This window comes from Pongo abelii, chromosome 6, assembly GCF_028885655.2.
Source record: "Pongo abelii isolate AG06213 chromosome 6, NHGRI_mPonAbe1-v2.0_pri, whole genome shotgun sequence".
Taxonomy (NCBI): domain Eukaryota; kingdom Metazoa; phylum Chordata; class Mammalia; order Primates; family Hominidae; genus Pongo; species Pongo abelii.
In genome coordinates this window covers 131,916,172-131,988,260 of record NC_071991.2, presented here as the reverse complement: position 1 = coordinate 131,988,260, position 72,089 = coordinate 131,916,172, and the positions used below count along the sequence as shown (strand labels likewise).

The 72,089-nt window shown below is 41.9% G+C and overlaps 1 protein-coding gene across 3 annotated transcripts; it reads right to left on the bottom strand.

Moving 5' to 3' along the window:
• Positions 1-48,613: 48,613 nt before the first annotated feature.
• On the bottom strand, positions 48,614-63,913 carry LOC100445574 (aldo-keto reductase family 1 member B15). 3 transcript variants are annotated; one of them, XM_009243246.4, is made up of 10 exons: positions 62,940-63,051; positions 60,164-60,331; positions 58,969-59,085; positions 56,794-56,871; positions 52,949-53,071; positions 52,568-52,674; positions 52,052-52,133; positions 51,436-51,519; positions 50,696-50,778; positions 48,614-48,980 (listed from the first exon to the last, which is right to left on the bottom strand). In XM_009243246.4, exons 1-10 carry the CDS (start codon positions 63,003-63,005, stop codon positions 48,938-48,940), a joined length of 951 nt encoding a protein of 316 aa, XP_009241521.3. In that variant the 5' UTR covers positions 63,006-63,051; the 3' UTR covers positions 48,614-48,937. The 3 variants fall into 3 exon arrangements, 2 of the variants coding, with proteins under 2 accessions (XP_009241521.3, XP_054415809.1); XM_054559834.1 differs by lacking the exons at positions 48,614-48,980; positions 50,696-50,778; positions 51,436-51,519; ... (3 more) ...; positions 56,794-56,871; positions 62,940-63,051 and adding an exon at positions 63,765-63,913 and having other exon boundaries at positions 58,963-59,085; positions 60,164-60,332; XR_010140933.1 differs by lacking the exons at positions 48,614-48,980; positions 51,436-51,519; positions 52,052-52,133; ... (4 more) ...; positions 60,164-60,331; positions 62,940-63,051 and adding an exon at positions 51,007-51,407.
• Between the last annotated feature and the right edge of the window lie 8,176 nt (positions 63,914-72,089).

Here is a 72,089-nt window from a genome sequence, read left to right as displayed (position 1 = left end):
AAATTATTACCATGAAATCTTTTCTAAACAAACTTTTAAGAAATGTATTTCAGAAAGAGGAAACAGGATTCTAAAAAGTTCAGAGTATTCGCATGCAGAAGAATACAGTTGGACTCTAACCTCACACCATATACAAAAATTAACTCAAAATGGATCAAAGACCTAAATTTAAGAGCTAAAATGTAATATCCTTAGGAAAAAACATAAGGGTAGACTTCACAATCTTGAATTTGGCAATGATTTCTTAAATATGACACCAAATGCACACGCAACAAAAGAAGAAGTAAATTGGATTCAAAAGCTTTTATTCATCAAAAGACATTACCAAGGAAGTAAAAAGGCAACATAGAATTCTTTGCAAATTATATAAATGATAAGGATCTAGTACCCAGAATATATAAAGAACTTTTACAGCTCAACAACAAAAAGACAAACACCACATTTAAAAATGGGCAAAGGACTTGTATGGACATTTATCCAAAGAAGACATACAAATGGCCAACAGGCACATGAAAAAATGTTTAGCATTGTTAGTGACTAGGAAAATGCAAATTGAAACCATAATGAGCTACCACCTCATACCCATTAGAATGGCTATCATCTTTCGAAAATGAAAAATAACGTGTTGGCAAGGATGTGGAGAAATTGGAGTCTTTGTACATTACTGGTGGGTACTTAAAATGGTACAGCCACTGTGGAAAAGAGTTTGATTTCATAACCCACTAATAGATTGTAACAGTTTGGTGATTCTTCAAAAAATTAAACATAGTATTGCCTTATGAACCAGTAATTCTGCTCCTAGGTATATACCCCTAAAGAACTGAAAGCAGATATTCAAATAAGTATTTGTACACAAATGTTCATAACAGCACTACTCACTGTAGCCAAAAGGTGGAAGCAGCCTAAATGTCTATCAATGGATAGATGGTATATTCATACAATATATATTCATACAATGAAATATTCAGACACAGAAAAGGAATGAATAACTGATACATGCTACAACTTGAATGAATCTCAAAAACATTATGCTAATTTAAAGAAGCCAGACACAAAATGCCACATATTGTATGATTTCATTTATATGGAATATCCAGAATCCATAGAGATAGATAGCAGGTTACTGATTTCCAGATGCTGCAGGGGAGGGAGGAATGGAAAGTGATTGCTTAATGAATAGGGAGTTTCCTTTGTGGGAGATAAAAATGTTCTATAAATAGATAGTGGTGATGGTTGCACATCACTGTACTGAATGCCACTGAGTTGGGGTTAAATGATTAAATGGTGAATATTGTGTTTTATGAAAGTTACCACATTAAAAAATTTCACAGATGCAAAGAAATTAGCAAGCATGTAGGTAAATACAGACGTTGTACATTGTATATTATGAGAATAAATGATTATAATAACATCTTATTTGTGTCGACTTAAAAATGAGAATAAAACCGTGAGCACCATGAACACACAAGTTGAGGAAGGGGTAATCAGAGTTAAAGCATGTCCAAGTCCCTCTGAGGACCTATGAAAGCCATCTGCTCTCAAGTACTCTTGACTGATCCATAGTAAAAAATGTTTTACATTTCCACACGGTGTACACACGTTTATGACTGAAACAGGAATTTCATGAAATAACTTGCCCTAACCTTATGAGTGTTGTCCACTGATATTTTCTAATCTAATTAATTTAATTTAAAAAATGCTGATTTTTTAATTGGCCATTAAGTTGGCCATCAAGTGGCCATTAAGTTGATTGTATAACTCATAAGTGGACTGTAACCCATAGCTTGAAACACAGTGGTATAAAGAGCATGTGGTGGCACCCAAGTAAAGAGCTAGGCAAGAAGAGAAAATAGAGGAAAGGGTCTTGGTAATTCAATATCCTCTCTAATGCTCTATAAGCAAGCATAAACAAATGGTAAATTGGCTGTTTTCCACAACCTTTTGAAGATATCTGTCTGCTTCAGTATTATAATCTCCATGGGGCAGAAGAATATTTCCACTAGTGTACTAGAAGCCTTTTAAACAATTCTGTATTTGAATAGTGTTCTGTGAATTGCCGAGACAAACTTTTCTTGAGTTATTCAATATGGATGCAGCTCATGGAAAGCATTTTAGATTCATACACATTGTAAACAGTCTACTTCAATTTGAAGAAATCAGATCTGATCTGTGGTCTTACACCTTTTTACCTTGGACAAGTCACTTCGTTTCTCTTGGTTTTAGTTCCCTCATTTGTAAAATTAAAGGGAAATTTTAAGTTCTCTTCCTAAAATAGAAATCTGTAATTCATTCTAAGTCTACACAGAGCGCCAACTTCACACACATACACATACACACACAAATGCATTGCGTTCAGATGAAGAAAACTTAATGTAGATTTCTTATTGAAATACCCACAGCTTTGCAATAATCTGTATTAAAATAAGAAGTGATGAATCAGATGATTTATTGAGCATATTCTCACATATTTTCAGATACATAATTTTTTTTATTTATAAGACATTTATAGTTTTTTAATTAGTTGCTGACTGGGTGTGGTTTAGTTTACCTATTGCAATGTCAGGAGTGTTACCAAGTTATGGAAGGGGATTATACTGGTCTGAGCCTGTACCATTAAACATGTCCATATTCCGTGGTAGTTACATGGCTCATGTTTAAATTCTTTTTCCAATTGTTGCCAAGTACTTCAAGTAATAATATTTGGTAAGTTATGTTTACACTTGAGATACAAACATCTGTTTTTTCCACCACAATTATTCGTTTGTGTTAGCTAGTCATTGTAACTGTCCTTGCTGTAGAATCAGATGTGACTAAGAGATTTGGTGTTTTCAGTTCACCACTGTCTGGGAAGATTCCTGTGAAATGAAAGAGTGGAAAACATACTCTCTGCTCCAGCCATACTGAACCATTTCCAGTTCCCTGAAAGCCTTTTGATCATTTTTCCTTATTGTCTTTTTTAAAACTTTTTTTTTGTGGAAAATTTCAAGCATAGATAAACAGAAGAGTATAAGGGACATCACTCATCATTCAACTTGTAGTATCAATGTTCTGCCTCGCTTCTTTTATCTAAACCTCCACTCCCAACTCCTCCATCTGATTGTTATTGTTTTTACAGTTTTTAAGGTAAAATGTACATACATTGAGATGCACAAGTATTAATTGAACAATTTGAGCTGTGTGTCTATACCCTCACCATATTTCCATCTCGTAAGAAAAGAAGTCCTCCCTTGGGAGCAATGCCCCAAACCCTCAAAGGCACCACTGATTTTTTTCACCTTAGATTAGGTTTACCTGTTCTAGAACTTCATATAAGTGGAAACATACAATATATACTCTCTTGTATGCAGCTTCTTTTCTCAGCATTATGTTTTATTCATGTTATTGGATGTATCAGTACAGTAATTCATTCCTTTTTATTGCTAAGTGCTAATATACTACAACTTGTTTACCCATCGTGTTGTTGTTGGACATTTGAGTTGTTTTCAATTTTTGACTTTAGTGAATAGAGCTGCTATGAACATTCTTCTACAAGTTTTTTTGTGAACATGTATTTTCACTTATCTTGGATAATTACCTACAACTGCAATTGCTGGATCAGAAGATGTGTTTAACTTTATAAGAAACTGCCAAACTTTTTGTCAAAGTGGTTATATCATTTTATACTTCCATCAGCAATATATGTGAGTTTTAATTGTTCTGCATCCTTACCAATACTTGATACTGTCAGTCTTAGATTTTAGCTATTCTAGTGGGCATGAAGTAGAATAACATTGGGGAAATCACCACTTCAGACTCGATTTTTCCATCTACACAATGGTGCAGTAAGACTCAGAAGTCAAAGGAAATAAGTATTTGAAAGGGCTTTGTAAAGTGTAAAGCGTTGATCAATACAAAATATTCATCTTGACAGAAGCCAAGATACATGATGCTGAACATACCACACAGTGCTCTGGGTATAAATATAAATTGAAAAAGATTAGACTGGGAAATAAAATGTTTGTTACTTTGTAACCATTTCCTCTTTGTCATATTATTTTCTTCCTTGAAAATTATATATAGGAAGACAAATTCAGGTAATAAATTAACTGGAACCCCCTTGGTCAAGACTCCTAATCATTCATTCTAATCACCGATAGGCATCCAATAAATGTTTAGTTAAGCAATGAAGTATTTAGTTACACATTTCTCATAAGTACATGAATGTTGCTTATATTTCCCTTTTAAAGAACTTATTATTTCTTTGAGGAGATATAAATAATCAATACATCTTCAGATATAACCTACCTTTGGTCTGTTTCCATTCAAGCAATGCTGCAGAGGCTTTTAGCTAGCCTGCTACTTCCAATAGCTGTGATCTTTCTTGAATTTTCATAATTTAGCTAAATATTTACATATATTGACTATCAACAAAAACATAGCAACCACATAAATATATTTTATTTGAAGCAAAATACTGTACTTGTAGATTTTTTTCTTTTTGTAATCGGTATTCAATGATGCCTTTTTGTCCTCACTTATCAAAAGGAATCCTTCTTTTAGTGAAGTTAATACATAAGGAAATCTGCTTGAAAACTTCATGAGAACCAGTTTTCTAGAATCAACATCGACCATTATCTCTTTGTAGCCCCCTGGAACCTTCGGATGGAGAGGGGAAGATTCTTCTCCTTTACCCTCCCCCATTTCCCATTTGGGCAATACAAATAGCCCAAGTCTTACTTATTCATTGAGTTTGATGTTAAGAGGTACAAAAAGCTTATAAGGCTCGCATTCAAGGGGAAACTGGGCCAACTATAAAATCTAAAGAGAAAGTATGATGTGAAAATTGTATCTGAAGGACAAAAATTGTGTCTCACATATATCTGAATCAGATGAATAGTCAGCTACTTGGTTTCTCTAAGAAAATTAGTATAATATTGTTTTCTAGCATAGTAGGATACTTCTGTGTATAATAAAAGACATCCTCAATGTATTGGTGTTTTGGTTTTACTCACTCACCTTTGCCCATTTTGGGCAACAGAAATGGAAAGCAAGAGTAATTTTGCTGGAGAAAGAGAGATGGCTGATGCTGTTATGTGGATATGCATGTATGGACATGTAGACCAAGGAGTCTCCTGTGTTCCCCGCCCTCCACACTCTCCTTCAAAAACATTCACACGACAACTAAAGTATTCTGGCAAGTTTGGATTTGTGGATGTGTCATGGGTTGATAAATTTGGTAAATAGTTTCATATAATATTTTCATAGGTGAAGAATCAGAAGATTATAAAAAAATTGAAATAGTGTCAGAGTTCTATAGCTCAGGAATCTGCTGGCATCAATATACCTTTCACTTCTCTATCCATTTAAATATTTCTTCTAAAATCCCAATGTCAAACCCAGAGATTAAGACCAGAAGCTTGATCTCATAGCCCTCCTCAAAATAATTATCTTCCAGGTACTTTAAGGTTAATTTCACTGATGCCGTCTAGTGCTACAGTTTTGTCTCATGATACTTTTAGAGAAATGCTTGAGGTCGATATATTCAATTCAAACACATCTACTAGCCCAGTCACAGGTCATCTGATTCTCCATCTTTTTGCTACTCAATTCAAAATTAAAGACTTTGTAAACTCTCTGTAACCAATTTCCTTGTAAACACAACTCATTTCTTGCCCTCCCTTTCCCCACGCCTTCTTTCCTGAGAAAACTGGGGCAAGTATCCATAAACATCTGTTGTGGTTATTCTTTGATTCGTTGCAGATTTATTCTGTGTTCTGTTATGTTCTTTGTCCTGGGAGCCTGACCTCTAGGTACTGTGTTACCCAGGTTCCCTTGCCCTCTGGCCAGTGGGAGGAGAAGATGTTGGAATATTTATTTTCAATATATCTCTCCTCACCATTTATTCCCACTCACCATCTGCTTCACCGTGGTTCTATCAATGGCCTCATCACTCAAACTGCAGCTACCATTGGGCAGCCCATCTTGACTCTAACTCTTAGCCAGTCTCCAAAAATTGCGTTTTCTCCCCCTACTGTTGAGGCCTGGGGATCATCAGAACTCCCTGCTGTTCCTAGTGTCTGGGCACCTCAACTTCCCTTGCTAATTCCTCTAACCCCAACCACACCTCTAAATATTTCCTTTATGAAAAAGCCTCTACACAACAAAGCTGAGTGTGCTGTCTCTCTTGCTGAGAGGCTGATAGAGCCTCCTGCCTTCAAGTTCTTCGCAGTCCATGAGACAGTGTCAGACTTAGGGATCGTAGACTCCCCTAAGCCTGAAATTAAATAAGTACCCGAGCACACAGACTCACATTTCCCTCTGTGCACTCACAGTACTTAGAGGGAAGCATGATGTCAGGGACAAAAAAAAAAAAAAAAACTGAACTAATTAAATAGGAACATTTTTCTGAAACACCCTATGCTGTTTGAGTTAGAAGCCCATAGGAAAATATTATATTTGCATTTTTTCGATCAAGAATGATATTTTCTGGGGACAGAAACAGAACTTGGGAAGATATGACCATTTGTGGAGCTATTGGGATGTGTATCAGCTATTGCCACAAAAATTCTGTGTCACAAACCACCCCAAAACTCAGTATCTTAAAACAGCAATCATTTAATCTCACAGAGCTGCAGGTCAGCTGGGTGGCTCTTCTTCATCTTCTTCATGTGCCTTGGACCAGTGACTAGTCAAGACACACTCTTCTCGTGGCAATGATAGGGGTGCAAGAGGCCAGGCCCAACCACTCAAGCACATTTCAACCCCCTATTTGTGTCACATCTGCCAAGGCAAGCCATGCAGCCAAACCCAAAGTCAAGGATTCGGGGAAGGATATTTCCCTTGTGGAGGTAAAAGGGGGAACGGGTGAATATTTTTTAAAGTACTCTACCACAGTGGGCCAGCTACAGAAAAGTCATTCAAGAGTGGGCTATAGTTTGTTCAATTAAAGGCAGGAGAATTTTTGTTTCAGAGTTTTTCTTCTCATTCTTCATAAGTGAACAAGAGTGACTTTACAGTGTACACTACTCGGGTGATGGGTGTACCAGAATCTCAGAAATCATCACTAAATAACTTATCCATGTAATCAAACACCACATGTTTTCCAAAAACCTGTTGAAATAAAAAATAAATAAATAAAATCAAGCTAAATATCTTGGCATCCAGAAACTTTTTTAAATGTAGAGATAGTATTGCCCTAGAAATAGAGGCATTTTGGGGTTTTAGATATCAATCAAATGTTATTATGAAGATTTCATTATCTGTTCATGGTTAAACTGGCATTGCCAGACAAGATTCAGATCCCAAAAGAATTACTCTCATTCTGAATCCTGGCTGAGACTCAGTACACACCAATGAGTGTGCCTGTTGGTAATTCTACAATCTGGATGTCCAAAAAAGTGGCCAAATGGTCCAAAATTGATACTCCCTTATCTGTACAGGAGTTCCCTAATTGGTAACTAATTTGTGCTTTATAAGGTTTATTCGAGCCCCTCAATTTGGAAGGGGTTAAAGTTGAAGATTCCAACAGATTTCACCAAGCTTAGTATCCACCAATTCTTTCCTATCCTAAGAAGGGGAGGAAAATGTTTTCCTTACATAGGATTGAAGAGGAACAAAAATCCCTTAGTTATATTGATCATCGGGAGGAAGGGGAAAAAAACTATTTTAAATGGTTTAAAACAAAGGAACAGCAAAGAAAATAGGGAGCAGAACAACAGGAAATGTCCATTATGCTGCTAGCACAGTGTGTGAACCAAAAAGTGTCCATAAATGATGGTTGATGTTAATAGAAACATTAGCTTGCACCTCCATCTCTTGAGGGACAGTACAGAAATCCAGAGCAGGGAGAAGCCAGTATGATTTGCAATCATGACAAACCTCACAGATCAGATAATCCCAGGACTGGAATTTAAGAATAGATTGGTTTGAATAGATGAAGAAGAAGGAAACAGCGCTAGAAGACAGAGAAAGTATATGAGAAAGGTTTTGGAGTTAAGAATGAACAAGAATGTTTAGGGAATAGTGAGACCACCTTAGCCCATATGGGAAAGTGGTCAGAAATTAGATGGGATAGAGATCATGGTGCCAGATTATGAGGGTCTTAATAGGCCAATTAATCTAAATTGTTATGTGGTAGATGTTAGAAGCTGTTGGAATTCCTTGGTGGAGATATTTAGTGCAAACAACTTGAATTGTCACAACAGGCTAGTCTTCATTGTGACTCTTGGTTAGCTTTTGACTTGGAGATAGTCATGATCATAGTGGACAAGAGGGGATGATTCATGTGTGTTTCGACTCCTTTACAAATTTAGTTTTAGCCTGAATCATAGAAAGACTCTATAGCCTTTTCTCATGCATTTGTTGGCAGCAGCTGCTTGTTCCCATGGGAACATACACCACTTACCTACTCAAACCTTCCTTTTGCCCTCAGCTTTTATTCATTGAAATGCTTCATCTTTTCTACAAAGGATATTTACACATAAGCTTAGAGCACCATCAATTTTTTTCTTGCACAACTGAGAATTCATTCTGAATATTTGCAGATACATAAAACTCCAGGTGTATCTCCAAGCAAAACATGATGAAAGAGGGAATTTGGATAAACCATGGAATGATGACATCACATTGAGCACCATCTGGTATAAACATTTTTGCTTTCTGCAGTGACCAGATGAAGGAAATATGGTGCCGTGTGCTTCTTCAGTGATTAAGCCAGGAAAGCCTTTGCTGAGCTCAAATCCAAAATAGGAAGAACCCACCTTCCACATGTTCAAGAAGCTTGTGATCCCAGGGATGACACTGCCCTTTTCCTCTGCAGGAAAGAAGTTTCCCCTGACCATAATGCCAAAGCTACAAACACTTACATACCTCCATAATTTTGCACTGAACTCTGCTCACATAGTACACAATAATTTCTGCACTACTTTGTTCCTGTTCCAAATTCTAGTGGCTTGAAATCCAGAACAGAGGAAGTTAAATCATAGCAGTTGTACACTTTAGAGAAACTTTGAATTTGGCTACTAGAGATTTTCTAAGGTATTGCTTTTCTTAATTTATATGAAAACTATTGAGCTAGGTTCTAGATTAAGTGCTGGTGATTCAGACATGAGTAAGTCATGATGCCACCTCTGGAGTGTTTCAGGGAAGACAGTTACATAAAAACTAAGCTGTAATAGAATTTAATAAGTCCTTTAATAGAGGTGCAGAGGAATGTAGAAGGAAGAATAATTGCTTCTTCAGTTTCAAGGAGGACTTCACAAGGCAGAAGGCATTTGGGCAAGTCTTGAAGAATAAGCCAGGACTTCCCAAGTGGGGTGAGGGCACTTGAGGTGGAGAACAGATGAATAAAAGCAACAGATGAATAAAAGCATCAAAGTGCAGTGTTGGTTGTTACTTCTTTTTATTCCAGATGAGACAAGTCAGGAATCAGGGCATACAGGGATCTGGGAGGCTGCCCTCTTTAAGCACAGCCTTCTCAGCACAGACCTGCTGCAAGCCGAGATTTCAGTACTGCAGAATCAGGCTGACTGAATCATAAGGGTATTATGACTTCCTGGGAAACAAAATATTTGCAAACTCCTTCTTTTTTTCTTCTTTTTTTTTTTTTTCCTGGGACATGGTCTCACTCTGTCGCCCAGGCTGGAGTACAGTGGTGTGATCAGAGCTCACTGCAACCACGAACTCCTGGGCACAAGTGATCCTCCCGCCTCAGCCTCCCCAGTAGCTGGGACTACTGTGCGCCACCATGCCCGGCTAATTTTGCAAACACTTCCATGGAAATGGAACAATGGACTAAAAATAACTACAGAGATTTCAGACTATCAGGATATGTGGTTTCTGGAAGAGGAGCCATATTTTTCCAAAGTGAACTTGAAGGAGATTACCCCCAAAGTTTCAGGGACTACAGGTGGTCTCAGTCTCCCTAGCCCCATGAATACATAATTGTGTTTTTCCAGACCATTCACTTTTCACATGACTAAAATAGGAGTTCCCACCCTGTATCAGTTTCCTAGGGCTACCTTAACAAAGGACCACAAACTTGTGGCTGAAAACAACAGAAATGTATTCTCTCGCAGTTAAGTAGGTCAGAAGTCTGAAATCAAGGTGTCTGCAGGGCTGGTTCCTCTGGGGGATCTGAGGGACAATCTGTTCCATGCCTCTGTCCTCGCCTCTGGTTTCCAGCAATCCTTGGCCCTTGTGGACACAGCACTCTAACCTCTGCCTCCTGCTTCGTGAAACCTTCATCTGTGCTTCCATGTGTCTCAAAACTCCCTCTCTTTTGTCTTAAGTATATCAATCAGTGGATTTAAGGCCCACCCTGAGTCTAGGATAATCTCATCCCAAGATCCTCAATTATATCTGCAAAGGCCTTCTTTCCAAATAAGCATACATTCACAGGTTCTGGAAATTAGGATTTGAACATATCTTTTTGGGAGGACACCATTCAACCCGCTATGCACCTTCTTTGTTGCACACATCTTGTGGCTTACTGCTAAGGTTGTCTTTTGAGTACCTACATCTGGGCTGTTTGACCTTGTCCAGAAACTAGATAAACTGGATACTAGGACAGAAAGATGCAGTGCCTTAACTCCCATTATCCAGGGGTAAAATAGAGGTCCTGATTACCCAGCTTCGGGTCTCCGAGAGTTTTCTTACTAGAATCTTTGACCACAGGCTCATGAAGGGATGTGAGCTCTGCTGTAAGACACCTAGAGTAAGAAATGTTTACTGGAGAAAGGTGGAGCTACTTCACACACACCTTCCTTGCTTTTTATAGTCTCTGTGATTGTAACATACTCAGCCTCTTTTAAACTGGAACAAATAATTTACCACTCTTACAGTTAAAGGACATGTTGGGTTCTGATTACTTAGCTAGTCAGTGGTTACAGGGTCCACCAGAATCAAGAGACTCAGAGAGGAAAGCCAGATCCCAACATTTATGGAGGGTAAACGAGTTTCTGTCAGCCCCCTATTCAGTTTTGGCAAAGAAACACCTGCAAAATGGATTGAGTAAAGCAACTTCTGCTTTGCTTTCCCATAAATCTCTTTTATCTCACTTTGCTTTTAACATATTCTCAAAACTCTTGGAATTCAGGATTATTGTCTCAATAAAATTTAATTTCTTAGCCAATAACTACATAATGTCTTCCTGGAGCAAGGTTACATGTTGGAAGTTGGACATAAAGCATACCCAACCTTGGTTAAATCTATTTCTTCTCCACTCTGTGTCTCCACCCAAGCAGTTGAACATGGATGGAGAAAGACACAACCCTGCCGACTGCTCTTAGGCCACTCATCTCCCATGACCCTTTGGTGCTGCTTGGCAATCCTTCTCCCTGTTCCTCATCTATTCTCAATCCTGGATGATTATTTCCCACCTTCTCCATTCTCCTCAATACTCCAACATCCCCTCTACCCCAATCATCAGATATCAGCTGATTTGCTTGTTTCTGTCAAATTTATCAGAGCTCAGAAGAGAATTTCTACACACTTCACCACCTGTCTGCATCTGTGGTGGAGTGTGTAGACCCTTCTGTCTTCTCTCTGTTGTTATTGATGAGTGGTCTCTGCTTCTAAGGAAACTTCCTCTGCTTGTGCACAAGATCCCATTCCCTCTCACTTATGAAGGATAACACTTTCATAACTATCCTTCTTTTCCCTGCATCATCAGTTTTTCCCCCTTGACTGAATCAATCCCATCCACATACAACCATGCTGCAACATTTCCCATCTCAAACTCTCTCTCTCTCTCTCTCGACCTGCACATCCCCTACATGCACTGTTTTATTCCTCTACAACCAACTATTTGAAAGAGTTGTCTATACAGGCTGCCTCCAATTTTACTTCTGTTTGGAACTCACTCCCTATCCTGAACCACCTCTCTAAAACTGCTCCTGTTAAGGTCAACAGTGGCCTCCAAGTATCTAAATCCAATGGTCAATCTTCAATCCTCACCTTATTTGACCTTTCTGCAGCATTTGACATGGTTGATTCTTCCTCCTGCTTGGATTCTTCCTCTCAACTTGGAGTCCAGAACTCTACTCTCTCTTTTTTCACTGGCCTCTCCTCAGTTTCTTTTCCTGGTTCCATCTCATCTTCTTGACCTCCAAATGTTGGAGTGCTGCAGCACTTTGGTGACCAGACCCCACCTTCTCTCTAACTTCACACACTCCTAGGATGACATCAGATACTCTCATGCTTGGATGCCCCACTCATAGTCCCTCAAGACTCACCTCTGCACACAGAAGGCTGATTACTGGGGACACTTCAGATTCTCTGCCTTGGGGCCTTTTCTTGACCCAGGGAGCTCTGGACTCTCTTGCAGAGAAGATGGAACTGCTGAAGAGTTAAGCCCCCAAAGCAGGCCTTGGCCAAAGATGGTTGAGGTTTGATGGATAATTATCTAGCTTTCTGGTCCTTCAGTTAGGATAACTTTAAGGCCTCTTCTACACTCTCTCCCAGAGTCCCACAGTGGAACTAAACATCTGTTATCTGCAAGAGTAACTTACTTCATAATGCACCATTTATTGACGTCCTTCCTTTTCCTGTCTCAATTCCCCATTTCTCCACCAGTATTTCTTGGACTCTCCTCCCAAATAAAGTATTTACACTCACATCCTTGTCAGGGTCTGCTTCTAGGGGAACCCAAGGTAAAACAAATACTATTGATATACCAAAGACTCCCATGTTTATATCTCTAGCTGAAACATCTTCCAAATTCCAGAATCATATTTTGCTTACTAAAGTGCCAGAAATGCTTCTAAATGCTTTACCAGTGTGAAGTGATTCAATCCTTATACTACTCCTATGATGTGGGTTCTATCATTGTCCTCATTTTACTGATTAAGAACCTGAGGGACAGATAGCCGAGGCGAAGTGCCCATGTCAGCACAGCCAGAAGGTAGAGGAGCCAGGATTCAAGCCACACTTTGGATCACAGTGCTGTACTGTCTCTATGAAAAAGGGGTACATTTGAGGCCAAGTGTGGTGGCTCATGCCAGTAATCCCAGCACTTTGGGTGGCCAAGGCAGGCAGATCACTTGAGGTTAGGAGTTTGAGACCAGCCTGGTCAACATGGTGAAACCCCATCTCTACTAAAAATACAAAACTTAGCCGGGTGTGGTGGCACACACCTATAGTCCCAGCTATTCGGGAGGCTGAGGCAAGAGAATTGCTTGAACCTGGGAGGTGGAGGTTGCAGTGGGCTGAGATTACACCATTGCACTCCAGTCTGGGTGACAGAGCGAGACTCTGCCTCAAAAAAAAAGTGGGGCGGCGGGAGGCACATTTTAGAAAATGAGTTTTTTAATGGGTGAGGGCAATGGAGAGGGGTGGTACATTTCAAACATTAATAAACAGTATTCACAAAGAGTAAACCATTCTACAGTAGAATTATTTTCATTTTTGGTAGACTTTCTAGACTGGAAGATGAAGTGAGTGCCGCAAAAATTGTAGATGTGACTTGAACAAAGCATTTGGCAAGATATCTCATGATTTGTTTTAGAAAATATGTAATAGGCCGGGCGCTGTGGCTCATGGCTGTAATCCCAGCACTTTGGGAGGCCGAGACGGATGGATCACAAGGTCAGGAGATCGAGACCATCCTGGCTAACACAGTGAAACCTCATCTCTACTAAAAATACAAAAAATTAGCTAGGCGTGGTGGCAGGCACCTGTAATCCCAGCTACTCGGGAGGCTGAGGCAGGAGAATCGCTTGAACCCAGGAGGCAGAGGTTGCAGTGAGCCAAGATCACGCCACTGTACTACAGCGAGATTCCATCTAAAAATAAAGAAAAAAGAAAAAAAGAAAATGTGTAATAATATGAACTGGATTCTAGATCAATTAGGTGAATTCACATCCAATTGAATGACCATACCAAAAGAGTTCTGTTTAATGAATTCTCTTTCAACCTGTTAAGAGGCTTCTTGTGGCAGGTCACAGGGCTCAGTGTTGTCTCCTGTCCTACTTAGGCTTTTTAGCAATGTCTTCAATAAAGGACATCACTGGAAAATCAATCTAATTTGAAGGAGATATGTGGAGTGGTGATGGAACAGGATAGTTAATGTGCTTAAAGGCTACAATGAAGAAAATGAATCTAACAAGATGGAATTTACTGGGTATGAGAGGTTCTTTACTCAGATCTAGAAAAGCAAACAGCTGTCCAAGATCTGGGTGGGGAAGAGATGGCTCAGCAGCATCACATGGAGGAAAAAGAGGCTCAGGGGTTTCCTTTGGCTAGAAGCTAAATGAGTCAACAGCAACTTGTGGCTGCTATACCAAACCAAACCAAAGAAAAACAAAACCCCGAAGAAATCCTTAGCCTGGAAAAACAGAATTGTTGCGTCTAAGCCAAGATGAAGAAGCCCTTTTGTTTCTCCTTCATTAGTCAGCTCATATCTGAGGAACTGAATGTTGTTTGAGGTATTGCATCATAAATGGACAGAAACAAACCACAGGTGTCCAGAAGAAGAAAACAGGAATGGATAAGGATGACACCATCTCATAGGAAGAATATCTGTAGGAATGGGGAAAGAAATTAATGGAAGGATATACTATGTCTTCTTTTAGCAGGGCAGGGAGGGATAGCCATGGTGAGTGTTTAAAGGACAGATATTACTTATCTTATAGTAATATCTTATATTACTTATAGGACAGATATTACTCTGTGCCACTCTCTTGTGTAGGCAAACAACAGAGAGGGAACTTGATATTGAATATCTACTCTGTGCCAGGAAGTGGTAGTCATTTTAAATGTGTTGTTCTATTGCATCCTTCCACTAACCTTCTCAGACAGCTCATGGATTTCTAACACCTTAGCAACTTTCTAATAACTCTATTCCTTCTGATGATTAAGGAATGGGGAAGCATATGCTTGTTAATGTAAATGCGGTGTTTTGATACTGGACTCCAGTATTCAACTTGAAGGTTAAGTGATCAACTCCAGAGGTAAAGAACCCTTGGCACACAGGGTCAGACACAGAGGTATACCATTCACTTCCTATACTCAGACCAAGATCAGACTGGGATGGGGTAGTGGGTGGACTTCAGCGAAAGAAAGACTTATTGGAGGATGCCAAATTCAGAAGCGGTGCCTGAGTAACAGGGGCCTGCCTGCTCCCACCTCAACTATTGCTGACTGGCAGATGCAGCAAGAATTTTGGGCTGTCTCTTTCCACTAAATCCCTCCCATCAGAATGTACTGATAGTTACCCCAGTCACTGCTGTGCTTCCCAGCTCCCTTCCCACTGTCCCTTAGTGGAGTCTTACTCCCAATTCCTCTATCTTGAGGTTCAGTTTATAAATAAGAATTTAAATAAATTATTTTTGAAACACCAAGGGAAATATTAGAATTTCAATCAATCTTTCTTATGCTGCCTGATATGGTTTGGCTGTGTCCCCACCCAAATCTCATCTTGAATTGTAGCTCCCATAATTCCCACATGTTGTGGAAGGGGCCCAGTGGGAGATAATTGAATCATGGGGACAGTTTCCCCCACATTGTTCTCATGGTAGTGAATGAGTCTCACGAGATCTGATGGTTTTATAAGAGGAAACCCTTTATGCATGGTTCTCATTTTTCTCTTGTCTGCCACCTTGTAAAATGTGCTTTTTGCCTTCTGCCATGATTGTGAGGCCTCTCTCAGCCATGTGAAACTGTAAGTCTATTAAACCTCTGAAAATGGACTAATGTACTGCCTTAGTCTGTTCCTGCTGCTATAACAAAATGTCCTAGATGGGGGAATTTATAAGCAATAGAAATGTATTTCTTACAGTGCTAGAGGCTGAGAAGTCTGAGATCATGGTGCTAGTAGCTTCAGTAATTGGTGAGGGTGCCTTCTTGTGGCATCCTCACATGGCAGAAAAGGCAGAAGAAGCTAACAGTTTCCTTCAAGTCCTTTAATAAGGGCACTAATTTCATTGATGAGGATGGAGCCTTCACTACCTCCCAAAGACCCCAACTCTTAATACCATCACCTTGGGTGTTAAGGTGATCACATCAAATGTGAACTATGTATGCAAACCATAGCATACGCCTACCTATAATGTATAAATCCTGCCACCTTGTGTCCAAGACTTCAGGTATTGTCCAAGTATGTTTTTCAGGCTTTGTTTTCCATTATATCTCTTCATAGATTCTTTGTTTCATCTAAATTGGATTACTCATTTTTAGTATACTGCCATACCTTTTCCTGTTGTTCTCTATACTCAGAAATCATTTTTCTGTATATCTTTCAAAACCACACTCAGCATGTCAACTTCTGTTTAAGTATAACCCCTTTCATTAAGCTCTCTTTGACCAGCAGCCCCCCATAGCCATGGATGAGACATTTATTTCCTTCCTTGAGCACCATAGTACATGGCTAAAACTCCTGTATGGAATTTGTGGTACTACTCCCCAGTCTCCAAAACCCGTTCACATATTATGGTATGCAGAATTAATGTATTTGTGTTTATAAAGGACAGAATGTCTAGTAATTTCATATTCCACAATAGCTTATTTTAACCCATTTCCTAAATGGAAAAAAAAATCAAAGAACGAAGAGGTAGCCACTCCACTTTGCACTGCAACACTTGTGCAGCTGGTTATTTGAACTATCTGTAATTGGTAGTGAACAATGAGGAAACAGCTATTTTTCTTCCACCACTGCCTTCAAAAATACCACTGGGGCCAGGCATGGTGGCTCATGCTTGTAATTCCAGCACTATGGAAGGCCAAGACGGGAGGATCGCTTGAGCCCAGAAACACAAGACCAGCCTGGGCAACATAGTGAGACATTGTGTCTACAAAAATGAAAAAATTAGCCAGGCATGGTAGTGTGCCCCTGTAGTCCCAGCTACTCAGGAGGCTGAGGTGGGAAGATTGGTTGAGCCAGGGAGGTGGGGGCTGTAGTGAGTTGAGATCACACCACTTCACTGCAGAGCAACAACATCTTGTCCCCCAATCCCAAAATACCATTGGTTCTCCTCTTTTCCCTGTTCCTTGGAGATATCATAGGCAATCACTTTCCAGTCACTATTGTGTGTTAAAACAATCTGACTTTTCAGGTACTAAAAGGTACCATCTGGCTAAAAACTTCAAACTCTAATACATTTCAACATGTTTCCCCTCCCACAGTTCAGAACTGATTTTTGGTTGATGGATTTAACAGAGGGAAGAAGGCGTGTGGTCTCTTCTTTCATTCTCCTTGCTCTTTGCTTTCTCCTCCCCCAGCTTGTCCTGGTATGGATAACTGGAGCCACTGCTAATAAACTGCTAAAATAGCTCCTTGCAGCTTGGAAACAATTATGTCTGCAGTAAATGAGGTAGAGATGCTGGAAATTCCTTGGCAGAGGAAGGGATCTAAAAGTTCAGAGAGGTAGGCATGTTAGAACTGATGTATTGTGAGACACCAAAGAACCACTAGATGATTATGTTTCCATGATGACCCAGAGGATGCTCTCTTTACTACAGCAATAAGGAATAAAGCATTCATGAAGGAGGCACTAGCACCTTGGGAAACTCAATGTTGTGTGTCCTCTGTAGGTCAAGATTGATAGCAGGAGACACTCTCAGAAACTGGGCTCCCTGGTGTCAATACAAATGATAGGATCTAGAATAGCCAGATGACAGCATAAAACTGTCGAAAGGTAGGATTGATGAAATTAGCTGCTGTGTTAATTTCCACAACAACCTTGCAGGAAGACAGGTATATTCAATTACCCTAATGGGTAACAAGGCCAGAGTGACAACCAGGGAACCTAAGACTAATAAACTATGGTATCCTAGCAGCAACATACATTAAGGTGTTGTTTGATTAATAATCTGAAAAAGACCTTGGGTTGGTTAGCACATGATAGGAAATCATGATCTCTTGTCCCGTTTTAAGAACTAAGGCCATTTTAAGACTTAGAATACACTGATTAAAGGGCCATGTCCCCTTGAGGAAGTGCCAGCAATGCCATAGCAAGTAGTTAAAGTAGCTATTCACAATCTTTCCTCAAGTAGCTACTTGCTGCATCCTGAAGTGATTTGTGTCTTCCTCAAACACTTAAAGGATGCAGGAGTGATACTCCCCATGAAAACCCATTCAATTTACCAGTTTGGTCCTTGCTTGAACTAGACAGATGATGGACCTTGATCACTTGGACATTCTGGTCATTGTTCCACTCTTTTGATGAGATCATGCCAAGCAGACGTGGTAGCAGAAAGTGACTAGAGTTCTGAAGGCCTAAGTAAGGCATCTGCACCTCAGGTGATAGAAGATAAACCCTACAAATATTCAAGGGCATGACACATCTGTGAAATTTTTAGAGGTGCAATGGTCTAGACCAGGGATTGCCAAACTACGGTCCATGTATCATATCCAGCCTTTGGTATGGTTTTGACTTTTTTTTTTTTTTTGAAAAAGAGTCTCACTCTGTCACCCAAGCTGGAGTGCAGTGGTGCCATCCTAGTTCACTGCAACCTCCACCTCCTGAGTTCAAGCGATTCTCCTGCCTCAGCAGTAGAATCCTGAGTAGGTGGGATTACAGGCATGCACCACCATGCCTAGCTAATTTTTTTTTTTTTTTTGAGACTGAGTCTCGCTCTGCCGCCCAGGCTGGAGTGCAGTGGCGTGATCTTGGCTCACTGCAACCTCCGCCTCCTGGATTCAAGCGATTCTCCTGCCTCAGCCTCCTGAGTAGCTGGGACTACAGGCGCAATGTCACCACACCTGGCTAGTAGTAGAGATGTGGTTTCACCGTGTTAGCCAGGATGGTCTTGATCTCCTGACCTCGTGATCAGCCCACCTCCACCTCCCAAAGTGCTGGGATTACAGGTGTGAGCCACTGTGCCTGGCCTAATTTTTGTATTTTTAGTAGAGATGGAATTTCACCATGTTGGCCAGGCTCGTATCGAACTCCTGACCTCAAGTGATCCACCCACCTTGACCTCACAAAGTTCTGGGATTACAGGCATGAGCCACCACGCCCAGCCAGTTTTTACATTTTTTAATAATTGAAAAAAAATCAAAAGAACAATAATATTTTATGATGTGAAAATTATTTTAAATTAAAGCTGAATATTATAAATGAAGTTTTACTATAGCATAGCCACACTTATTCATTTCCATATTGTCTATGGCTGCATTTGAGTTTCAACAGCAAAGTTGAAGAGTTGCAACAGAGACCATTTGTGGAATCTTCATCACTTCTTACTGCTGCTCAGTGAGTCAACTTGACAGTGTTTCAAGTGCCAAGCATATTTGTTTTACTTTTATTTTATTTTGTCAGTGCATATCTTTCATGTCAAAACAAGAAAAGTCAACTTCAAATGTTGCGCTTTTAAGTTACTGTGTCATCTGGCTTTTTTTAAATTGAATTAGACCGGAAAGCATGTGTTTAGTATGCACTGACACTATAACTATGCTAAAACAACACAATATATGTCATCATTGCCAGACTAAGCACTCATCACAATATGTCCAACTCACAGGAAAGCAACAGGAAGAAAAATTAGGAAATTTAAAGTAGAATATCTTATTATAGTGGAATTTCTTCACAAGAATTACAAATGTAAATAAGGCTGCAACCAAACTTAGTTCCCAAGTGGTTCATTTGTTAGTGAGCAAGGAAACCCATTTGTCAATGGTAAGCTAATTAAATTGTGTTTTTATTAGCTGAAGAAATGTGTCCACAGAAAATAAACTTGTTCAAGATTGTGAGTCTTTTGGTAACAAAAGTTGATTGAAAAGTTGAGGACATTGGGAGCAACATCAATAGTTAAAAACAAGGTTAATTGTTCTGAGTATCTTTCCTTGTTTCTTGATGAATAGACAGATGCTACTGATACTGCTCAGCTGTTGTTTTTTACTTGAGGTATCAATGCTAAGTTTGAAGTAACTAAAGAATTAGGTTCTATGAATAGTCTGTATGGAATAACTACAAGTGAGAATAATATTTTCAAAGAAGTTGGTAAAATTTCTAATTCAGTACAACCTGAAGTGGAATCTGCTAAGATGTGCTACACGGTGGTAAAAATTTGTGTGAAGCAGACAAAGGGTTACATGGACTCATTTAAAAGCTTGTGAAAAAGTAAGATGTTAAAATCTGTAATCATTCATCAGTAGGTACTTTGCATAACATGTTTGATTCTATCATATGTTATTGAACAGGTCGTGTCCAAAATGGACCTTATTCACTCTTGTGGTGTAAACATCCACAGTTCTATGATTTTTTTTGTCAAAAATAAAAGCTGAATATCCTGAATTGCCCTATCAACAAGAATTTAATGGCTTTGCAGTGGTAAAGCTTAATTGTGATTTTTTGGTTTTTGCTCAGGCTGAAATTAAAATTTTTCTAAACAAGAAGAGCTACTCTCAACCAAAATTATTCAAGTCTGAATGACTTTGGAAATTTGTTTGCTAAATTTTGCTAATTTTTAGGTGTGACACAATAAATGTTCTTATTTTTTAAAGCTATGCACTGTCATTGACAGATAAAAGGATATGATGTTTAGGATTTGTTACAAAATAATCAGGGAAGTAAAAAAGTACAGATGAAATAATATTGTCCATAAATGATACTAAAGCTGAGTGATACGTACACTACATTCAATACACTATTCCCTCTAACTTTCTATATGTCCAAAATTCCTATAATGAAAAATTAGGAAAAAATCAATATCCATTATTATAGCTGACAGAGAAGGAAGTCATCTTATAGATAGGTTGGCCTACAAAGTTGTCCTAAGAATCAAGAGACAACTAGAATAGTCATCAAAGTGTCCAGTATGGCAGCCAATCCTTCAGGCAGCTGAGAGCCTGGGAGTCGCTGCAGACTGGCTTGGAGCTAATGAGACACATGGGAGTTAAATCAGAGTGGGGCAGGGGTGAGGCAAGCAGATGATTTGGGGTGAGAAGAAATAAAGAGTCCACTGAATAAGGAATGAAAAAAATCCCTAGAAATCCTCTAGCTTGTGGGAATTAACAAAGGAACACCTCTGGGTTGGCCAAAGACCCAGCTGACTGAAAACAATGCAATCAAGAGCCAACTTACCCAGGAAGCAGATGTGCAGGAATTCCAAATTTCCTGGAGTAGTATGGGAAAGTAGAGTAACTGACTTCCAAAATTTTTTACAAATTCAGAAAGGAGTGAAAAGAAGGTAGGCTTTGGAGAACTCCTGGATGAACATCTTGCTTACAGAAAGTTCACATGGAGAATCAATGGCAGGAAAGGTAAGAAGCGCATTGCTACATGTGGTGTGCTCATTTCAGACAATGAGCACACAGCAACATCCAGGATGTTCTCCTGCCTTAGAAGAATCACAACAAACTGTAAAATACCAGGAATGGGGAGATTCGTCCAGTGGAGATACGTTGGGGCAGTCACTGAAAGAGTGAAAATAGCTGCCTGGCTTGAGAAAGCCACCTATTTGAAGCCATTCTCATCTAAAAGTATAGATCAGCAAGTCCAAAGTTATAATCACCACTCCATCCCCTACAATCATCGTGAGTGATTTTTTTCTTCAACACTCAATTCAATTCCACCAACATTTTGCTGACAGTGTATTGGGAAGTGTGGAAGATAAAAAATATGTATTACCGAAACGTGGACCCTAACACAGGGACACTCACCTCTAAGTGGAGAATGTAAATGGCCCTTGCAACAAACTGACCCTGAACTCCTTGACCTTCAACTTTAATGTTCTTCTTCGGTCTTTTTCAGCCACACACAACCATAGCCACTTCTTTAGTATTATCCTCCCTAGGATACAAGGCACTGGAACTCTTGAATCTGCTTCCTTAATTTCTGCTTCAGCTCTCAGAGGGAAATTGTACACCTCCATCATCAAGATCTCAAACTCTGAAATTCTTCTAGACTACAAACTATTATTCTTCTGTCTTCGTGGTACCTAATAATTTTTTCTCTTTACCCTCGTCGTAAACTCCAGACCCCTTGAATGCTTCTATTCAAGCTGTGTCTTGCCCTCTTCATAGCCTAGACACCATAGACATGCGAAGCGACTAAAGACCACTAGGTGGCAGCAGAGCCCCAACTAGACTGTCCCCCAGCTTGGGCACCAAGTCAGATTATTAATATTTATAATGAAAGCCTCAAGTTTGAAGGGGTAAGACAATAGTGGAATTAAACAAACAATAGCAAATAATACAGGGAGGTCAGTCAGCTGGGGCCAAGAAGATCTTAAGCCCCATGCAAGTGTAAACCAGAGAAATGGTGAGACCTCAGCCATTGGGGAGATGACAGGGTACTCTCAGGTTCATTGTCTATAATCATCTCCTATCTGTCTACGTGGGTAGCCTTTCCCCTGCTTTGAAACATTTCCTGCTAAACAACCCTTAACGATTTTCTATTTAAAGATAAGTTAATGTCACTAGGCCTCCTGGAATCCTTTGTACTTAGGCAATTCCCAACACTAGATAAAATCAACCTCCTTGGCCGAGCGTGGTGGGTCACGCCTGTAATCGCAGCTCTCAGGGAGACAAGAGGTGGGAGGATAGCTTGAGCCCAGGAGTTCGAGACCTGCCTGGGCAATATAGCGAGACCCCATTCTCCACAAAAAGCAAAAAAAAAAAAGACAAAAAAAAATCAACCTTCTTATCTCTCTTTCTCTGGGCAGCCAGGTGCTTGGCAGAAAATTACAAAAGTCTGCACAGTGACTTAATTTTAAATATGTGATATGTAACCTCAGTGTTGACTTCAATGCTCAACTTTCATTCTTCATTAACTTCTTAGGGGATTCCTCATGGAAGCATTCTAAGCCTTCCCCACTCCCTGAAATCCCTTACCACATTTCAGCTTCCCCAACCGCAGCAGTTGAGCTCACATCCTCCTTTATCTGGGGGGCTGAGGTCATCCATCCTGTCCTCTCTGAAGCCCTTCTCTACTGTAGACTGAGCACAGGAGCTACAGAGTCTTTCTGGGTAGGTGTACCCAGTCGGATGGAGAAGATAGAAATTCCACCCTCTTCAATAGAAAATAATAAAAATGGATATCCTGTATCTCATCTCTGAATCAACTTACTCCCCCCAAAAGATGTTACAAACATTACTAACTGGCATATTTTCTAAATCATAGGAAGGAGCCTGAGGTGACACCTTTTACAAATTTTATCTGGAAAGGCAATGCTTTCAAACTACACTCCAGCAAAATATGCTCCCGTTGTTAAACTTCAACTGACTTTATCCTATCCTGATGACATGTGGTTTGTGTATTCAGTCCTTCATTTGATAAATACTTACTCTAGAGCCAAGCCTCAGAGCCGCTACACATACTGCCAAATACAGAGATGATGGAAGACTTGTATGTCTGATAATGAATATTGAAAGGGAAGACTCATTCATCCAGAATTTATGAGAATCTCCCTCCACAACTATCAAAAGAGGATCTACCCACTGGGCTGCAGGCATATGGCAGTGTGCTCTGTCCTTAGGATCAATCAAGATGGTAAATGCCTCAGGCTTAAGTTATTTATTATAATCACTCTTCTGATATGCAAGTCATTTTCAAAGGCTTTCTGGCTACTGAAAAGATCATATATGATCAGCAGGTCCACATATGTTTTAGTTGGCTTGATGGATATATCTCTCTGAATAGTTATGTAAGATTCTACTATATTTATCAGTTTTTTAATGAACTAGATTATTATGGATCATCCCCGATATTATTCCTGAGTGGATTAACAAAAATACATTTTTAGAAATAATTTTTTAAATTTGAAAAACTGTAGACTGGACCTTGGTCTCAAAATGACCCTAGTAAGGTACTGACAGCCTAAAAGATTCAGCTGGAGCCTTCTGTCTTTCTCTTGCTTTTTTTTTTTTTTTTTTTTTTTTTTTTTTTTTTTTTTTTTTTTGAGATGGAGTCTAGCTCTGTCACCCAGGCTGGAGTGCAGTGGTGCGATCTCAGCTCACTGCAACCTCTGCCCCCCTGGTTCAAGCGATTCTTCTGCCTCAGCCTCCTGAGTAGCTGGGATTACAGGTGCCTGCCACCGCGCCCAGCTAATTTTTGTATTTTTAGTGGACACGGAGTTTCACCATCTTGGCGAGACTGGTCTTGAACTCCTGACCTCATGATCCACCCGCCTCAGCCACCCAAAGTGCTTGGATTATAGGCGTGAGCCACCGCGCCGGGCCTTCTGTCTCTCTCTTAAAGCCAAGGGTATTAAAGACACATCCATTTGGAACTGTATTAATTGAGGTTATGTAATTGAATTGATGTATCAATATTAGTAAACTAATCAATTTTTAATAAATTGAATTTAAAAATGAATTTAATTTGTTGAATTTGAACTGTATCCATTAATTGGGGGTATTCATCAAAAACAATTGGGTGTAACATAAGAATATAAGACCTATATCAAATATTTGGAGGGCTTTCATTAGGAACAGGAGAAGACCTGTTCTGTGCCGTCACTGCATGAGGAACTGAGATCTACAAATGGAGGATAAAGGAAGATGGCATTTTAGCTGCACATAAGGAAGACTTGCTAAACACAAGATTTTCTCCTAAATATTCGTTGGGAAGTGAATTCCTGATCCCTAGAGGTGTTTAAACATTAGCCAGACTGTGTGTAATATTAAGATCTAGAAGACCTCCAGTGCCTCTGGGCCCCACCAACCTCAAGTCTATGATTCTGTAACTAGGCAACTTGACTTCAAAATGCATTTTAAACGTTTTTTTTTTCCTTTCTCTTGGGTTTCAACATATAACCTTGAAGCAAACTGCAGAAGCCTTTTTCCTTAGCCTTAAAATGGACTCCACGTCCCTCTTTCTCACCGAATATAGTCCCTTCACATTTATCTAACTGCATGCTAGTGTCTAAAGGCACATAATTATTATGGGGCTAATTTTTAGGCAGACTAAGTCTGGAGACTCAGCTACAGAATTCCAGAGATGACTTCAAGGTGACTAGTCAACAACCCAGCCATTGTTAAGATTATGCCAGCCTGAGATCCAGGTGGCCTGGGACCCAAGACAGCCACCAAAGCAAGACACACAGGCATTGGAATCAGCACAATTCCTGCATGCCTTCCTTACCAAGTTTTCCCATTTTAAATTCTTGCTTTCCCCGCTAGATTCAAAGCAGTTTCTTTGGATAGGAATCCAGCAGCTTCCCCTTTACTAGTGTTGGTTAATAAAGTCACTTTCTTCCTACCAGACCTCACTCTTGTTAATTAGACTCTGCAAGCAGCAAGCATGCGTTTGGTTCCACTTCTAGACTGGCAGGCACATGCTAAACCTCCTAAATCAGCCACATCCCTTCTCCTGCAGCCTGAAGCCTACAGCTGCATGCTAGCCTTGGAGTTACCTTTTCTACCAGCCCTAGCTCACATCTTGCACAGAAAATGGGCAGGGCTCCAGTGAGACAAAGCTGCTAGTTTATCAGCTTGTAGAGCTTGCCGCTATGAGTGTGCTGCTTTATACCTAGTGAATGCATAATGGGTGAAATTGCAGCTGATGATATGATGATGAAGCAAGTGTTTAAAGTCCTTGTCTGGATGCTTGGTTTCCGGCTTGTAGGTAGAACGGAACTAAGTTACAAAACATTAGGACACACCAATTGCAGCAGGATTTTCTGCTTTAGAATATTAACTGTTTGTTTATAAATAAATCAAGTGAAGCTAAATGGACAGAAGCTGCACCTTTAGTGTTGGAATCAGAGGAGACAAAAGGAGCCGAAAGTTGTATTTTCCCGAGATCACTTTTTCCCTCTGAGAGCCGAAGCAGAAATTAAGGAAGCAGATTCAAGAGTTCCAGTGCCTTTAGGGCTAGCTCCAACTTGTTGCCAAGGAAAAGTATAGGGTTCAGAAAAAGCCTCTTCTGACGTTACATTATCTGAGAGGCAAGCAGAAGAGAGGGAACTTTATTTTTGGCAAATGTGGGAATATTAATACTTTAGGAAGGGTTGTAGTTTCTAACTTTACCAATTTACTAATCTTCTGATTGTGTACTTTTAAGAAAATACTTGGCATGTGGTTTCTTCTGAAGAGTATGCATGGGAGATGTGGGACTTTTTTAAAATAACTTTTTTGGGACTTTTTTTTTTTTTTTTTACAATAACTAGCACCAGGAAAAGAGTTCTTAAGAGAAAGAATGAGCTGGGGACATGTGGCTGTTTCTGATTCTCACAAGCCTGCTCTCCTCCAAGAGTCCACAGCCCTGGCCTTGGTGGGAGAGAGTGACAACGATGTATTTTGTACAGACAAAAGTCAAAATCCAAAATCTAAAGACAGGGTGATGAAAGTGCATCTGCAAAGTCGTGGTGCCGGGAACTCAGCCAGCAAACTTAACATTTGATCAGACCATATCTGGACGTGGAAATCCAAACTGCAGAGAACCAACCTGTGGAAGTCATTAGAGTTTATTTAAAAAAAAGTAGAACCTCGAATGTGTGTCTCAGGTGATGATTAGAGTTTGATAATGTTACTAAGACAATTAAAAAACCTAAGCTTCAGTGATTTTTGTTTTTGCAGAAACCAAAAGGTAGACCCTGTGTATTGATTAAGTGTTGAATTCCAGGAGAAACATGAATGATCAGTAAATATTCACTGCTTATGAAATGTTTTTAAAAACTGTTATAAACCCCTGTTATTGCCACATAAAGGAAGGTCATTGTCTTTCTGTAACCCTGGGACTGTGACAAAACTCTTGACATTTCTGTATACTTTTAAAAACATTTATCACCTTCTTAATATACTGTAGAAACAAATACTGTTTTTCTGTCATTCTGAAATTCTGCTTTGCCATTTTGATACACTGATTGTCTGAGCACTACTCAGACAAGTTTGTTTTTGTTTCTGTTTTGAGACAGTGTCTTGTTCTGTGGCTCAGGCTGGAGTGCATGGTTATGCCTCACTGCAATCTCCACCTCCCGGGCTCAAAAGACCCTCCCACCTCAGCCCCCTGGGGTAGCTGGGACTACAGGCTGACACCACAATGCCCAGCTCATTTTTGTCTTTTTTGTAGATACAGGGTTTTGCCAAGTTGCCCAGGCTGCTCTTAAACTCCTGGGCTCAAGAGATCCTCCCTCCTCGGCCTCCCAAAGTGCTGAGATTACAGGCGTGAGCCACCATGCCCAGCAAAACCAGTTTTATTACTCACATTGATTTAGTGACGTTTCTTCCCAGTTAACAATTTTTCCATTTTTGCAAACCGAGTTGGTAAAGGGGACAGACCCTTATATTTGGTGTTTTTTTTTTTTTAATGTTGAACATAAAATAAAATGGATTTTAAAAAGAATATGTGAGATTCTTCCCCAAATCATTTCTTTTCAATTCTGCTTTGTATCTAGTTTGTCTTTTTTATTTTCTTTATTAACTAACTAATGATTCGTTTTCTTTTGGATAATTTCAGAAAAAAAATTCAGGAAAAATTGCAGAAATCATACAAAAATCTTTTTTCCTTAGTAATTTGAGAGTATTTTACCAACACGATACCCCATCACCCTTAAATGCATTAGTGTGCAATTCTTACAAAGACTTACACCTCTTACTACATTTAAACCATTGAAATGAGGAAATTAATTCTAATACATTACTATCATTTTGTTTCAGACATCATTAAAGTTTTTTCAGTTGCCCCAGCAATATCCATTTTAGCCAAATGATCCATTTTAAAATTACATATTTCATTTATCATGTCTTTTTAATATTATTTGATTTGGAACCATTTCTCAGTTTTTCTGATTTCATAATTTTGACTATTTTAAACACTACAGACCACTAATTTTGTGGGATTTATCTCATTGTGGGTTTGTCTGATGTTTCCTAGTGTTTAGATTCAAATTATACATCTTTAGCAGAGATATCACAGATTTGAAGCTGGATTCTTCACACTGCATACTATCAAGTGGTACACAATTTCAATTTGTCCTATTACTAGTAATATTAAATTGATCACTTGATTAAGATTGTATGGTAGGCAGAATTTTAAGATGGCCCTATGACCTTGGCTCATGGTATTACTCCCATGATGGTGTTATATTGCAAATGGGCAGTTACCAAAGTAGGCCTAATCTAAATAAATCAGGCCTTTAAAAGCAGAGAGTTTTTGAAAGCTGATGGCAGATCTCAAAAATATTCGAGATGTGGCAGAGATTCACCTCCAGAGAAGCTCTACCTTGTTGAGATGGAGAAGACCCACAGCACAGAACTGTGATTGGCCTCCAGGAATGGAACACAGCCACCATCTGACAGCCAGCAAGGAAATAGAGACTTTGGTCTAATTGCAGCAAGGAACTGAATTCTGGGAGAGGGATTCTTCCCCAAAGCCTCCAGAGAAGAGCCCAGCCTGGCCAACGCCTTGATTGCAGCCTTGGGAGACCCTAGGCAAAGAACTCAGGGGGACTGCCTGGACTTCTAACTTACAGAACTATAAGACCATAAATGGGTTGTTTCAAGCTGTTATGTTTGTGGTAATTTGTCATGCAGCAATAGAAAACTAATACAAGTGGGATCTGCCAGTCTCTCAGTTGTAAAGTACCTGTTTTTAGTAATTAATAAGCATTTTGTAAAGAGGTACTTTGAGACAAGACAGATATCCTATTCCTCATCAAATGTTTACTCACTAGTTTCAGCATCCATTGATGTTTCTTGAATTGATATTAATTATTTATATGGGGGAGGTAGAGCAAGATGGCCGAATAGAAGCCTACACCATTCATCCCCACAGCAGGAACACCAAGTTTTAACAACTAAATACATGCAAAAATACTTTCACAAGACAAGTACTCTAAAACTTAAAGTATAATAATAATAATTTAAAAAATACTCTCACAAGAACCAAAAATCAGTGAGCAATCACATTACCTCATTTGAAATTCGTATCACTGAAAGAGACAGTGAAGTGAGCAGGAAAGACAGACTTGAAGCATTGATGCCACCCCTCGTCCACCCCCTAGCAGCAGCTGCGTACAAAGAATCTGGTCTCTTGGGAGAGAGAGAGTGCAGCAATTGTGAGGCTTTGCATTGAACTCAGAGCTGCCCTCTCATAGTGGAAATTAGATCCAGGCTGTATTCAGCTGATGTCTGCCTACAGACGGAGCATTTGGATTGGCCCTAGCCAAAGCGAAGTCACCCAGCCCAGCAATCAGAGCTTGAGTTCCAGCAAGCCTCGCCACTGTGGGCTGGAGTGCTCTGGGACCCTAAGTGAACTTGTGGGGCAGTCTGGGCCACAAGGACTGTAATTCTTAGGCAAATCCTAGTGCTGAGCTGGGTGCAGATCCAGTGGACTAGGGGGGCATGTGACCTACTGAGACTCAAAACTATACATTACATGGAAATTGAATAATCTGCTTCTGAATGACTTTTGGGTAAATGATGAAATTAAGGCAGAAATCAAGAAGTTCTTTGAAACTAGGGAGAACAAAGATACAACATACCAGAATATCTGGGACACAGCTAAACCAGTGTTAAGAGGGAAATTCATAGCACTAAATGCCCACATCAAAGAGTTAGAAAAGATCTCAGTATAATAACCTAACCTCACAACTAAAAAAACTAGAGAACTGAGAGCAAACCAACCCCAAAGCTAGCAGAAGACAAGAAATAACCAAAATCAGAGCTGAACTGAAGGAGATTAAGATACACACAAAAAATCAAAGGATTAACAAATCCAGGAGTTGATTTTTTGAAAAAATTAAGAAAATAGACCACTACTAGACTAATAAAGAAGAAAAGAGAGAAGATTTAAATAAACACAATTAGAAATGACAAGGGGGATGTTACCACTGACCCCACAAAAATACGAATAACCTCAGAGAATATTATGAACACCTCTATGCACATAAGCTAGAAAATATAGAAGAAATGGAAAAACATCTGGACACATACACCCTCCCAAGACTGAACCAGGAAGAAACTGAATCCCTCAGTGGCCCAATAACGAGCTCCAAAATTTCCTACTGAAACTTTTCCAAAAAATTGAGGAGGAAGGACTCCTCCTCCCTAACTCATTCTATGAGGCCAGCACATCCTGATACCAAAACCTGGCAGAGACACAACGAAAAAATAAAACATGAGGCCAATATCCTTGGTGAACATTGATGCAAAAGTCTTGAACAAAATACTGGCAAACCAAACCCAGCAGCACATCAAAAAGCTTATCCACAAGGAGCAAGTAGGCTTTATCCCTGAAATATAAGTTGGTTCAACATACACAAATCAATATATGTGATTCATCACATAAACAGAACTAAAGATAAAACCACATGATTATCTCAATAGATGCAGAAAAGGCTTTCAATAAAATTCAACCCAAATTCATACCCAAAGGAATATAAATTGTTCTATCATAAAGACACATGCACACGTATGTTTATTGCAGGACTGTTCACAATAGTAGAGACATGGAATCAACTCCTTTATATTAAAAACTCTCAATAAACTAGGTATTGAAAGAACACACCTTAAAATAATAAGAACCATCTATGATAAACACACAGCCAATATCATACTGAATGGGCAAAAGCTAGAAGCATTCCCCTTGAAAACCAGCACAAAACAAGGATGCCCTCTGTCACCACTCCTGTACAATATAGTATTGGAGTTCCTGGCCAGAGCTATCAGGCAAGAGAAAGAAATAAAGCACACCTAAATAGGAAGAGAGGAAGTCCAACTATCCTTATTTGCATATAACATGATCCTATACTTAGAAAACCCCATAGTCTCGGCCCAAAAGCTGCTTAAGCTGATAAAAAAAAAAAAAAACTTTAGCAAAGTTTCTGGATACAAAATCAACAGTCAAGCTGACAGCCAAATCAGGAAAGCAATTCCATTCACAATTGCCACAAAAAGAATAAAATATACCTAGAAATACAGCTAACCAAGGAAGCGAAAGTTCTCTACAAAAAAACTACAAAACACTGCTCAAAGAAATCAGAAATGACATAAACAAATGGAAAAACATTCCATGCTCATGGATAGGAAGAATCAATTTCATTAAAATGGCCATACTGCCCAAAGCAATTTATAGATTCAATGCTATTCCTATCAAACTAGCAATGACATTCTTCACAGAACTAGAAAAAACAATTTTAAAATTCATCTGGAATCAAAAAAGAGCCTGAATAGCCAAGACAACCCTAAACAAAAAGAACAAAGCTGGAGGCATCATGCTACCCAACTTCAAACTATACCACAGGGCTACAGTAACCAAAACAGCATAGTACTGGTACAAAAACAAACACATAGACCAATGGAACAGAATAGAGAGCCCAGAAATAAGTCTGCACATCTACAACTACCTGATCTTTGAAAAAGATGACAAAAACAAAGAATGGAGAAAGGACTCCCTATTCAATAAAGGGTGCTGGGATAACTGGCTAGCCAAATACAGCAGACTGAGACTTGACCCCTTCTTTACACTATGTACAAAAATCAACTTAAGATGGATTAAAGATTTAAAAGTGGCCGGGAGCAATGGCTCATGCCTGGTAATCCTAGCACTTTGGGAGGCCGAGGCAGGCGGATTGCCTGAGCCCAAGAGTTTGAGACCAGCCTGGGCAACACGGTGAAACCCCATCTCTACTAAAATACAAAAAATTAGCCAGGTGTGGTGGTGTGCACCTGTAGTCCCAGCTACTCAGGAGGCTGAGGCAGGAGAATTGCTTGAGCCCGGGAAGCGGAGGTTGTGGTGAGCCAAGATCACGCCACTGCACTCCAGACAGAGGGAGACTCAGTCTCAAAAAACAAAACAAAACAAAACAAAAAACAAAAAACTTAAACATAAAAGGCAAAACTATAAAAACCCTGGAAGATGACCACAGCAATATGATTCTAGACATAGGAATGGGCAAAGATTTCATGACAAAGACGACAAAAGCAATTGCAACAAGAGCAAACATTGACAAATAGGATCTAATTAAACTAAAGAGCTTCCGCACAGTAAAAGAAACTACCAACAGTATAAATAGACAACCTACAAAATGGGTCAGTCGCGGTGGCTGTCACCTGTAATCCCAACACTTTGGGAGGCTGAGGCAAGCGGATCACTTGAGGCCAGGAGTTTGAGACCAGCCTGGCCAACATAGCAAAACCCTGTATCCACCAAAAATACAAAAAATTAACTGGGCATGGTGGCGCATGCCTGTAATCTCAGCTACTCAGTAGGCTGAGGCAGGAGAATTGCTTGAACCTGGGAGACAGAGATTGCAGTGAGCTGAGATTGCACCACTGCACTTCAGCCTGGGTGACAGAGCGAGATTCTGTCCCCCAACCACACAGTCACAAAAAAAGAATGGGAGAAAGTATTTGCAAACTATGAATCTGATAAACGTCTAATATCCAGCATCTATAAGGAACTTAAACAAATGTAGAAGAAAAAAACAAATAACTGTTAAAAAATAGGCAAAGGACATGAACAGACACTTTTCAAAAGAAGACATACATTTGCTGGGCGTGGTGGCATGTACCTGTAGTCCCGGCTACTCAGGAGGCTGAGGCAGGAGAATCACTTGAACCCGGGAGGCAGAGGTTGCAGTGAGCTGAGATCGTGCCACAGCATTCCAGCCTGAGCGACAGAGTGAGAATCCATCTCCAAAAAAAAAAAAAAAGGCACATTACAAAATATAGCATTCATGTAAAGAAGGCATATCTCAGGATAGACTGAGAGTGAAGGAAACATATCAATATATTAAAAATGGTGATCTTTGAGTGCTGGGATTACTGATTATTTTAATTTCTTTTTTTGAGCTTTTCTGTTTTCCTACATATTCTACTGTGAAATTTATATTTGGTACTTAGAAAAAAATTTACTTTCAATAACAGTACCTAAAAATCTTGAACTTTCACCTGAGTTCAACTGAGACATGGGGGAAAATGTATTAGCAAGGTGATACAGTTTGGCTCTGTGTCTCCACCCAAATCTCATCTCTAACTGTAATCCCCATGTGTCGAGGGAGGGACCTGGTTGGAGGTGATTGGATCATGGAGGCGGTTTCCCCCATGCTGTTCTCATGCTAGTCAGGAAGTTCTTGAAAATCTGATGGTTTAAAAGTGGCAAGTTTCCCGGTGCTCTTTCTCTCTCCTGCTGTCTTGTGAAAAAGGTGCCTGCTTCCCCTTTACCTTCCGCCATGATTGTAAGTTTCCTGAGGCCTCCCCAACCATGCAGAACTGAGTCAATTAAACCTCTTTCTTTTATAAATTACCCAGTCTCAGGAAGTATCTTCATAGCAAAGTGAGAACAGACTAATACACAAGGGTTGCTTGTATTATCGTATATTACAGTTTTTAAAACATTTTACTGGATCAAGTCATATCATTTTTCACTGGGGAAAAAAAGTGCTAAAATATAAATCTTTTTCCTTTTTTCCACAGTTTATTTCTCAAGTTGTCTTAGTGGCTTTTTTTGTTTGTTATTTAATGCATTTTAAGTATAGAAAAATTAAAATGTTAAGTTTTTAAGTTTTTAGCATGAGTTATACTGTTTGTCTTTATATTGTGCAATACCAGTTTTTACAGAGTCACCAACTTTATACAACTCATATTTTGGAGCTCATATGTGTATATATGTTGTTCTTAGAAGAGTGGAAACACTGCACAAAACTAATTCAAATTTTTTTGTTTGTTTTTGTTTTTTTTTTTTTGGTTTGTTTGTTTGTTCTTTGAGGTGGCGTCTCACTCTGTTGCCCTGGCTGGAGTGCAGTGGCATGATCTCCACTAACCACGACCTCTACCTTCCGGGTTCAAGTGATTCTCCTGCCTCAGCCTCCCAAGTAGCTGTTATTACAGGCATGTGCCACCACACCCGGCTCATTTTGTATTTTTAGTAGAGATGGGGTTTCTCTATGTTGGTCAGGCTGGTCTTGAACTCCTGACCTCAGGTTATCCGTCCACCTTGGCCTCCCAAACTGCTGGGATCACAGGAATGAGCCACTGTGCCTGGCCCAAATGTTTTTATTTCATTTCCTGATATGCACACAGTCTACTAATATACTTTATTTTTGGCTTACTGGTTGGTAAGGATGTACTGAAAGGAAAATAAACTATGGTTGCCCCTGTCTTTTCATTTCTTCGATGTCATTTTCAGAATATGGGGTATCCAATAAACAGAGGTAACATAATGAAGGGCTCATGTGATTAAGTCAGGCCCACCCCAATGATCTCCCCATCTTAACATCAATTGATCTGAAACATTAATTACATCTAAAAAAATTTCTTTTACCATACGACATAATAATCATGCCAGTGTGATCATGTTCATCACAGGTTCCGCCTGTTCTTCAAGGAAGGAGGTTACATAGAGCAAAATTACGCAAGGGTCATTGGAGGTTGTCTTAGAACTCTGCCTACATTTTCTTTGTGATAGAGAATGGCTGGCTATCACTATCAGGGCCTCCACTCAGCCTGGCTTTAACAAGCAAAATGCCCCTTGGCCAGATAGATAAAGGCCCAGTTAATCCCTCCAGTCAGATCAGGCAATTTGTTTCTTCCACAAAGTCAGTAAATGTCAATTGTGGGACTAAACTGCTTGAGTCCAAATTTCCATGTCAGAGAGCACAAATGCAAAGTCATGGTGCTGGGGAAGCTGCCAACACTCTCAAACACAACTGAGAATGCTTTGCTTTGGATAAAACAATGAGAATCCGGGGAGACTGGAGAATGAATATGTACAGAAACAAACAGGCTACTGAGAAGAGAAGTGGCTAAATATGAATCAGATTATACCAAGAGATGCTATTTTAGCTACTTGGGTAACGAATGAATGAGAAAGTAAGTTCTGATAAAAAAGTGTTGGCTGAGTACAGTGGCTCATGCTTATAAGCCCAGCATTTTGGTAGGCTAAGGTGGGCAGATCACTGGAGGTCAGGAGTGGGGCACAAGTGCCACAAGCCCTGGGGCACAAGCACCAGCCTGGCCAACATGACAAAACCCAGTCTCTACTAAAAATACAAAAATTAGCCGGGCATGGTGGCACACACCCGTAATCACAGCTACTCAGGAGGCTGAGGCAGGAGAATGGCTTGAACCCAGAAGGCTGAGGTTGCAGTGAGCCCAGATCATGCCACTGCACTCCAGCCTGGGCAATAGAGCGAGATTTTGTCTCAACAAACAAACAAATAAACAAAAGTCCCTAAGTATATACTCATAAATATTGAGCATTCAACTACAAGCAGGACAATGTGTCAGACTCTATATTGGGTGGAATCCTGTCCCCGCAAAGTCCCTGTCCACTCAGAACCTCAGATTTTGACCTTATTTGAATATAGAGTCTTTGCAGATGGAGTTAGTTAAATTAAGATGAGGGCATTCTGAATTAAGGTGGATCATAAATCCAATGACTTGTGTCCTCATAAGAAGGTCATGTGAAGGCAGAGGTAGAAATCAGAGGGAGGCAGCTACAAGCCAAGGAACCCCAAGGATTGCCAGCAACCACCAGACGCTAGGAAGAGGCAAGAAGGATTCTTTCCTGGAGCCTTCAGAGGGAGTAGAGCCCTGATGACACGTAAATTTTGGATTCCTGGCCTCCAGAATTATGCAGGAACAAATTTCTGGTGTTTTAAGATTGTGGTAATTTGCTACAGCCACCCTAGTGTTATGGGGTGGGTCTTTGTTCCTAGAGCTCCCAAGATGGTGGCAGCCACTCCTAAGATGGTAGCAAGCTTTTTGTTCTCTGACCTGGGGTTCTTGGCCTCACAGATTCCAAGGAATGGAACTTTGGGCCATGCGGTGAGTGTTATAGCTCTATTAGAAGCCGTGGGTCATGGAAGAGAACCATGGAACCCAGTGACTAGTGTTCGGCTAGATTAGGATGAACCCAGACACTTAGCTACACAGGAACAATGGCGAGCCTCTAGCCCGAATAGGAGCGGCAATGGGTGCCTTGCTGGATCAGAAATGCAGCAGACACCCTGCTGGACCCAGAGAGGTGGAAGTCAATGGCGGGTCTGCGACAGTGGCGTTCAGCAGTGGTGGATGGTGAGCAGAATCTCAGCTTGAGCCAGAACAAACAGGGACCAGAAGAGTGTGCAGTTGCAAGATTTAATAGAGTGAAAACAGAGCTCCCATACAATGGGAGGGGACCCAAAGCAGGTTGCCACTCCCTGCTCGAATGCCTGGGTTTATATCCCAATCATTGTCCCTGCCTCTGTGGTCTCAGGTGATATATGATTTGACTATTTCTTTACCTTCTGCTTTTAGCCTAATTTGTATTTTAGTGAGCCCTTTTTACTACCTGATTTGTTGGATGTGAGCTGAGTTACAAGCCCGATGTTTAAAGGTGGGTGCAGTCACCTTCCCCAGCTAAGCTTAGGAATTCTTAGTCGGCCTAGGAAATCCAGCTAGTCCTGTCTCTCAGTCCCCACTCTCAACAGGAAAACCCAAGTGCTGTTGGGGAGGTTGGCTGATGACCACTCTAACTGCTTCCTGCTGAATTGGGGTGTAGTAGGGGTCATGCAGTTGAGATTTCCTTGGGAGGGGTGCCTTCAATGTCATTGATATTGGAGCATGGGCTAGCTGGCCAGTCCAGGGGTCCACAGTAGATCTTAGTCATGCACTGCATCTGGTGCTCCATTTGAAGAACCATTTGTAGTTTTACAGCTTTGATTCTGGAAGAGACAAACTTAACAAGAGTTTAAAGGTATAGGGATTGAAATGTAGGCCTGAAGTGCAGGGGCATATGGGTGTAGGCAGTGAAAGTGGGGTTTCCTTTAGAAAAACTCCTATACGATGGGGCATCAATATTTCCAGGAAGCCACATTCTCCACAGAAGCTCTTGGTAAGGGGAGCTACTGGTAGTACAGTGGCATGGAAGAGGTGCAGTGAGAGTAAAAGGGGATAAGAGAACAGTAAAGAGAAAAATATGAAAAGGGAGGGCCATGGGGATCTATGATTCAGTTACTTTCCTCACAGTTGTCACTTGAAGAGCAGGCGCAGATCCTCTAGAGGTTCACAGGAATAGCTAGTGTCGTCTCCTGGATTTTCGGGTTCCTTTGGCAGTATCCAGGGTTTGACTCAAGTGTGATGTATCCAAGACTCCACTCCAGTCACTTTAACCATGGTTGAGGTAGATAAAATGACTGGGTAGGGTCCTTCCCAGGATGTGTCTAGGGACAGGGAATTAACAGGAAGGGACTTGACTAATACCATGTCACCAGGGTGGAATAATTCCTTTCCCTCTTCTCGGGCACAGGCTCCTTGTAATGTTTTAAGAACTTGTTGATATTTGGCTAAGGAGGTGATGTCTGCAACTAAGTTGGCCATCTCTCAGTTGAGCACAAGGTCATTGGTTAGGAAGGTCCATACAGCATCTCATATGGCTAAGTCCCACTTTTTGGGGAGAGTTTAGGATTCTTAGTAAGGCTATAGGCAACAGAGCAGGCCATGCAAGGTGGGTTTCTTGGGTTAGCTTTTTTAGATGTTGTTTGAGTGTTTCGTTCATTTTCTTGACTTTTCCTGAGGATTGTGGCCTCCAGGGGCAGTGTAAGTGATATTGTATGCCCAACACCTGGGATACTCCCTGGGTTACTGCAGCCTTGAAGGCAGGGCCATTGCCACTCTGTAAGCCTTGGGGAAGTCTGAATCTAGGAATTATTTCATGAATTAGTGCCTTTATTACCTCTTGGGACTTTTCTGTCCTACAAGGGAAGGCCTCCGCCCAACCAGTGAAAGTATCTACCCAGACTAGTAGATACTGAAATCTCTGAGATTTGGGCATGTGGGTAAAACCTAGTTGCAAATCTTCTCCTGGGTAATGGCCTGTTCTTTGTTCTCCTGAAGGAGCTTGGCGATAAAGCAGGGGATTGTTTCTTTGGCACACTTCACAGGCCCTGACTATCTGCTTGATAGTTTTGAAAAGGCCTGGTCCAGTAAATAATGATATGGCCATCTGATGGGTGCTATCAATGCCTAAGTGAAAGGTCTGGTGAAGGGTTTTAAGTAATTTACATTGGTTAGCTGCAGGCAAAAGTATTTTTCCTTCTTCAGTGGCTAGACATCCTGAGGGGAGGAAACTATGTCCTTGTGAGGTTCCCCCTTCTATTTATTCTGCTGAGTACTGGGGCTTGGTTTCCTGGAGGGGATTACCCCATACTAGGGGTCCTTCTATAAGCATTTCTAATGGAGGGTCCCACCTTGCAGCTCTTTTGGCTTCAATATCTGCTTGGCAGTTCCCTTCTATTTCCCTTTCCTTTCCTTTCCTTTCTGATGACCTCAGCAGTGTAAGACTGTTACCTCTTTAGGTTTCTGTATAGCCAATAATAATCTCCTAATGGCTTCCTGATGTTTGATAGGTGTTCCCTTGGAAGTTAGGAATTCCCTTTCTCTCCATATTGCTGCATGGGCATGGAGGACTAGGTAAGCATACTTAGAGTCTGTATATATATTCACCCTTTTTCCTTCTAATTCTAGTGTATAATGGCCCCTACTTTTGCTAGGATGTCTCTCCCTAACAAAGGAATGGGGCTTTCAGGCATAATTAGAAAGGTGTGTGAAAAGAGTAAAGTTCTCCAGTCACAGCCTAGTGGCTAGGAGAAGTATATAGTGACTGCCTGTCCTAGGACCCCTTGGACAGTGACAGATCCGGAGGACAGTTGTCCAGGACAGGAGAGTAAGACTGAGAAGGCTGCGCCAGTGTCCAGGAGACAGTTAACCTCCTGGCCTTCAATGATCCAGCATACCCGGGTCTCTGTGAGAGTGATGTCATGGGCTGGTACTTGCCCCAGGCACCCTCAGTCCTGCTGCTGGATCATCTGGTTAGTGGCTTCTGACTCAGAGGACCTTCATCCCCTGGGGCAGTGGGCCTTCCGGTGATTCCCTTGATATAAGGGGCATGGACAAGGGGGTGGCTTATTTCTATTCAGACAATCTTATTTAAAGTGTAATTGTAGGCCGCACTGGAAGCAAGCCCTATTAAGCATTCAATTTGCCCAGCCTTTCCCTGTTCCAGAGCCTCCAAGGTCTGCTTGCCTGAGGGCCATGACTAAAGTGGTGGCCTTTTTCTTATCCTGTTTGTCCAGTTCTGCCTGCTCCTCCTGATCTCTATTATAAAAAACCGAGGTTGTCAAGTTCAATAGGGTTTCTAAGTTTTGCTCTGGGCCTAAGGTGGACTTTTGAACTCTTTTCTAATGTCTGCAGCTGACTGAGTGATAAACTTATCCTTTAAGATTAGTTGGCCTGCAATAGAGTCAGGTGACAGAGAGGTATGCTTCCTCAATGCCTCTCTTAGTCTCTCCAGAAAGGCAGTAGGATTTTCTTCCTTTTCCTGTGTTATAGTGGACATCATTGAATAATTCATAGGCCTCTTCCTAGTTTTCCTTAGTCCTTCTAGCACACAAGTTAGCAAATGTCTGTGGCAACATTCTCCATGTTCTTATTCTGCATCCCAATGAGAGTCTACACTGGGAACTGCCTGGTGGCCTGTGGGGAATTGTTCTCTTTCCTCTGTTGTCATCCTATCATTGACCTGACTGAGAAACCAGAGATTGCCAAACTCTCTCACTGCAGTTATGGCGGCACTTCTCTCATTTGGGGTTAGTGTCTGATCTAGTAGTAACATTATATCTCTCCATGTCAGATAAAAGGATTGTCCTAACCCTTGTAAAACATCAATATAGCCATCAGGGTTATCTGAGAATTTACCTAGGTCTATTTTAATTTGCTTCAAGTCTGAGAGAGAAAAAAGTACATACACTCTGACGAGGTCAAATTATCCAGAATACATCTTAGGGGCATTTTTGCCTTGGGGGGAACATTTCTGAAAAAAGAACATAAGGATGCCAGCATCCCTAGTCATTTTCCAATGAGCATTAGTCCTAGAGCATCCTCTATGGTCCTAACGCTTATTCCTTTCTGTTGGAAAGAGGCCCCCAAATCTGGCTATAAACTGGCCCCAAAACTGGCCATAAACAAAATCTCTGCAGCACTGTGACATGTTTATGATGGCCATGACGCCCACGCTGAAGGCTGTGGGTTTACCGGAATGAGGGTAAAGAACACCTGGCCTGCTCAGGGCAGAAAACCACCTAAGGTGTTCTTAAACCACAAACAATAGCATGAGTGATCTGTGCCATAGGACATGTTCCTGCTGCAGATAACTAGCCAGAGCCCATCCCTTTATTTTGGCCCATCCCTTTGTTTCCCATAAGGAATACTTTTATTTAATCTATAAACTATACAAACAATGCTTATCTCTGGCTGGCTGTCAATAAATATGTGGGTAAATCTCTGTTTGAGGCTCTCAGCTCTGAAGGCTGTGAAACCCCTGATTTCCCACTCCACACTCTATATTTCTGTACATGTGTCTTTAATTCCTCTAGCGCTGCTGGGTTAGGGTCTCCATGACTCAGCTGGTCTCAGCACCTTTCCAGGGTGTGTAACCACCCATGGACCTCTGCTTATTGGATTAGTTATGCTCACTGATGAGGCAGTCCTGCACCTGTTTTCCCACCTTTCTTGACCACAAAGAAAGGGGTCCAGGCTGCTGGATTCTAGTGGTCATTTACCAGCGTGCCCAATATTGCCTTTGTGCTCAGGGGTGAGTCCTAGAGCTGGGCTGGGTTCCTGAGTATTTCATGACAACCCAGCTTCCCCATCAGATGCATTCCCATAAACAACTGTTCTAATGCAAATTCATTTCAGAGAGGGTGTAGGTAACCTTTTGAGTCAGGATTGAGATAGAGTTTTGATTCTGTAAGTACTTTAAGGCTTGGCTGAGTGCAAACAGCTCGCACGGCTGAGCAGACCAGTTATTGGGCAATTATCCTAACTCTGCTTCCACAAGAGTCTCCCTATAATTTACTGAATACCCATTGTGATTTTTTTTCTCAGTCACCCAGGAGGAACCATCTATTGTCCTGTCCTGAAGGGAGTTCCTCCTAGGTCTGGTTGGACCTTTGTATGGTAATTAAAATTTAAATCCCCTGTTAGGAAACCTGCCTTGGTTAAGGGAATTTTCAGTGGTTAATGTTAAATCACCTTCTTCTAACAGAATATCCCCATACTTTAAGATTTTTGGGTTAGTAAGCTACCTTTTTGCTTTTTTTGACTTAGGATAGCTCTGAACTGGTGAGATGTGCTCACAATGAGGTTTCCTCTAAAGGTTATTTTTCTACTTTTAGCAAAGCAGTTGCTGCTACCAACTGAATGCATTTGGGCCATCCGCGGGTTACTGGGTTAAGGATTTTTGATAGGAACATTATGGGTTGTCAGTGGTCTCAGTGTTTTCAGGCTATGCACTTGTTTGCACTGACAATTAGGTGGTATTGGAGTGTTATAGGGTCATGGAGAAGACCTTCAATTATCAATTATACATTTTAAATTTACCCTGGCTTTTAAAGGAATAGGGTACACTGTTTTTTTCTTTACTACTTCTATTTTTATCTTTCTTTCTCTCTTTGTCTCTCTGCCTCTTTCTCCCTCTCTCTCTGCTTCTTCCCCCCCCCCACTCTGTCTCTCTCTCTGTCTCTCCTCTCTGTCTCTCTTTTCTCTGTCTTCGTAGATGGATTTTGGAAACACAGTGGAAGGATGTTCGCTCATTGCCCCCATTTGCCATTATAGGAATATGCGCCTCCCTTTCATTTACTCAATTTGTTTTCTTTCTGATCTATTATGTTGTTGTAGACCCAGTTCCAGTTGTTAAAGTACTGGGTTATCAGTTCTAAGGCCCCAGCAAGGGTGGTGGGAAATGGGTCACACATAACTGCCCATGTCGAGAGCTGTATGCCTAAATTGGGAGGGACACCAGGGACAAAACTCCCTGGATTCATAGCCTAGATGCCTAAGGATGCAGCGTAGAGCTTCCTTAGATCCCTTTGGAGATACAACTTGCTCTAATACTTGGGAGACGAAGTGAAAGTCTGAAGCATTAGTACCTAGGAGGCAGGGATCAGAGGAAGTAGATTCAGAGGTAAGGAGAATTTTGGGGCTATGCTTTCAAGAAAGTCATGGTTGGGACCCAGGAGGTATGGGTCAGAAGGAGAGGTAGAGGCACACACATGGGTGACTTTTGAGTAGAGACTTTTGACTGTGCCATGACCTTTACTGGCCAATGCTGGGAGTTCAGGATGACAGCTTTCTGCCTCTAGTCGACCCTCGGCTTCCCCAGGAAAATTGTGAAAGTGGAAGCTGGTTCCAGGCAGACCAATGCTCCCAACCCAGAAGGGTTGGGGGGTGTTAGCAAGCCTTTTCCCAGGAAGCCTCACACCTGAGTCTTTAGTCCAGCAGCCATGCTAATCATTTTTAACTGGCCAACAGGTTACAGGTATTTTCCTCCAATTCTAAGGAAGGATAGGACAGAAGAGTAAGCGAAAGTGGTCCGATATTACTCACTGCTTTACAGAATCCCTGTACAGGCCACCAAATGTTATGGGTGGGTCTTTGTTCTTAGAACTCCCAAGATGGTGGCAGCCACTCCCAAGATGGCAGCAAGCATTTTGTTCTCTGACCTGGGATTCTTGGCCTCACAGATTCCAAGGAATGGAACCTTGGGCCATGTGGTGAGTGTTATAGCTCTATTAGAAGCCATGGGTCATGGAAGAGAACCGTGGAACCCAGCGACTAGTGTTCAGCTTGATTAGGACAAATCTGGGCACTTAGCCATGCAGGAACAATGGTGAGCTCTAGCCCAAATGGGAGTGGCAATGGGCACCTCACTGGATCAGAAATGCAGCAGACACCCTGCCTGATCTGGAGAGGTGGAAGTCAATGGCGGGTCGGCGACAGTGGCGTTCAGCAGTGGATGGTGAGCAAAAGCTCAGCTTGAGCCAGAACAAACATGGACCAGAAGAGTGTGCAGTTGCAAGATTTAATAGAGTGAAAACAGAGCTCCCATACAATGGGAGGAGACCCAAAGTGGGTTGCCACTCCCTGCTCAAATGCCTGAGTTTATATCCCTATCATTGTCCCTCCCACCGTGGTCTCAGGTGATATATGATTTGACTATTTCTTTACCTTCTGCTTTTAGCCTAATTTGTATTTTAGTGAGCCCTCTTTACTACCTGATTTGTCGGGTGTGAGCTGAGTTACAAGCCCCATGTTTAAAGGTGGGTGCAATCACCTTCCCCAGCTAGGCTTAGGAATACTTAGTCAGCCTAGGAAATCCAGCTAGTCCTGTCTCTCACCAGGAAAACTAATACAGACACTAATGGAGAAATAAAAACTAGAATAATGAGAATATTGCTATTCATAGGAAGAAAGCAAGGTTATGAATTCTGCTTATCAGTAAATATAGAGGAACCATTATCTTTTTTTAGTCTTCAGGATTATCCCAAGGTTGAAGCACTAGGGTATAGTTTTTTTCCAATCAAGACAGCCTTTAACTATACCCCAGGAGTCTGACATATAGGCTGCCTTTGCCCCTGCTTTTCACTTGAGCTGTCGGCATCCCTTGGTTCATGGATAGCAGTACCATGGCTGTTCTCTGCTCACTGCTTCTCAGGACTTCTGAATGCTGTGTCCTAGTAGAAAGCAGATCCTGGAACTATATGCAAGCCATGTTCAACTCACACACAGGAAGGAATTGCTAATAAGAGCAATGCACCATTTTCTACCATGGAGTAAAACATACAGAATTGAAAGGAGAGAATATTAGTGGTGCCTCAATTCCTATTTTACCTCTCACTATTAGACTTGAATGAGAACAGAAGTAAAACTTCAATCATGAATTAAAGATTGACATTCTCCACATATCATCCCTGACTCCAAAATGATTATCTCAGTTCCAGTTCAAGGATGTTATACAGTCTTTGCAATTTATGACTAGCTGTAGAGTTCATGAAATTACTTCAGATTATGTGAGTAGGCATTATGGATTGTAACAATTAAGAAATCTAGCTTCAGTTTTTTTTTTAAATCTGAAATTGGAGTTAAAAAGTAAAATTGGAGTAAAAACACTTCCCATCCATCCATCCTTCCAACTATCCTTCCATCCATCCATCCATCCATCCATCCATCCATCCATCCATCCATCCTTCCTTCCCTGCTTCCATCCATTTATCCATGCCTCCCTCCTTCCATCTATCCATCCTTCCAACCACCCTTCTATCCATCCATCATTTCATCCATCCATCCCCAATCCCTGTATCCTTCTACCCATCCTTCCTTCCATTCATCCTTCCATCCATCCTTCCTTCCTTTCATCCATCCTTCCATCCTTCCTTCATGTTTCCATCCATCCATCCATGCCTCCCTCCCTCCACCCATCCATTCATCCATCCATTGTTCCATCCATTCCATCTGTCCATTTATTCAACAGATATTATTGAGAATCCCTTCTCCCATAGAGCTTACATTCCAGTGGGTAGAAACAGGGTAAGCAAGCAAACAGTAAATATTTAAAATACATAAGATATTGATAAATGCTAAGGAGAAGAAGAAAACACAGACGGGCAAGAGGAAGTATCAGAGGAGATGGGTTAATTTTAAATAGGGTGATGAAGAAAGGCCTCCCTGAGAAGATGATAAATTGGCAAAGAAATTAAAAATACAAGTCAGAGAATTATTCTAATATCTGAGGGCAGAACATCCCAGGCAATGGGAATAGCAAGGGCAAAAGCCCTGGGGCACAAGCACCTATCTTGTGTAATTTTTTTAGTAACGTTCAAGGTCCCCATGGTCCCCACCAACTCTCCCTAACTTATCTGGGGGTTGATATTTTTCAACCAACAAAAGTGCTGGAAGGCAACACTATAAGATTTTAAGGGTGCAAAACTTTCATGAAATTTCTGGGAAAACGCTGACAACAAATGAGGAAAAACAAATGAACTAGGTAGAGTTTACAATTAAATGTAATCAAATTCCACTGCATTGTACATTCAGAATACGTATTTTCTAAAATTGAAACGCTTGTTAAATGAGAATAATTTCAAGTAAAAGTGTCTCTTCCATTTGGTTTTCCCAGTGGATATATAAAATAACTAATGGAGCTAAATCTCTGTTATTTTGTAAATCCTTAATGCCTCTCTTGATTGTAAAAGTGCATGTCGTATTGTGGAAATTTTGAAAATTATGTAAAGGAATAACAAAAAAAAACCTGTTGCCATACAATATAGAAAAAAACATTGTTAATATTCATATCTTTCTAGATATATTTTCCTTTTATTTCTAAGTTTTGTTGATTTGATAGTGAAAAAAACTTATTTTAATTTGCATTCTTATTACTAGTCAGTACAATTTTTCATGTCATGTACTGGTCAATTTTTATGTACCAACTTTGTTTTAGGCAACTTAGAATTTTCTTATTCATATGAATAAGCTCTTTTGATTATAAGAAAATTGCCAAATGGTTTTGTTCAAGTTTGTTTATCTCCTATTAGTTTGTTTGTTTTTGTTTTTGTTTTTGTTTTGAGATGGAGTCCCACTCTGTCGCCCAGGCAGGAGTGCGATGGCGCAATCCCGGCTCGCTGCAACCTCTGCCTTCTGGGATAAAGTGATTTTTGTGTCTCAGCCTCCTGAGTGGGATAAGAGGCATGTGCCACCACACCCAGCTAATTTTTGTATTTTTATTAGAGGCAGGGTTTCACCATGTTGGCCAGGCTGGTCTCAAACTCCTGACCTCAAGTGATCCACCCTCCTCGGCCTCCCAAAGTGCTGGGATTATAGACGTGAGCCACCGCCGCTGGTTTATTTTTGCATATTTTTATGTTCAGAATTTACATGTCTATAGTCATGCACATGCATTAAAGCAAAAAAAAAAAAGGTTATTTCCAACAATCTTCACTCTTCAGGGTCTTTCAAGTTTTACTGAAAACTATTTTCTACAGAAGCCTCTCTCATCTGTACATTTTTAACTCTAATGTACAGTTAAATCTCACAATAATGCAATAAGTAGTTAAATCTCACAATAATGCAAATTTTTAAATTTAATATTTCATATAGCAACAGTCTCACTACGTTGCCCAGGCTGGTCTCGAATTCCTGGCCTCAAGCGATCCTCCTGCCTCGGCCTCCCAAAGTGTTGGGATTACAGGTGTGAACCACCAGGCCTGGCTGGGTCCAAATTTTTAATCATGTAAAGTGCAGAGTTGTTGCAAGGTTGTTGAAATGACTGGAGCAGCCCTGGACAGTCAGGCATTAAGGGGTCTGGCTGGGAGATCCAAATCCCTTTAGGTCCCAGTTATAGTTTGGCATCATCTGCCCAGCATTTGCCAGATCTCACTTAAATACAAGAGGGCAAGTCTAGCTCTCTGAACTACCTGGGCCCGGCAGGATGGTCACAGTGATTCCAGAATCTCCATGGTAGTTGCAACCCATTTTTCCAGCCCTCTCTTAGACAATGAGTAGAGAGAATACTTGAAACATAAGAGCTTTACTCCTTGCCTCCCTACTTCCCAGGACAAGCTCCCTTCCTTTTCCACACTGACCTTAATTACCATCTTCCTCTCTGTGGTTATTCCCCTTCTTTTCTCTTCATAAAGCAAGTTCCCTACATTATCATAAGAGTTATTTAACACACACCTGTAGTGTAAACCTTAAATTCTCTCCCCTTAATGGCAGGTTTGGTTTAGTTGATGATGATTGTGGCTTTATTTCTGAACAATTGAGACAAAATTGTGAACAAATTTTAGGACGGATTCATTGTATTTCTTACAGTTGTGACATTGAGGACCCCAAGGCCTGCAAGGTTGTTATTACTTGAGATATAAATGCTGAAAATATAATCAGATAACTGGCTGTGTGAGGTGGCCCATGCTTGTGATTCTAGAGCTTTGGAAGGCAGAGGCAGGAGGATCATTGAGGCCAGGAGTTCGAGACAAGCCTGGGCAACATAGCAACATTGCAAGATCCTGTCTCTACAAAAAATAATTAGCAGGACATGATTAGTAGTCCCAGATATTCAGGAGGCTATGGCAGGAGGATCACTTGAGCACCAGTAATTAAAGGTTGCAGTGAACTATACTCATGCCACTGCACTCCACTCTAGCCTGGGCAACAGAGCAAGACTCCTTCTCTACAAAGATAAAAAACAGAATAACTAAGAAGTTGCTTTTTAAAACATAGAATTTCCCCACATTAGCTTTTTAAATTTACCTCTATTTGGTTAAATACAAGTGAAACAAAACAAAAAAAAAGCCACAAAATAGAAACCCAACCATTTTATCCCCAAACTTAAGCTTTTTATGAAGCAAATCATAATCACAGTCACATGAAGAAGAAAACTTTCACAAAATGCTCATTAAAGAGATATCACTGAGCTCTGGGTTGAAATTGCTTCCTGTGTATCAATTGTATACATTTTATATACATTTTATATACATTTTAAAGCACCCAGTCTATGAGATTGTGTATGGATGTGTACACATATACTAAAAATACAAAAATGTGGATGGGAAGTATACCAGTCAAAGGTCCAGCCAGGAGAAAAGAAACTGCACTAAGATTTTTAAATATTGGATATTTGATTCAAATACTTGGTTATAATAGGTAATCAGTTACATGTGATGGAAGAGCTGGGCTATTGAAAGGAGAAGATGAGGCAATTCAGTTTAGCAGCAGTAGGAAGAGATCCCTTCTCCTAAGGAAGAAGGACAAAGAAACAGTGCTGCTTCCTTATCCCAGAAGCTTTGTCTGGTAGGAGATAGAATCAAGGCGGAGGCTGCCTGGGAAAAAGCTGAGCCCACAGAGGAATGTGCCTTCTACTGGAGATGCCACTCAAGGTCAAGAGACAGGGAGAGAGGGAGAGAGAAATGCCTGGCTTTTCCCTTCTCCAGCCCTTCAAGCTCCTAACTGCACCTCTCACTGAGCAAACTCAGGGGAAGTCATAACATAGCAAGGAAGCTTGGGAATTAGATGTACCTCCTCAGCGCCAACCAGAGGATGAGGGGACTCACAAATTTAGGATAGTCATTTGCCTCTTGAGAGGGAGTCAGGGGAATGGGGATGGGGAGAGGCACAAAGTGGTCCTCGACTACATTGGTAACCCCTAATTTCCTAATTTTTTTAAAGGTTTGGAGCCAATATGGCAAAAAGTTAGCATTTGTTTTTTGTTTTCAGACAGTCACTCTCTGTCAACCAGGCTGGTGTGCAGTGGTGCAATCTTGGCTCACTGCAACCTCCACCTCCCGGGTTCAAGCGACCCTCCCACCTCAGCTTCCTGAGTAGCTGGGACTACAGCACAACACCCGGCTAGCAATTGTTAACATTATAATGTTGGTGGCCAGATGCTCATTAGTTTATTTCCTGTACATTTCTATATAGTTGGAATATTTCATAAGAAGCAATTATTATAGGACAAACAGAAATGTTCCCGGTTAATGGCAATAGTAAGTATCTTTATTGTTTTTCCACCCTACTTCCCAAGGAAATGCCGCATCTCTCTCAATGAACACTAGCATCTTTGTGGAGTTTGTAGGTTCTGCCATTGACTCTTTGGCACAATGGTGTATTGAAGGCAAGGTGGGAGAGCATGACAGGGAATGAGTGGAGACAGGCAAGGAGGAAAGGTGGCAGGAAAGACTCAGGAGGAAGGGATGACCATCGATCGCTGTAAGCTATCCCAGAGCCTGCCTGCCTTTGAAACTTGGTTCAGTCACTTACTACCTGGGCGGCCTTGAGCAAGGTCCTCCTCCCTCCCCCCATCTCTATTTCCTCTTCCAGGAAATGTGAATAAGAAGATGTTAAAAGTATCTACCCCAAAGGGGTTATTTTGAGGATTCAGTGAATTCACCCACAGGAAAACACTTCAAATTGTGTTGGCACATAGTACGCTATCTACACATGTTGGTTACAATCATTATTTTTTATTATTTATCTTTACATCCTCAGTGTTGGCAGAGTTTCTGGTGCTTAACAAACATTTGATCAGTTCAGATAAGTGGAAAAAATTGTCATTTGCTTATTCAGGCCATGCTTTTCTGTGATATTCTGATCCTAGTTGAACATACAGAAATACATGTCTAAAACAGCACCTCGATTCTGGTCTACAACAGGACAAAGTTCACTGTGATCTCAGATAACCTTGGCTAAAATAGTACTTGAGTGGAGACAGTCACACTTCAGTGAAGAAAGAGAATCCCCTGTGTAATCTCACCAGGCGCTTCAACCTCAATATTCTGCATCGAAGGGATAGTCTTCCAAATGAGAGAATCTACAGAGAGAGAGAAAAAAAAAGAAACTGTTCCAAAAAAGCAACAACTCTGGTTGAGAAGGTATTCTTCTCTGGTGGACTCTGTGGTATTTGTGGTCTCTTAGCCTCCTCCCTGCAAGAACACCAGAAGGGTGCTTACACCTTGACCTTCCCTCAAATCGATACGAGGGCTTTGCTAGGAAGGAGGGCAGACAGTGACCAGGGCAGCAGAATAAACTCGTAATGACATCTCATGGTAAGCCTGGTATCAGGCGAGGCGACTGACAAGTCTTGTCCCAATCCACTCTCACAACATCATGAGGTAGGAAACAACAGCAGAATTGACAGCTTGGGGATCGTTATGAGCCTTAAATGAGATAATACCACCGGAAAAGGGCTCAGGACCCTGGCACATTCTAAGCTAAGGTTCAATGGAAGTTAGCTGCAATTAGTATTATCATCCTACTTTATAGGTAAAGAAACCAACTTAGAAAAACTAGGAAATTTGCCCAATGTCACATAGCAAAGAAACCAGTGTTAGAGTCGGATTTGAGGCCAGGTGGATTTACTTCTGAGTCCACCAACCCATTGCCTACAACAGAAATGATGCTCATGGGAAGGTAAGTGTTTTAGTTTGGGGGAGAGTCCCATTTTATGTTCACCTTTCCTTTTTACTCTAAATAGCTGCTACTTTGTTAAGCATGGATAAAACTAAGCCATTGTAAGATGAGGAAAGGCTGCTATGATACTAAAGGTGGGCAGGATAGATATGGAATATCATGACATGCAAGCAACGCTTGAGATGCTGAAATCATTTTTAAAAGCTGAAAAATCATTTTTGGCTACACAAATATTGGAAGAAATTCAAACTGCCATTGAATTGCAGACCTCGCAGGAATAAATGCCAGACAACTCTCTTTGATATATGTAATTAGACACATTAATCAGAAAGTATTAATTGTAAAGAGATGATTTAGAATTCCCGCATAGCCAGAGTGAAATATTTTTTTCAACCACTTATCTGAGATTTAAAGTAAAGTTAGCACCACCTCCTTTAAGAGGCATTTGGAGATGATTTAATCCAGCCTCCCTGGCCTTCTTGCTTGAATGCTCTAAACACAATCCCACCTCAGGGACTTTGCACCTGCTGTTATCACTGCCAAGAATGCTCTTCCCCCAAATATACATATGGCATATCCCTCACAGAAAAGCTTCCCTTGACCCAACCCATATAAAGGATCAGTCCCACTACCACCCACCACTTCCTATCAACTTTGCACTACTTTACTTTTCTGTCTAGCATTTGTTGCTGTCTGACATCTATATTTTGAGTTGATTTATTTCTGTTGCCTCTTCTTCCCTCCCTCCCCAAGCCTGTGGAGGCAGCAGCTTTGTACAGTATGATAACCCAAGCACCTAGAAAATGCCTGGCACATAGATGACCACTAGATAATGATTGAATGAATGAATAAATGAATGTTCTGCCTCCTGCCTATTGATAACACACCTTCTCTTACAATTCTAGCCCTACCTCCAGAAGTTCAAACAATGAGCAGCAATTAGAGATGTGTCCCTCACAGTGATTCCCAGGTACCCAAATTTTAACTTTCAAAACTGCCCCAAAATAGTATTTGAAGACACAAGTAGTCCCAACAGCCTTCTACTCCTTCCAACTAACCCTCTACCAGTTTAGAAAAACTCCTGGCAATGCTTCTAGTTAACTCCATGCCACTTACTCCTGGAAGTCAAAGGCCCTCCAGTTTCTGTTGAAGCTGAGTATGGTTGCCATTTCCTCATCACTCAATTTAAAGTCAAAGACCTAGAAAGGAAAGAGTTCCAATACATTATCGGTAAGGCTGTTACTGCTGTGGCTGGAGACTACCGGCCATTCTAGCAGGGAGGGAGCTCACATTCACAGCACAAACTGGTCACAGGAGTTTTTCCCATTCTGTCCAAGGGATACAAATTTTTCTCTAAATTAGGTCCTACACAAAGACCACAGTATTTGTAGTGCTCAGTGATCTGGTGGGAGGGAGACAAGGCTCACAGGCACTAAACGCCGGGTGTGCACAGGCCCAGTGCTTCATGACAGGTGCTTCTAGAGGACACTTCTGCAAGGACAGTTGACACTTCCTCTGCTGCCGGGAGGTGAGCAGGTAGGCCAGGACAGTCTGCTCTTGTGTGTGGCCCAGGGCGTAGTTGCTCAGGGGCAACTGAGGGTCTTCTCAGTGGTGTGAGGCACAACTGTGCTCAGACCTGATAGGGCTTCACCAGGCACTGCCCCCAGGACGTCCTTAGCCCATGGGTCATTCATCTCAGCTGTAACGAGCCTAGCTCCCTGGGCTGGAAAATGATAGGGTGGTGGGAAGGGAGGGGAGCAAAGACAGTGCAGGGATGAGGTGAGAAGCCTAGTAAGAAGGTCTGCCTGTCCCCCACTCCACTGAGGAATACCAGGGCTGACCAGCCGGAATCTTACCTGAATGTTCTCAACAATGCGTGCTGGTGTCATAGACTTGGGGATCACAGTCACATTCCTCTGGATATGGAAATGGATCAGAACCTGTGCAGAAAGGGGATATCATGTTTCCACTCAGCTACAAGGACCCCTCCTTTTATGGAAAGGAAGAATAAAACATCTCCGCAGCTCACTGTGGCTTCAGGTACAATCGCTAATAATTACTGAGCCCTTCATAGCTATTAGACTTGTGCCAGCCCCCCACCTCATTCTCTCCCTTCATCTTGGAGACAACCCTGTGATCTTCCTTTTTTAGGAATAAAGAAAGTAGCTTGGGGGTCATAAGGCTGATCAGAGGTAGAGTTGGCATCTGCACCCATATCCCTAGACTCCAAAGCCATGCTTTGCCACTGGGCTGTAGGGCTTGACAGGAAGCTGTGAGACAGAACCTATCTTTGCTTCAGTGACAGCTCCTGTGTTTCCTAGAGGTTCCAACAGACTTCGAAGGAAATACTTTAGAGGGCTTCAGCTCCTGTGTTCTTCCCCTTTAAGGAGTCAGTTGAGGACAACATGAGAAATGAAACATGAGACTGGAAGAATGAGTGGTTGGATAACAAGAAAAATAAAAATATGGTACCTGGGCTGTGGGTTTTTTGTGCTTTGCCGCAATCTCCTTAATCTTGGGATCCTCCAGCAGGGAAGGGTCCTCTGGCTTGGCCCTAGGGGCAGAAAGATGCTGATGTGAACAATCACCGTGGCTACCATGTACAGATGGAAACCACTCCAATGAGGGTCTCAAGACTGATCATCAGAGCCTCTCCATCTGGGAGACAGGCAGGAGGTCCTGGAAGCTTGGGTCCTTCCCCTGGGCTCTGAAGCCTCAGCATTTTGCAAAACCTGGTTCACCCTTGGGTAGCTGAACTGGAAATATTCCCAGAGGGTCAAGCATGTCACCCTTGTTGTTGTTGTTGTTGTTGTTGTTATTGTTTAATTCCCATTTTTTCCCACTGTCATCCCATTTGGGTGTACCAAACACGTTACCTTACACACATTTTCCTTTCCAGTAACTTATGGACCCATACAAATATTTACCAATTATAAAATAATGTTTTTAAGATTATCAAGGGAAAGACCCACCACTTGGAAGCCTCACCAAGGTCTATCCGGAGAGCCCAGGGGGCCGTAGGCCGCAACAGTGATGCCCTTGGAGTGGCAGTACTGGATCAGTTTCTCCTGTGTGAGGTATGGGTGACACTCAACCTGCAACAGCAAACAATCCTCATCACGGGGAAAGCCAGCTCTGTTTTGCGTTGTTCCTAGGGAGTTCTACACACAAAAAAAAGTCCACCAAGCAAAGGCCAAACAAGTACGCACTGAGATTCTTGCTAAATCACCCATGAGATCTGCCTCACACCTCCCCAAAGTGTCCTGATCACTGACCCCTGACACTCAGGGCATAGCATTGAACGTTCCCCACGCAATGTTTAAGAAGTAATAGGGCAAGACCCTTACCCTTATACTGAATAGAATTTACCTGGTTAGTCACTGGTTTATATTTCAGTCCAGGTTTGTTCAAGAGCCTCTCGATCTGGAAGTGGTTGAAATTGGAGACCCCAAGGGCTTTCACCAGCCCCTCATCCACCAGCTCCTCCATGGCCTATCATAGAAAGGAATACCTTTTGGGCAGCTCCAGAGGCACTACAGGGACCCTGGCTTGCCTTAGTCCTCCCTGGGGAAGAAATTGCTAAAGGATCCACCGCAACAGCCGAAGCATTCACAGGAAATTTCAGTCCAGGGCCTGGGTGCCCATCAGTGATTGGTTCCAGCCCTATTGCCTCTCCCCAGCCCAAGAAAATCTGAGAGTAACAGGTAAAGATTTTATGTTCTTGCCACTCTCACCTTACACGTAAAGAAACACATAAAAAATTATACTTCTGTACACCATGGAAATATGAAAGTTTTATCATGAAAAAAATAAAAACTAAATAAAAATCAACACCTGCAAGCTTATGAGATGATTTTATTTTTAATGAATCCAAATGATAGCAGGAGCTACTGTTGTGTGTGTGCATTGTACACCCAAACCTGGGCAAGCTGTGTTAGTCAGGAAGAGGCTGCAGCATATGAAGAAGCCTCACTTGTGGGTCCTGAGTCACTGTCTCCCACATCAGCCATGGCTTGGTTTGCAAGAAGGTCATGCATATAAATTACGCCCTAGCAGGGGCACCCGGCCAAGGAATTGTGTGGGGCTGAAACCTGACCCACTGTTTGCATATCCAGCCATGCTTCCTGGCACAGAAACTGCATGGACACACAAGGAAGGGAATCTTTGTATATTTTTTAGCCTATATTGGGCATTTTCCAAACTTGCCCAAAGATATCATATATGTTAGCAGTAGCCTCCAATGCAATATGTATTTAGTAGCCATCTATTACATGTTCCAGATCCTGCCCAGAAGTTGTCAGGATGTAAAAGTATACAATGTGCTTCCTTCTTCTGGGATTCTTATAGTCCAATTAAAGTGCCAGAGTTCCCTTCTATGGAGCCATCAATCATGACACTGAGGCTGCCTCAGATAACATGACAGTGGCATAGACAGAGTCAGAAAGGGCAGAGAAGGAAGAGATTCACATAGCCTGCAATTGTCAGGGGAGTCCTTCAGGTAGAGTATAAGCTGGGCCTCAAAAAAAAAAAAAATACCCGAGAGAGAGAGAGAGAAAAGAGGGGAAAAACATGAGCATATGACACAGGAAGGCAGGAAGGCAGGAGCAAAGCTCAGAGGCAGGGATGAGCATGACATGTTCAGGGAACACTTTATCCAGCCCTTCTCAACTTTGGCTGCAATTTGGAATCACTAGTGAGCTTTAAAAAGTACTGGCTGGATGCAGTGGCTCATGACTAATCTCAGCACTTTGGGAGGCTGAGACAGGAGGATTGCTTAAGGCCAGATGTTCGAGTCCATCTTGGGCAACATAGCAAGACTCTGTCTCTACCAAAAAAAAAAGTTTGTTTTAATTAGCTGGATGCGGTGACGTATGCCTCTGATTCCAGCTACTAGGGAGGATTACTTGAGCCCAGGAGTCCAAGGCTGCACTGAGCTGTGATCATGCCATTGTACTCTACTCTGGGCAACAGAGCAAGACTCTCTCTAAATTAAAAAAAAAAAAGACTGATTCCTGGATTTCATCCCCCAGAGTTTCTTACTGATTTTGTCTGAGTTGTAGCCTAGACATTGGGATTTTTAAACTCCTCAGGTGATTCTAATGCCCAGTCAACGTTGAGAACCACTAGCATAGATGAAGTTATTCAAATTGGGAAGTAGAGTTTAGAAGCTATGAAATCATAAGGTTCCCGAAAACTTCTGATTGAGCAGTTAGATAATTTAAAAGCTTTTGTGCATCATAGGTCAGGTTAGTTTTCTTGTATTAGAACTTGACTTCTTTATACTTTTTTCCTCCCCTCTGCTTCAGGGTAGTCAATGAGGTTTCTACTGAACTGGTTGTGGGTCTACATAAACATCCAATGCTTACGTATTCGAACATGCTTGTTTCAAATCAGAGCCTCTGACCTTGATCAATGATCATGCCTTTCAAATGTTTTCTTTAGCAGTCATCCTCATGTTCATTAAGAAAACATAGCACTGTGAGAAGCAGGCTACATTGACATACTTGCCATACTTAATATCATCATAGGAGCTAAGGCAAAAACACAGATCAAATGTAATGCAAACAGCTTGGTGCTATAGCTCACGCCTGTAATCTGAACACTTTGGGAGGCTGAGATGGGTGGATCCCTTGAGGTCAGGAGCTTGAGACCAGCCTGGCCAACATGGTGAAACCTCATCTCTACTAAAAATATAAAAATTATCCATGTGTGGTGGCATGCACATGTAGTCCCAGCTACTTGGGAGGCCAAGGCAGGAGAATGTCTTTTACTTGGTAGAGGGAGGTTGTAGTGAGCGAAGATCATGCCACTGCACTCTAGCTTGTGTGACAGAGTGAGAATCTGTATCAAAAAAAGAAGGCTGTGCTTGTGGATTAATGCTTTTGAACAAACAATACACAGAAAAAGCTACATTTTATTGAATCATGTCAATTCTAAGCATTTCAGAAAGGTGAGGCTTAATATATTTTCCCGTGTGAAACACAATACAAACTCCCAACTACATGCACCTCTACATAGACAGCTGCCAAGATAACACGACTAACTCTTGGAGTCATATGCCACTGTTCATTTATATCTTATTCCTCCAATTCATTCTCTATTAGCATTTGCAAAAGGACATAATGGTATAATAAAAAATGGCCAGAGAAAATGTTCATCCCTTAATTCATTTTCAATATGAATGATGTGAAACAGGTCATGGTTTGATCTGAGAAGCAGGGCACTCAGGCTCCCTGATTTCTTTTTTCTTTTTTTTTTTTTTTCTTCAAGATGGTGTCTTGCACTGACTCCTGGGCTGGAGTGCAATGGTGCAATCTTGGCTCAATGCAACCTCTGCCTCCCAAGTTCACACAATTCTCCTGCCTCAGCCTTCCAAGTAGCTCACATTCCAGGCACACACCACCACACCTGGCTAATTTTTTGTATTTTTAGTAGAGACAGCATTTTACTCTGCTAGCCAGACTGGTTTCGAACTTCTGACCTTGTGATCCTCCCACCTCAGCTTCCCAAAGTGCTGGGATTACAAGGTTCCCTGATTTCCGGATGTGTGTTCACTGCTTGCCAGGCACCATGCTGATGGTTTTGGTGGTTGGACTTGCGATTCAGATGAGTCTGGGTCTAATCCCAGCTCTGCCACACACATTGTGACTTGACCTGGGCAAGTCACCAACCAATCTAGGTTTCAAATGTCATTATTTATAAATGGGGATGTTAACCCTGTCTCCTAGGGTTAGATGATTAAATGGGCTTTATGACTGATGTTCCTGGCATGTAAACCATCTTAAGTTTTATCACACCCTGAAAGATATATATTAGTAGTATGTATTATAAGACCTTTTTTTTTTAAAAGAGAAAACTGAGCCCTACAAGAGTTACAAAACTGACCCTAGGTTACTCAGCTGCTATGAGCAAACCCAGGCCCAAACCCTCTGTTCCAAATGCCTCGCCCTGGTTTGAGAACAGCATGTGTAATCCCCAAAGTGGGGTACATTGTATTTCCAGTCTTATTTGAAGACTCAGTATTAGCCTTGAAATATAAATAGTATCAGATGCACCCAAAAGCCAAAGGTGATGAGGAAGATATTAGAAGAGCTAGAGAATCACAATGATGAAATTAGAAAGCATCAGGCATATGGCCTCTTTCATATCAATGGGACTCTTATGGATAACTGAAGATTTCTCTCCCAGCACACTTAGAGGAAGCTGGAACCTACCTCCCAGGCATCCAAGAACGTTGCTTTTCCACCGATCATATTACCCTTATCATCTTTGGGGAAAAAGTCATCCCCAGTCTGTAAATACAGAATGAAAAGTTTACTGGAATCTGCATCAGGACACTTGGTTCTGTTCAACAAAGTTTCAGGATCCTGACTCTTGCTAAATACCACATCTGCATACCACTTTTTCAAGCTCTGGAGTACATACTAGAAGAATGTGAGTTTAAATAAAATCTCTATATCTACTGTAGCATATTAATCCTTATATTTTTAGAAACTACTGGATTGACTTTAAGATCCTCTGTTAGTACATTTCAGAAGCCACCATTATCACCATGGACATTAACCTCATACACCTAGATCCTATATACACCTAGATCCTATATACACCCAAGGGCAAACTTTCATTTCAATATCACTGGATAAAGATTAGATCTCCAGGGTATGGTTTTCTTGGGAAGATATTGGCCAACTTCTATCCTTGCAGCCTCTAGAAGAGGTGTGGAATTAGGGGTGGCAGGTCATCATCACTCCAGCTGGTCAAGAGGGGAGAGAGCTGGAAATTTGTCTCTCCCACCCCTCAGGAGTAGGTAAGAGCAGAGCCCCAGGCAGTGGGTGCCGGGATCACTACTGGCTTCCTTCCAGTAGTGATCATCACCGTACTTGGGCTTTTCTCCAAGATGCCACTCCCAGGTGTACTTTGCTTAATAAGATAATTAAGCCCTGGAATATAGTTATGCAAGAGTAACCCAAGAGATTTCCTGGGAGGGCAACCCCGGGGCGTGGAATCAAGACAAAGGTGATATGGCAGTTGCAACTTGTCTGGGCTGCCAGAAATCATGTCTTCTCTCAGACATAACTGCAAGATAACCCAGGCATGTAGCCACCTCAGCAGCACACATGGCCTTAGCCTCGCTTCCACGCCAGTATCTTTCTGCTCCAAGGTCTCTTCCTGACCACCTGCCATTCCCAATTATGAAGTGCAAGTTCTCCTGCTCCAGTCCACACCACTCTGCAGCCCTGGTGCAGCTACTACTTTCTGGTACCTGCTCAGTATCTGGTGAATCCGCCCCTGATAATTCATTGTTATTTCATGTACGTTCTTTTTTATTTCCCTAAGTGTTGGCCGGTCTGAGAAATAACGGGAAAGATTACAAAGAGAGAATTTTTAAAGCTGGGTGTCCGGGGGAGACATCACATGTCGGCAGGTTCCATGATGCCCTCAAGTGCAAAACCAGCAAGTTTTTATTAGTGATTTTCAAAAGGGGAGGGAGTATACAAATAGGGTGTGGATCACAGAGATGACATGATTCACAAGGCAATAAAATATCACAAGGCAAATGGAGGCAGGGCGAGATCACAGGACCGGGGCAAAATTAAAATTGCTAATGAAGTTTCGGGCACGCATTGTCATTGATAACATCGTATCAGGAGACAGGATTTGAGAGCAGACAATCGGTCTGACCAAAATTTATTAGGCGGGAATTTCCTCGTCCTAATAAGCCTGGGAGCACAACGGGAGACTGGGGCTTATTTCATCCCTTATCAACAACTGTAAAAGACAGACGTCCCCAGAGCAGCCATTTTAGAGGCCTACCCCTAGGAACGCATTCTCTTTCTCAGGGTTGTTCCTTGCTGAGAAAAAGAATTCAGCGATATTTCTCCTATTTGCTTTTGAAAGAAGAGAAATATGGCTCTGTACTGCCTGGCCCACAGGCAGCCAGACTTTAAGGTTTTCTCCCTTGTTCCCTGAACATCGCTGTTATCCTGTTCTTAAGGGGCCCAGATTTGATATTGTTCAAACACACATGCTCTACAAACAATTTGTGCAGTTAACGCAATCATCAGAGGGCCCTGAGGTGACATTCATCCTCAGCTTACGAAGATGATGGGATTAAGAGATTTAAGTAAAGACAGGCATAGGAAATCACAAGAGTATTGATTGGGGAAGTGATAAATGTCCACGAAATCTTCACAATTTATGTTCAGAGATTGCAGTAAAGACAGGCGTAAGAAATTATAAAAACATTAATGTGGGGAATTAATAAATGTCCATGAAATCCTCATAATTTATGTTCTTCTGCCATGGCTTCAGCCAGTCCCTCTGTTGGGGGTCCCTGACTTCCTGCAACAGCTCAGAAACTAGAGGCTGAGAAAGGGAGTCACTCAAACCTTCAATCCCTGTGGCCAGTGAATAAGATAGATGTCCAGATAGCTCAGCTTCAGGTCCTTGAGGGTCTTCTCAAAGGCTTTCCTCACAAGGGGTCTCTCAAAGAAAGTGGGCCATACCTGCAAAGAGTGTTGCAATGAGCTATTAATACTGGTAAAAGGAAGGGCCACATCATACTCATTGTCCCTGCTTTTTTATTTGCATCCTGATCTAACCTGGCTCAGGCCATCTATAACAAAGCTGATTAAGATCCATGATGCAGTGTGGAAGATCACCAGGGCTCAGCACCTCAATGAAATGTCTTAAGTGTTAAAAGCAATTGACTTTTTCAACTCTCCTAGTACTCTATATGTGTCTCAGATCATTGAAGTAAATGTGGCCACAGATTTGAAATTTGTTTATCCGTCTCAGTCTCTTCCTCAGCTGTGGGCTCTCTCAGAGCAGGAATTGTGTGTAGCTTTTAAATGTCAAGCATTCTTAGGCCTTTGGGAATAGATGGTCCTTTATCTGACCTATCTGATAGGTCCCTTATCAAGCCTATCAGGACCCAAGTGATAACTTTACAAGGGCTTTATCCAGACTTGGCTGCTACACAGTGGGGTCTATTTGTCCCACCAGATGTATGCATTTTCCAAGTACGCAGAACTAGTGTTTTGTTTTTTTTCTAGCAACTTACATATAATATAGATCCAGTGATTCTCAACCCCCTCACACCCAACATCCTCTTCTTTTTTTTATAACATTGTATACCTCAACTTTTACTAGAATGAATAAAGAAAATCACATGTGATAATAGAAAAATGTTTTCCAAAATGCCCCCTGGCTGAGAACCTCAGGGGCACAGTCGCTGAGACCACAGTGCTGAGAGGCAGGCTGCATATCAAGCCCTGCCTGCACCCTTGGCCTGTGACTGCCTCTGGGCAGATGGTAGATCCCTCTGATGGGGAACAGGGAGGCCCAGGGGGAGCCAAGCCCACTGTGGGAAATCCATCCTGCAGGCAGGTGGGGCAGCCACGACATGTTCAAATATCAATAACGGCTTAGAGTATGGATAGTATTGTATTCACGGATGTTATCAAGGCAGAGATGAAAAGGGGTACATGTAGAAAAGGCTGACAGAGTTCTTGCTGCCAACCCGAGCCAGATACTTCTGCCTGCCTTGAAGTGAAGGTCTCCCACCAAATGCGCCATGTGCACCTTGCTGACAATGAACAGGTCCTCCCGCTTCACAGCCTTCTCTTGGATCTTCTCTTGGATGGCTTCCCCCACCTCGTGTTGATTCTCATAGAAATAGGCACAGTCAATGTGGCGATATCCTGCATCAATGGCCACCTTCACTACTTCTTTCACTTTGCCGAGAGGAGACTGAAAAGCAAAAGAAAAGCCCATCACACATGTATTTTTTTTTTTAAGTGATGAGACCTTGCCATGTTGCCCAGGCTGGCCTCACACTCCCAGGTTCAAACAATCCTCCCAACTCCTGAGTAGCTGGAATTACACCACACTCAGCAACCATCATATTCTCTTATCCCCAGACCACCTTCACCTGCCCCACACGGCCCAGTTTCTCCAAACCAAGACCTCACTGGGGTCTTCTTTGCCAGGGAATATCTGGGAGGATACACAGTTTAGAAAAGTTTTCAAAAGAAAAGAAGGAAAGTCAATTAATTTTATGATTATGCCCTTTTGTCCTATCCCAGCTAAAAGTCAGTTCCCTTTTCATCCAGGTTAGTCCTGAAATGTCTTCAGGTGTGTGGTGGTGCAGACAGCTCCACTACAACTTTCTGAAGACCCAGATGAAAGCTTGACTCTAAATAACCCAGAGGGATTTTCAGACAATTTCCCCAAATGGTGATAAGGATCTGGATAATGGTCATTACAGCATCAATCCAGATTCCAACACTTACTGGGTGTGTGGGTCTAAGCAGGTGATTCAATCTCTCTAAACCTTCTCTGCAAAATGGAAAAAAAAAAATAGCATCAGCCACATGAGGCCTTTGTGGTGATGAGATGCTGTAATGAATGTTAAGTTAACCACATTACCTGACACACAGGCTCAGTACAGGCCGTCCATTATACAATGATCATTTCAGAAAAAAAGGAGAAATAGAGAAGCTTACAGGAATAGAGTTTGTTTTCCATTCCTATAAAAAGAAAGAGTGAGGGAGGGAGAACAAGAGAGAGGGAGAGAAAGAAGGGAAGGAAAGAAAAGAAAAAAAGGAAATACAATTATCACATTTTGTTCTAACCAAGCCAAGCCAATGATGGGGGCAAAAAGCACTTAAAACTTGATCTCTCACAAAATAGTCTTTTAAACCTCTTCTATTGTGAGATGACAAACATTGAAAAGTACACAAAACAGAGATGCACAACTACCCTACCACCTGGACAAGAAACGGGCTGCCACCTGGCATCTAGAAGCACCCCTGTGACCCCAACCGCTACACTACATCCTTCTTCACCTCTACTGCTAAGTTCATAATCCTTTAATCTATCATCCCCACATGTGGAAGGCAGCTTCCTTAATAATTCTTACATTCAATTCCAAAATTCTGAAACTGTCTAGTAAACTTATGAAGGGTGAGCAGATTCCCTGGAGATCTGGAAGTGATTATTTGTTCCATTTATATAGGATTGAAGCTCTGATTTGGGGCAAATGTTGCTATTCAAGCAAGAGTCGCTATGCATGAATCGAGCTGGAAGTGATCTGTTCGCCCAGATAGACCAAGACTTTATCCTGAGAATGACCCAGTGCTGCAGCAGAGGGTCCTACCCTCCAGCTCGGCACAGGAGAGGGAAAAAATCAGTGTGCACAGAAGGAAAGAGAGCCAGAGGCAGAAGTCTCAGCAGGGAAATTAGCCATGAGGGACAGGAGAGAACAGGAACTCCAAAGACTGCTTCTCATCACTGGTTAGGGTAGTGCTATCATGGATGGAAATGGCAAAGAAGGCAGAGGGAGGTGGTGATGGAACAACTTCAAACGTAGCCTAAGAGAGGCCCAGGAAGCTGCCTCACTGAGTCCTCAATGTGCCTTAGCGCGTTTTGCCAGCTGTCATTAACGCAGCCAGGTGGAGCTCACGACTCCCAGCCCAGGCTCTCTGCGGTCCCAGCATGATGCAGATTTCAATGTGTACAGGAACCACCTAGGGAACTTGTTAAAGTGCAGATGCCCGTTAGGTAGCCTGGGTGAAGCCTGAGACTCTGCATTTTTTCTCTCTTTCTTTTACACAGGATCTCACTCTGTTGCGCAGACTGGAGTGCAGTGGCACAATTACTGCTCACTGCAGCCTTGACCTCTCAGGCTCAACATTCAATCTCCACCTCAGCCTCCCAAATGGCTGGGACTACAGCTGCATGCCACCATGCACAGCTAATTTATTGATTCTTTGCAGAAATTGGGTCTTGCTATGTTGCCCAGTCTGGTCTCCAACTCCTGGGCTTAAGCAATCCTCCCGTCTGGATCTCCCAAAGTGCTGGGATTACAGGCATGAGCCACCACACCCGGCCAGTTCTGCATGTCTAACAAGCTCCCAGGTCATACGGATGCTGCTAGCCCAAGTCCCACATGGTGATCTGCAAAGGGGTGCCAGGGACTTCTGGCTCTGCATCCTCTCTGCAACCACCCAGCCCACAACAAACCCACAGCCAAGACTCTGGGGAAACCTTGTGCCCAATTAAGTGTCATAGAGCCAGAGAGAGAAACTGCCCTGGAAAACAATTTTAACTCCAACTCTGCTTTAAATTTGATACTTGCTAGAGGAGTTCTCATCACTGCTGGGAAAAGCCAGCCTTGCAGCATTGCAGCTTGAATCAGCTTTGAGAAAAGAAAGCAACTGGAGTCCCAGCTCCAGGACTGAAATTCACCTCTCCAAACCCCTACCTGACCTCCAGGCTTTTCTGGCTGAATGTAGAAAGAGAAAACACCCAAACAGCCCTCCAGAGAAGAAAGGTGTGCAAAGATTTGCATATTTACCCGCCAAGTGCCCAGGCCCACAATGGGCATCTTGGCTTTGGTACTGAGCTCCACAAAGGTGGCCATGGTTGGTGCAGAAATGATTCTGAGTGAGCAGGTAGAAGTCTCACGTCCTGCTGTGTCCAGAGTTGGTTCCTTCCAGAGGGTTCGTGGTCTCGCTGGCTTCAAGAATGAAGCCGCGGACCTTCACAGTGTGTGTTACAGCTCTTAAAGATGGTGTGTCTGGAGTTTGTTCCTTCAGATGTGTCTGGAGTTTCTCCCTTCCAGTGGGTTTGTGGTGTCACTGACTTCAAGAATGAAGCCACAGACCGTCGTGGTAGCGTTGTAGCTCTTAAAGGTGCTGTGGACCCAAAGAGTGAGCAGCAGCAAGATTTTTCATCAAGAGGGAGAGAACAAAGTTTCCACGGTGTGGAAGGGTACCTGAGCGGTTCCCAGCCGCTGCTGACTGGGGTGGCCAGCTTTTATTCCATTATTTGCCCACATCCTGCAGATTCCATATGCCCACATCCTGCAGATTGTTCCATTTTACAGAGTGCTGATTGGGCCATTTTACAGAGTGCTGATTGGTGCATTTACAACCCTTTAGCTAGTTACAGAGTGCTGATTGCTGCATTTTTACAGAGTGCTGATTGGTGCATTTACAATCCTTTAGCTAGACACAGAGCACTGATTGGTGCATTTACAATCCTCTAGCTAGACAGAAAAGTTCTCTAAGTCCCCACTTGACCCAGGAAGTCCAGCTGGCTTCACCTCTCAATTCCCCATCTAAACAGGACACCACAACTGCTGTTGGGAATTGGGTGATGACCTCTCTAGCCACTTCCTGCTGGATAGGGGTGAAGAAGGGGCCCTGCAGTTGTAGTGTCCTTCAGAAGGGAACTCTTTAGGCCAGTCAAAGGGCCAACGGGTTGGTCCAGGGGTCCTCGGTGGAAGTTGTTAGTTGAGCTCACTTGGGGTTCCATTTGTAACACCATCTGTAGCTTGATGGCCCGATCCTAGAAGAAACAAATTTGACAAGGAGGTTAAAAATACAGGGCCCAAAGGTGAGTAATAGCAAGATGGCTTTCACAGGACCTAGAAAGGGGAGAAGCCATGTCGCCCAACTCCAGAGGTTGGTACAAGAATTAGAAAGGCGTTGCCTGATTTCAGAAGCCTTTTCCTGTAAACGCCAGGCGGCATCTCGTATTATCCCTCACTGGTTAGTGTAAAAACAATACTCTTCCCCTAAAAAGATGCAGAGCCCTCCTTTCTCAGCAGTGAGGAGGTCTAGGCCTCAGTGGTTTTGTAGACGCACTGCTGCCAAAGAGTCTATTTAGGATTGTAGAGTAAGGACAGATTTCGTTATTTCTTGCAAACTGTCTGAGAAATCCTTTGAGAGTGTGTGGTAGTAGGATAATGAAGTAGATAAACTGGCTATTCTGGTTCCTGTAGCAGTAGCCATTCCTAACACTATAAGCAGGGGTATTAGTTGTATGGTTCTGTGCTGATGGACTTGACTTTTGAGGGGCACTGATAGGGTCTGATTTCCTGGGGCAATGTTAATGTCGGGACATAGGAAGACTAAGGTGCAGGTGCCTGTCCAGTTAGTCGGGAGGCAGATATAGGTTGACATTCCACAGAAGAAGAATCTGCCTCGGCTAGGTAGTCAGAACTGGTTGTGTATGTTAAAAAGGTGTGTGAGTTTGTTATTTTCATTTTCCCACACTCCTAGAGTACTTGCCAAGGTAGCTCTGGTGAGCAGCTGGAAAGGGGTGTTGGGAGCAAACTGAGTAGCTCCCTGTTTTCTTTTTTCCTGTTGGAGAAAAAACTGTTTTGTATCTACTAGGAACCATTCGAGAAGTGACTGAAAGATGGGATGAGATGGGATGAAAGATTGGTATGTTTTTACAGAGTTCTGATTGGTGCATTTACAATCCTTTAGCCAGACACAGAACACTGGTGCCTTTACAATCTGCTAGCTAGAGAGAAAAGTTCTCCAAGTCCCCACTCGACCCAGGAAGTCCAGCTGGCTTCACCTCTCACTGCTTTTTGTTTGTTTGTTTTTGAGATGGAGTCTTGCTCTGATGCCCAGGCTGCAGTGGTGCAATCTCGGCTCACTGCAATCTCCGTCTCCCAGGTTCAAGCAATTCTCCTGCCTCAGCCTCCCGAGTAGCTGCGATTACAGGCACCCACCATCACTCCCATCTAACTTTTGTATCTTTAGTAGAGACAGACTGGTTTCAAACTCCTGACCTCAGGTGATCCGCCCACCTTGGCCTGCCAAAGTGCTGGGATTACAGGCATGAGCTTCTGCGCCCAGCCACATCCTGCTTTAGAAGGCTTGTGCTAGCTGCAGTGGGAAGAGCTGGAGCCTGGCCACAGTAGCTTCCCTGCCCTATCCAAACAGGAAATCCGTTCCAGGCTTTTGTGAGATTGAGGATTCTGTGAATGAATTATTAAACATGACAACCTTTTGCAAAGTTCTCTTGGGTAACAGTATCATTGGAGTTTCTGTTTGTTCACAATGAGTCAACAAATGCAACACAGCCCAAAGTTGGAAAGTAGAGAGGGAGAGAGAAGGAAGGAAAGAAGAGTGGGGGGAGGGAGGGAAGGAATGAGGGAAGAGTAAGGAATAGAGAAAAGAGACAGAAAAAGACAGAAAGAGAGTAAAGGAAGGAAGGGAGCAAGGAAGGAAGAAAGAAAGAAGGGAGGAAGGAAGGAAGGGAGGAAAGAAGAAAGAAAGAAAGAAAGAAAGAAAGAAAGAAAGAAAGAAAGGAAGAAAAGAAAGAAAGAAAGAAAGAAGGAAGGAAGGAAGGAAAAGAGAAAGAAAAGAAAAGAGTAAGAAAGAAGCCTGGCCAACATGGTGATACTCTGTCCCTACTAAAAATACAGAAATTAGCTGGGTGTGGTGGTGAGAGGTGTAGCCAGCTGGACTTCTGGGTCGGGCGGGGACTTGGAGAACTTTTCAATCTTACAAGAGGATTGTAAGGTGCACCAATCAGCACTCTGTAGCTAGGATTGTAAAATGCACCAATCAGTGCTCTGTGGCTAGCTAGAGGTTTGTAAAATGGACTAATCAGCACTCTGTAAAATGGACCAATCAGTGCTCCATATAATGGACCAATCAGCACTCTGTAAAATGGACCAATCAGCACTCTGTAAAATGAACCAATCAGCACTCTGTAAAATGGACCAATCAACAGGAAGTGGGTAGGGACAAATAAGAGAATTAAAGCTGGTCACCCCAGCCCCCAGCAGCAACCCTTAGGCAACCCGCTCAGGTACCCTTACACGCTGTGAAAGCATTGTTCTTCCGCTCTTCAAAATAAATCTTGCTGCTCCTCACTCTTTGGGTCTGTGCCTTTTTAAGAACTGTAACACTCACTGCGAAGGTCCTCTGCTCCATTCTTGAAGTCAGCCAGACCACAAACCCACTGGAAGGAATCAACTCCAGACACAGTGGCACATGTCTGTAATCCCAGCTACTTGGGAGGCTGAGACAGGAGAATTGCTTGAACCTAGGAGATAGAGGTTGCAGTGAGCCGAGATTGTGCCACTGCGCTCCAGCCTGGGCGACACAGTGAGACCCTGTGTAAAAAGAAAGAGAGAAAGCAAAGCAAAGAAGGAAGAAAAAAACAAGGGCTTTCTTTCCCTGTGATGGTTTCCCTGTGAAATGGAGTCTAGGGAGGAGAGGTGAGAAGCAGTGTTTCAATTTTAAAAGTTGCAATTGCAGGTTCAGTGCAGAGATGGTCAAATCCTGACCTGATTAGAGTCAGCTGTAGCTAGTTGGTAGTCAGCAATCTAGGGAACATGATACAGGCCTGTGCCATGCTGTGACACACCATGACAGGCCAGGGACACGTCACAGCATCAGCTTCAGCCTGCAGGTAGTGGGTTTTTCTGTCTTTCACGTGTTCTTGTTGATGAGTTGGCTTTGGTTGAATCTTGAAATGAACTTGAATCTCTAGGCTGTGGCTTATGACAGCTCATAGAAGGCAATTGGCTTGATATTTTGCACCTATGAGTGAAAAATCTTACGCTTCATTGATGTTTGTTAAATTATCTACTTCAACATTAATAATACATGCATGGTCCAGGCATGGTGCCTCACACCTGTAATCCCAGCATTTTGGGAGGACAAGGCAGGTAGATCACTTGAGCTCAGGTGTTTGAAACTAGCCTGGCCAACATGTTGAAACCCTGTGTCTGCTAAAAATCCTAAAATTAGCCACATAGGTGGCACGTATCTGTAGTCTCAGCTGCTTGGGAGGTCTGAGAATCACTTGAACCTGGGAGGTGGAGATTGCAGTGAGCCAAGATTATGCCACTGGAATCTGGCCTGGGTGACAGATAGAGACTCTGTCTCAAAAATAAATAAATAAATACATGCATGCCTCATAATGTGGTGGCCACAAAGTCTCCTGGATCTGCACATGGGTCACCTTATTTTCCCAGTGTATACTGGATGACATGCAGTGCTAGTATTGTTGAAATAGTAAATCCTTTGTGACTATAAACCTAAATAACAGAGAGAGGTCCCTAAAAGAAAAATATTTCTCTGGGAATAGACCACTGCAATGGGAATACGCATGCCACAGTAAACTACGTGTATATTTGGGGAAATGAATATAAAAATTTTTTAAGGAAAAAATGAGGATTATCTAATTTCTCTGAAATAATCAGCCTTGGCTCCAAAGATCAATCACGAAAGTGGTATTAGTGTGAGTTGGACACGCAGCTGTTCAGAGGTCCTTGCAGCGTATGTTTTGTGTTCAGTTGCAGTGGCCTTTGCTCAAGGTTGTGGTTTTCGCCGTCTTTCGTGGTACTTTTGGTTTTCAGGTGTACAACCATTAGAACCCTCTTTTCCCAGCTGTATTTGTCCGAGTCTTTTGTTTGTTTTTTAACATTAGTGACTCCATTTTGATTCTGACCATTTTCATGTGATGCAGAGAATAAAGAAATGTGTATTGTTCATAATAATATTCCTTCTAGAAACACTTAACTACGAATCGGTGAGGGATATCTTTTTTAGATAATTGAGATTAAGAAGGTATATCGATTAGCTGTTTTTGTGTAACAAACCAACTGGTTATTACAGCAACCATTTATTTGCTCATGATTTTGTGGGTTGGCAATTTGGGCAGGAATCAGCTGATAAGCCGATCTCAGAACCACGTGGTGTTCAGCTGGGTTTTCTCACCTCTGTGGGCTTCACTGGGGTGGACTGGGATGTCAGGGAAGGCAGGGACCCTCTTTATGCGTTTTTCGTTTTCCATGAGGCTAACTTGCGCTTGTTCATAGGTAGCAGCATTGTAGGAGGCCTACTCTTGGAATGTGTGCAGTGTGACTTCTGTCACCTTCTATTGATCAAAGCAAGTCTCAAGGCCAGAACAGGGCCAGGGAGTAGGGAAATAGATTCCACCTCGTGAGGGCATTTGTTACAAGGAATTTTCGCTAATTGTTTTGTTTTTGTTTTTGTTTTTTGTTTTTTGGTTTTTTTTAGGGGGAGTCTCGCTCTGTCACCCAGGCTGGAGTGCAGTTGTGCAATGTCGGCTCACTACAACCTCTGCCTCCCGGGTTCAAGCGATTCTCCTGCCTCAGCCTCCTGAGTAGCTAGGACTACAGGTGCACACCACCACACATAGCTAATTATTGTATTTTTATTAGAGACGAGGTTTCACCATGATGGCCAGGATGGTCTCCATCTCCTGACCTTTCGATCTGCCTACCTTGGCCTCCAAAAGTGCTGGGATTACAGGCGTGAGCCACTGCACCTGGCTGGCCTAATTTTGGCTACTCTTAATCAACCCCGGAAGGTTTAATAAGAACTTTGATTAGCTCTTTCTAGCTTCATGAATTTACCAATCTATTCCTGGTTTTGCACCTTTAAGAAACTCTCATTTTTTAAATCTGATGAATATATGTCCATAAGAAGCTTTACCTGGTTAAAATTAAATACATAAAAAATTGACAGAAAAATTATTTTGTCAAAGAAAAGTGAATGAGGAGTAGTGTCATTTTTCATTCTCACATCCATTTCTCTAAGAAATGGATCTGTCCTTCAACATCTCCTCCTAACCCATATTGTTCAAATATAGAGGGCTCTTGGGCCATGGTCCAGGGATTATTTATAATCAGCAACAAGGGGTTACAGTGTCATGGCTTATAATTTGGTGGGGTGGGACCAGGGACTAGTTGGAGTTTTTTTGTTTCAGTCCTCTTAACTTATTTGAAGCAGGGGGCTTGGCTGTCCACTCTTTGTACTTAGTAGTCCACCAAACATCTGCCCAGTCACCACTGGGACTTCTAACACTCCATATTTATACTTGCTTGATTTTTTGTGGTATGGACATAGACACTTATCAACATGGGCTAGCTTCCTTTGACCTTGCTCGTCTTCACACGGATTACTGAATAGGCGTTGAACAGAAGGGTTAAAAAATGACTAGCCCTGAGTTACATTGATGACAAGATGACCTTCTGTTGAAAAAAAAAAGAGAGAATAAACAAGTGATTATTAAGCTCTTTTTAGAGTTAATTTGGTGGAGGTGGGCCCTAGAGTGACAGTTTATGATTCTGGAGGTAGCAGGGCCTTCTTGACTCAGGTGTGATGAGTCCATCTTCTTTCTGCTTCACGGACTGCAGTCTCAGTAGTTAGGAGCACTAGGTAGGGTCCTTCCCAGGCTGGTTCGAGCTTCCTTTCCTTCTACTCTTGGATGAGAATGTGACCTCGAGGCCAATGCTGACGTCCTGGAAACTCCAGGGGTGACGCCTGTGCTAGGAGACCTTTAGTCTTAAGGGAAGAGAAGGTAGAGGATAGACCAAGTATATAATTTTTGAGGAACTGATCCTTTGTTTCAAACATAGGGATGTCAGCAGTGGAGTGTAAGTAGGGCATTCCATGGAGCATTTCATAAGGGGACAGGCCAGTATCTCTCCAAGGGGCAGTCCGGATTCTTAACAAAGCAATAGGAAGACTTTTACTCCATGGCAATCGAGTTTCTAAAACTAACTTAGTTAAGTGGTTTATTAGAGTCTGATTCATCTGCTCTACTCTTCTTGAGGAGGATGGATGCCAAGAGGTATGGTATTCCCAATGTATATCTAGTACCTGGGCTAACTTCTTAATGACATGTGCAGTGAAATGGGTTCCATTATCCGAATCAGTATTTTCTATTAGTCCAAATCTGAGTACGATGTTTTCAATTAGTGCTTTAACTACATTACTGGAGGTTACACGTGAGAATGGGATTGTCTCTACCTAGTGGGTAAAGTGGTCTATTATTACTAACAAGTATAACAACAAATTGGAGGCATTTCAGTGTAATCGATCTGAACACTTTGAAATGGTCTCAGCCCTGGATTTCTTCCTCTAAGGGGCAATTTTCTTAGAACCTGCTTATTCGTTTTTTTACATATTAAGCAACTATCTATAACTTGTTTGGCCAGGGTGTAAATTCCTATACACCCATAAACCTGGAGAACTGCATCGCACATTGCTTGGGGTCCCCAGTGGGTCCTTTGACGTAATTGAGACAAGACTTCCCTCATGAGAGGTTTTGACAACATTTCCCTTTGATCTGGTGATATTCATTTCCTTTCCACATTTTCTTTAGGTCCTATTTTTATCAACTTCTTTTTTTTCAATGGAAGAGAAAATGGGGATTGCAGTAGGAGAAGGAAGGCATGGAGTTAAATGGAAGAAACGGCAACTTGTTTTGCTATTTGATCTTTAAGATTATTTCCTCGACTTGTGAAAGGCGAGTCCTTTTGGTGCCCTGCGACATGTACAATAGCTATCTCTTCTAGCAATTGGAGATTGTTGACACGAGCATCCGTTCTCTATTAACTAAATCTTGGCCTCTACTATTGATAAGACCCCTCTCCATCCAAATTTTCCCAAATGTGTGTGCCATCCCAAAGGCATACTTAAAGTCAGTATAGATAGATTTTCTTGGTTTTGTAAATGTCCTAAAGCTTGGATGAGTGCAAACAGTTCACACCCTTGGGCAGACCAATTATTAGACCACCATCCTGATTTTACTTTTTTAAGCGTCTTTCCATTAATCACTGAATACCTATTATGTCTTTTTCTTTTAATCACCTGGTAGGATCCATCTATGAATAAGTGCCCCCCTGTCTTGAAGGGAGTTTTTCCTAAGTCTGGTTTAACTTTTGTATGGTAATTAATTAGATTTAAATATGTGTGCTCTCGTTTTAAGTTTGGATGCCCCGTTAAAAACTTGCTGGATGAAGTGAATTATTAGTAGTTAATATTAAATCATCTATTTTCCAGTAAGATACCCTCCTATTTTAAAATTTTTGAGTTAGTGATCTCCCTCCTTGCTTTTTGATTTAATATAGTTTTAACTTGGTGGGAGGTGGCCTGAAGCCGCTGGGGAGTAACCTGAAACCTCAGCTAGAGGGACAGCACAGGCTGGGGCGTGGCCTGAAACGGCTGGAGAGTAACCTGAAACCGCAGCCAGAAGGACCTGAGACAGGAACCGGAGGGGCGGGAGTGGGGGCGCTGAACGAAGGAAGATGATTTGGAGGATCCCAGGGGTTAGTAGGTGTGGGTTTTCTAGGCATGGGAACTTTTTCCCTTTTAGAAATGTTGGTTTCTGACTTTCTCCCTCCGGAGTCCAAAGGGTAAAGGAGAACTGGTTCCTGTCGCCAGCAGAGGGCGTAATCGATTTTTCCTGGGAGACGGGGCTCTTATCATTAACATGTTCGAATTCACTCTTCATTAGACTTCAATTGTGGCCAAAGTGAGGGCTTAAGGATAGGTTCTCGAGCTTAAATAAAACAACAATATTTTATCATCTGCTGTTTTTGTTTATACTTGGTTCTCTTATTATCTTTTCAATACTTTAGCATAAGCCCCAATGGGCTATCAGAAGGAATTTCATCACTCTCCAGATTCTTTAGTTTTCCTGTCTTACTTGAAACGTTCCCCATCTTAGGGATTATGGGAAGGGGACCCAACCCTTCCTGTGAGATTTCTACCCTCCCCCTTCCTGGAGGCTTACTGAGGCTTTGGGGAAAGGCTCCAACTCAACCTGTTTGGGTTTTCTACCTTCCCTCTTCCTGTTTGTCTACTCTGTCTGTTCCTGACTCTAGTTGACAGATGGCAGCATGAGGCCACAGGGAAGACTCACTCACTCCACACAA

Excerpts from the sequence above, each read along its gene's own strand:
- LOC100445574 (XM_009243246.4), bottom strand. The coding sequence starts at position 63,005 with ATGGCCACCTTTGTGGAGCTCAGTACCAAAGCCAAGATGCCCATTGTG. Across the intron at positions 59,086-60,163 it reads ACCTGTTCATTGTCAGCAAG|GTATGGCCCACTTTCTTTGA; the intron begins GTGCACATGGCG and ends CACTCTTTGCAG. Across the intron at positions 52,675-52,948 it reads ATAAACCAGTGACTAACCAG|GTTGAGTGTCACCCATACCT; the intron begins GTAAATTCTATT and ends TTGCTGTTGCAG.